This window comes from Coptis chinensis, chromosome 1 (assembly GCF_015680905.1).
Source record: "Coptis chinensis isolate HL-2020 chromosome 1, ASM1568090v1, whole genome shotgun sequence".
NCBI classification, from domain to species: domain Eukaryota; kingdom Viridiplantae; phylum Streptophyta; class Magnoliopsida; order Ranunculales; family Ranunculaceae; genus Coptis; species Coptis chinensis.
Genome location: NC_141456.1, coordinates 71,150,956 through 71,223,044, shown reverse-complemented (window position 1 = coordinate 71,223,044; position 72,089 = coordinate 71,150,956). Strand labels below are relative to the sequence as shown.

The window sequence follows — 72,089 nt, the reverse complement described above, 5'->3', positions numbered from 1 at the left end:
TTTATGGGTGGATTTTGATAATTATTATTGACCGAACGATACCTCTATTAGCATTATAATTATTATAATTACCTTGACCTTGTGCTTGACCTTGTCGAGGTTGCACTTGGTTGTTATAATTATTAAAATTACCCCGACCTCGCCCTTGTCGTGGTGGAGCTTGGTTAAAGCCGTATGCGTTGGCCTAACATATTGATTATTGTACCCTTGAGGTGTGACTTGTTGGTTATTTCTCCAACCGAGTTGGGATTTTGTCTCCAAGGGGCGTTAGGTTCACTATTAATGGAACAAGCCTGTTCATAGGCTATAGGACGCTGGGAGTCGGGATGCTCGGGACTCCAACGTAAAACTACATGGGTTTGAATTTACATTCATGACGGGATAGGCTTTTGTTGTACGTAAATGGCCTCTACCTTTTAGTAAGTGATTCGATTAGAGTTTTAAGCTCGAATCGTGTTTAATTTCAAACATACCGCGGCCTTAACTGTATTAGTAGAGCTAGCGGAGCGGGAGTAATCGCCACTACCCCCAATTATTATTTCGCTTAGTTTGGTCCTTTAAAATTTATAAGCCTCCGAGGCTCCTTTACTTAAGAAACTACCCCATTCATTATGTCAAGGACTTCTTTATGGTGATGTTGAAGTCCTTTGAAAAGGCACGAACTAACGTGTCTTTTGCTAGGTTATGGTGTGGACACTATATAAGATCGGTGAAATGATTCCAAGCCCTCAAAATGATTCATGAGGATTTTGTCGAAAAGAAATGAATCTTGGAAAGCATCTCATCCGTCTTTAGGGGGGGTGGGTAAAATGTTCCATAAACAATTTGAACAAGTTTAGCCCACGAGCCTACGTAATTAGGGCTTTGGGTAGTTAACCAAGACGCCCTTTATCGGCTAAGGTGAAAGGGAATACCCTTAATTTAATTTGTTCCGCACCAACCGTAGGATGGTGGAATGTTGTTAGGACTTGTTCAATCCTACGATGTAGCCGATAAGGTTTTTCATGGTCTAAACCATGAAAAACGGGTAACAAATTAAAAATATTTGAGGGATTCTCAAATCCCCCAATGGGTCCGCTAGAACGATGCAAGATTTGGGGCTATCGCCAAGGCTTTGTAGAAGTCGAGAGAGAGTCTCTTTCTTCCCCATTTATATCGTGGTGTGTGTGATATACTAGATAGACTTGTTTGTTGCTGTTGTTGTGTATTTACGTTAGGTGTTTTTGTTCGACCAGACCTTAATCTCATGCAAGACTAAGTCGAGCTTAACTAAACATGCAACACTCCAAACAATTCTGATATACTAGTAGAAAACCTCTAACTGGAAATGCGAGGTATGGAAGAAAGGAATACCTGATAGCGTCCTTGCTTCGCTTATGAATAGGGTCTTGTTTATGCTTGTTCAGTGTATAGAGCAGGTTAGAACACTGAAAAATATGAAAGATCAAAGTTTGAATCAAAACTGTCGAAATCCGAAAAATTTAACACAGGCGCCAAGGCCCGAAAGTAATTTTCAAATTACAAGTTGTTTTTAAGCTGGTCGCTCCACATGGGGGGCTGGTCGCTCGTGTAAATTGAATTACAGTGTTTGAGCTGGTCGCTTTGGTATGGGCGCTGGGGTGCTTAGTGGTGGTAGACGAAATTCCAAGAACTTAGCTGGGTCGCTCTCCTTGGCGCCATTCGCGGTATTTTCTCATTTGAATTTGTCAAAGCTGAAATGGGCAACCACAAGATGAAACAACCAAGGGTGGGTGGGTTTAATGGGACTTAAAAATGACTACTTCTACTATGAAAACAATGCTAAAGTGCAACTAAGATGGCAGCGGCGCCATTTGATAACTGTAAAATGAATAGTTTACCTACGAAATGAACGATGAATTCAAAACGTAAGTAAACTAAAACTACTCTTTTGATCCTATGTTATCAAAGCTTCTACTCTCGATGCGAATTGCACTAAGTGGAGTAGGAAGTTCGTTCCACTCCTAGTTCCCTAGCATGGATTGTTTTCTAAGTCTAAGAAATCAGCCTTAAGTCAATGAGAGCTTTACGAAGGGGAATTATACTACGATGCAATATGAAATTGATTATTTGAATTTAAACTACAAATGCTATGGAAATACGATTGTTTTTTAATCTAGATAAAGGATTAGAGGGGAATTGAATCCACCTCGAATCCAACTTAATATCCTAGTATAGATTCTTGTATCTTGATTCTCACGTTCTTACGGCAAGAAATTCGAGTTCTAATCCCTAGTGTTCATGGCATTTCTACCGAGTACTAACTAGCATGTGAGGTCGTCCACCCATTCTCATGGCTAAACACGACTAACCTTCAGAGTGGAATAGAATCTACAAACAATTCTATACTAACAACTAAGTTTTCATCAAGGCTTCATCAACCCCTCTAACAGAGGTTTTAGCCTTGATTCATCAAACTAACATTTCCCATTGAATCTAAACTAAACATGATATAAAGAATTGAAATTTACTAATCTAATTTAAACAATAATTAAAATCTAATTACTAACTAATAATTGAATGACAAGCAATAAATGAAATCAGATCTAACACAAATGTAAATGACAAGAATCTAAATTTAACAACTAGCTATTTTATTAATCAAACTAATTAAGAGTAATGATTCTAATAGTTTAATCTAAACAAGAATTGGATTTGAAATTAAACTTAATTAAAACAATCAAATCTAGATCTAGAAGCTATTCTAATGGCTACTTTCTATTCTAAGCTATGAACCCTAATTCTCTACTAAAAATCTACCAATTAATCTACCATTAACAAAGAGCTATGCTTTTGTTTTTATACATCCAGATCCAAAAATCGTGCATGGGCTTGGAGCCATGTTTTGGGCCAGAGAATCAGGCCCAAAACCCAATTCTTTCAGTCCAAAAAGGCCTCTTCAGCTAGATTCGGCTTCAACAGACGTTTCGTCCACTTCTGCTCCTCTGATTGGGTCAAGGCTTGGACCATTCCAAAGCTCTTTTTGAGTCGGTCGTTTTGACATAAGGTAGGCCCAATTCCAAGGTCTGAGTCCAAAGATATGGCATTCGGAAGTTCTGCTGACTTTTGCTCCTTTATCTCGCTAAAGTGGCACATTTCTGCATATAATGGACTTTGAAGCCTGAAATGCATAAAAACACATAATCAGTATTAACTCTTACTTATTATTCACATAATTGGTCTAACAGTATGATTATTAAGGGGTTAAAACTACAGTTTTGGGCTCTTATCAGCTACCTAGCCCCCTAACATTCCACGACATGATTTTATGCCCCATGTATAACAATTTGGTTTCTTCCCCCTCTCCTAGAACTCCCCTCCACAATCTCCTCACCAAAGTTGATATTGGATACCAACCTCGATAGTTCCCTATTACCTTTTTTATTAGCTTCATGCCCTTGCATTGCATTTTTCCCAACCGATTTTCCATTCTTAATACCTTTCTTTCCTTTACCCTTTTGGTGGCCCTTATGAGAGCCGCCAACTGCCCCAAAGATAGGCCTTAACAGCTATAAGGCCTCCTCTTTTCTACCTGCACAGTTCACCCCGCCACCATCATCAGAGTACTGGCATTATCATTAAGCCACTTTGAAGTCTCCTTTGTGAGGTCTATGACTTTAGGATTCTCAGCTATAGGATGAATAATCCTAGGACCACTAGGGGAACTAGTACTGCCCCCATCTCTCCCCCTTTCGCTTTCTCTCGTCTCCCCATTAATCACTACAAGACTTAGCTCATTCCTTCCCTCATTTTCTGCCATCTCAGTTTGTAAAAATCTATCACATATAGTCAAGGAAGTACACCCATTAAAAGGAATTTCATGCGGATAAATAAAGGAATTTGTAAGGGAAGGAGTATTGATGTTACCAACTGTTTGAAACATTGGGAGAATGTCGACCCCTGTGCAAATATCAAAAGGATGCTCCCTCGCTGAATTAACCGACAAAGGATTGTCGACCGAGGACGTGCTTGAATAGGAAACTTCGCCCACTGAAGATGGTAAGCAAACTAGAGTACCATGCTGGTTTTGGAGACTATCCTCACCCACAACAAATAGATTGTGACCCTTGGACCCAGAAGAAACATAAAGAAATGGTTCGGAATACAACCCTCCTGTGTGTTCCACTCTCCCATGTTCCCTTGTCAGTGAAAGACTGTTATTGTCATGAGTACCTTGTCCAGACTCTCTTAAATTGTCAGCAGCTGCATCTAGATCCACCATTATCCGCTTCCATATAATTTCAACCAGTACTTCCGATGTCATCAAGCTATGTCGGTTTATAGTTCTGTTTGCAGTCACCTCCCTCTCATTATTCCTTTCAATAGAACATTTTGCAGATCCCATGTTTGTTAAGGGACCATCAGGTTTGCCATTAGTTGCACCCTCCATTGGCATTTCAACACCGTCATCAACTTGAGCATCCTCCCTGATTTCCGTCACTGCTTGAGTTGGTACACTTCCTTCAACATCGTCCAGTCACATCGTTGAGGGGGTTAGACAACCTGAACTGGTTCTGTGCTCTACATAAGATTGACACAGAGGAGAGTTTGTTCTTTGTTGATGAAATATTTCGCCTGGTTCGACTAAAGGAAGAGGAGTTGAGTTCCTCGTGTTTTGCCCCAAATTAGTTATAAGTCCGAGTCTAAATTGGGCCTGATTTTGAGTCCTGTGAGATACAGAAATTTGGCTGCCTAAGTTATGGGCCTGGGATAGTTCTGCATTAAACATAGGTACTTCTTCCTATTCACTATTGATCATTTGGCCTTGGGCCTGTCTAGCAAGCCCAAATTGGGTTTGGGCTTGATGTTGTACCTGCCCGTCACTTGTTGATTGAGCTTGGACCTGTGCATTATGCTGAGCATGGATTTGGATTTGCCCAGTGCTTGTTTGGGCTTGGCCCTACCCACTATTAGACTTTCTTAGGGTTCTCTCCATTCTCTGGGCCAAATCTTGAAAACGTAAGATGTTAGAAGTGGCCATCTCAATCATATTTAGTCGTGTAGATCCATCACAAATTTGGCTGTTCTCATTAGCTGGATCCAGTGCACTCCTCTCCTCATGTCTTTGGTGCCTCCTCTCTCTGATGGCCCTCATCCTAGGTAAGAAACTTGGGTCTTCAGCATCTGATCTTTCAGTACAGATTCTTCCATCCAACAGTTGAGTTAGAGACTCAAAAGAGTTGTGGAAGCTAGGCCAGGAGAGGGGGTCAAAGGTGCTTACAAGGTAAAGCAGTCATTCATATGAAGGACATCTCGGAAGGGGTGATGATCGATCCGGTGGACATGGGCATGGAAGCTACCATTTGGTTTTTCCTGGATGTGAAATACTACACAATTAACATTGATACTGCCACTTCCTTGAACACCACAAGAATGCCAAAGCATGCAGAGGTCTTGATTCCCTAAATGAAGGAGAAACACTGGAACTCGATGTTTGTAAACACAAAAAACAGGTGTATCATCCGCAACTAAGATGGTGTCAACTGGCTCCTCTAGGCCAGTGACCTTGATCAATTTCTGCTTATTCTGATTGTTGGTGCTATAATAAGGTGGTATATCTTCATCATCTACTTCAGAATCAGATCTATCATCAGAGGTAGAATGATCTTGGACAAGTGTGGAAGGAAATGCTTCCTAGACTAATTTGTAGGCATACAAATGCTTCTTAGAAAACATGAAGAGAACATCATCAAGAATGACATGTCTCCCATTTCGCATGCAAAATTATTGTGAGTAATATCTTTGTGCAGGCCATATTCCCAAGTATTAGTAGTGACATCAAAAGAGCAAACACCACCGGGGTCAAGTCCAAAGTAGGCATATATCTTGTTATTCTTTTCATCAACAACATGTTTGCGTTTTATGGTTATTGAGTTGTCTTTAAGAACATCTGCCGAAGGAGAAGACAAGAAATCCCAACTGTTTGTAGTGGAGTCAAAAACCTCGGCCCATGGTACGGGATCCTCATCGTGGGTAGATCCTAGAACATAAATTTTTTCATCCAAAACGGTTAAAGTAGGGCTGATCTTGCCTCCAATCATCCGAATTTCATCTTCCAACTTGCCAGGATGACAGGTGTCAATAGAAAAGACATAAGACGAGGGAACAATGCATGAAAAGGAATTGTAAGGGGAATTATATTCAATACCGCCAACGATATAAACTTTTGAACCTAACCCGGTACATCCAAACTGAGGCTTCAATTTTTCAAGAGGAATATCACATATTAAAGAAGGCGGACTACTACTTTCGTTCTTGGGATTGAATTTATACCAGCTGTAATGCTTTCTCTTCTTGGCCCAAAAGCACAGACTAATGTCTTCTTCCTCTTTCTCTTCATCTTCCGTCCTTTTGAGATCAGTGTAACCACTTGCTGCAAGATTCATCCTTCCAGACTCACGAATTTGATCGCAGCTTTCTAAATTTTTTGGTTTTTCCTCTCATCTCATTGGTGACCCCCATTTTATATGTCGCTATGTCGGTGACATATTTAAGTTTGTCGGTATTTTTAAGGTTCACTTTTGGACTTGGTGGGGAGCTCTACATGGGATCATCCATCATTAAAAAAAAGGTGATTCCATCGGGCACTCATCAAATTGGATTGGACAACCCCTCCAAAAAAAATTACAAGTTTGCCATCAAAGCCTAGGCCCAGCAACCAATTTAACTGGTCTCGCCAAAACGAACCCTCCGAGCCATTTTTGTATATATTCAAACGACTTGGCCATATCGTTTCGTATACACCCAAACGATATGACCAAGTCGTTTGAGTGTATATGCAAACGATATGGTCACGTCGTTTGAGTGTTAGTTTGAGTAACACTCAAACGATATGGTCAAGTCGTTCGAGTATATACTCAAACGACTACACTCAAACGATATGGACAAGTTGTTTGAGTGTTACTCAAACTAACACTTAAACGATATGGCCAAGTCGTTTGAGTATATACTCAAACGACAACACTCAAACGATATGGACAAGTCGTTTGAGTGTTACTCAAACTAACACTCAAACGACGTGATCATATCGTTTGAGTATACACTAAAACGACTTGGCCATATCGTTTGAGTGTATACCAAAACGACGTGGGCATATCGTTTAAGTGTATACACTCAAACAACGTGGACATGTCGTTTGAGTGTACACTCAAACGACTTGGCCACATCGTTTGTGTGTGCATTTTAGATTTGGCTAATCATTTGGTATCACATGCAAGTGGTATGGCTGGGTCGTTTAGGGCTTCTATGGGGCGATATGGTGAAGTCGTTTGGACATAAACACCAATTACACTTTTCTTATACATAAACACAAACACTTTTCTTATAATACAAATAATTAATCGATCATAAGTGTATAATAATTTATTTAAACAATTATGTGCAAAATTGAATTAGTAATGATCAATTATCAACACATCCCAATTGAATTAGGAAAATTGGAATCCGATTTAAAAAATTGGGTTAGGAACAACACAATTAGTTACACTAACACAATTACATGCACTCTGCACTCTTTATCTGTTATGACATAGTATCTATATAACCAAGTTAAAACATGTAATCAAACATGCTAAAATCTAAAATAATAATTTGTTTTATATCTAAACTTGTTATTATTATTTTTTTCAATTGTGAATCATAAACTAGTTTGGGGTTTGGGGTTTAGGGTTCAGGGTTTAGGGTATAGAAATTTCGTACCAATATATTTTACTTAATTATTCGAAATAATAATTTTTTTTATATCTAAACTTGCTATTTTTTATTTTTTTTTTAAATTGTGAATCATAAACTAGGTTGGGGATTTAGGGTTTGGGGTTTAGGGTTTAGGATTTAGGGTTCAGGGTTTACAAATTTCGTACCAACATATTTTACTTAATTATTCAAAATAATAATTTGTTTTATATCTAAACTTATTATTTTTTATTTTCTTTTTCAAATTTTGAATCATAAACTAGTTTTGGGGTTTGGGGTTTGGGTTTAGGGTTTAGGGTTCAGAGTTTACAAATTTCGTACTGATAAAAAAAAAAAATTAATTTCAAACATATTTCACTCAATTATCCAAATCTAAAATAATAATTTGTTTTATATCTAAACTTGTTATTTTTTATTTTTTTATTCAATTGTCAATAATAAACTAGTTTGGGGTTTAGGGTTTAGAGTTTATGGTTTACAAACATATTTCACTCAATTATTTGAAATATATCAAAATTTCAAATATATATAGAATACTCCTTACTCCTCCTTGCTCTTTTTTTCATCAAAATCCTTACTCTTTACATAGAATACTCAAGTTTCTCTAAATGGAACATGAAGATGAAGAAGAAGCATTTGAGGTAATATTTGGGGTACAACAACAAATTAGAGAAGGAGAAAATAGAAGATATGTTGAAAGTGAATAAATGGAACAAAATGTTGAAGGTCAAGGTGAAGAATTTGAAGATGCGACTAGTCGAGCAAATGAGATGCCGAGAAATCGTCGACGACAAAGTGTAAACCTAAATAATGAGGTAATACTTTATTAGAATGAATACAAAACACTTCATTGATTGAATGAATGAATGAATGAATGCAAAACCCGAGCCCAAACGACATGACTGGGTCATTTGGGGACACTATGGAACGACATGCCTGGGTCGTTTGGGAACATTATAGAAGGCTGGGTCGTTTGGGAACATTATAGAAGGCTGGGTCGTTTGGGGACACTATAGAACTACATGGCTGGGTCATTTCGAACCTCTATGAAACTACATGGCTAGGTCGTTTGGACTAAATTTAGTTAGTAGTTCATTTTTTTTTTGTGACTTTGAAACTAAATGCAAATTGTTTGAGACTCTTGTTTTATTCTTCTATATGTAGAATTATTTGCCGCTATCCGGGAACCAATCCTCTGCGAACTCGAATGATGTGGATTGTCAACCGATTTTAAGTGATACAACAAAAAAATTTATTATGGAAGAGGTATGATTGAGTAGGCATTGATTTCATTTTTTTTTAAATTTTCTAAATGTAATTTTATTAGTGTACTAATAATAGTTGTTGTTTTTTTATGTGTTTAGGTCTTTCATACACGTAGCGAGGCAATCGGTTGGGCAACCGCTAGAGGAAGACAAATTAATGTTGTTGTGGTTATTGAAATGTCATAGTGTGCCAAGGGAAACCCAGTAGCAAGATTGAATTTGGCTTGTGAGTGCTTGGGTGTGTATCGGTAACACAAGAAAGAATGGAGGGCTAATAAGAGAAGATCGGGAACCAAGAAATCGGGATGTCCATTTAAGTTAAAAGGTGTTTTCCAACATGGCACTATCGATAGTTGGAAAATAGAAGTTAGAAATGGTATTCACAACCATGTATTGGCGAAAACCTTTGAAGGACATACATTTGCTACTCGTCTGACTGTTCCAGAGTTCAAGTACTTGTCAGAGATGAGTAAGTGTAGAATAAAGCCTAAACAAATTTTGGATTCCATCAAGAATAGGTATCATGAAAACATATCTAGTATATCCCAAGTCTACACTGCAAGGCAAAAGGTGAGGAAATTGGATATGAACGGTCTCACACAATTGCAGAGATTGCGCGAGTTGTTATCAAAAAAACATTATTTTGAGGAGTTAAGACAGGATGAGAATACTGAAGAGATAATCGGGTTATTATGGGCCCATCCAGAAGGTGTTAAGTTGGCTCGGACTTTTCCAACAGTTTTCATGTTAGACGCTACCTACAAAACTAATAGGTATCGGTAGCATTTCGTACAGTTTGTCGGGGTGAGTTCAACGTGGAAGTCTTTCACCGTATGTCAGGTGCTGCTTCAGTCTGAAACAACAGTCAACTATGAGTGGGCCTTGTATCATTTTAGTGGCTTGCTTGGTGACATAAGCCCATCCGTGATCGTGTCTGATAGGGACTTAGCCCTAATGAGTGCCGCTAACAAAGTTTTCCCAAACGCCCACAATTATCTATATAGATGACATATCACTACGTGCGTCCTTCCAAAATGTTATGATATTTTTCCAACTACAGAACTTGTAGAGAAGGCCCAGTTCTCGTGGAACACTGTAGTCAAATCGAAGATTGAGGTTATTTTCCAGCGTAGATGAGATGCTTTGGAAAAATATTACAGGGTTGAGTACTCCAATTTTGTTAGTTATTTGCGAGAGACTTGATTTCCTCACAGAGATCAATTCGTATGTTGTTGGACTGACCAACACATTCACTTTGGGCGTACAACGACCAATAGAGTTGAAGGGTCTCATGCTCAGGTGAAGCATGTATTAGGAAATGCAAACTGTCATGATTTTTTGAATATGTTTAGCTTAATCCACCCAATTCAAGAGATCCAAATGTCCGAGATTAGAGCTACCTTCGAGAGAAGTATGATTGTAACTCAGCACCACCATCGGATTCCTTTGTTTCGTGAACTCAGAGGCCTTGTCTCACGCAAGTGTTTGGACTTGCTATTTGAAGAAATAGATGCCCGCGTAAAGCGTGTTAAATATGGAGAGATCAGGTGTTGGTGCTATTTGCACACGAGCCATGGACTGCCATGTGCTCATGAATTAATTGAGTTTGAAGAGCAAGAACGGTCCATCCCTTTGACTGCTATCGACCCCTTTTGGAAAACATTGTCTGCTTCTCCCAATATGTCAGTGGGTGTTGGTCCCAATGTTACACCTTCGATGGACTTGTTCATGAATAGGTTTGCAATGGTTTCTGAAAAAGAGCAAAGGGTTATGATTAGGAAGCTTATGGAGATTGCCGTACCAGAAAGTACATGGCTAGTACCACCTCGTGAGGAAGCAAAAACCAAAGGTCGGCCGTAAGGTAGCTGCAGCAGAAAGCTTCCAACTGGAGATGAGAACTCTTCAAAGCGAGATCCATCTCATTTTGAACATTCTCAATGTGACCATGAGAAGTGGGCTGGTCTCGTCACAACCAAATACTATGCCCACCCAAAACACCCACACCACACCAAGAAAGAAGCCTTCTCCAAAAATACCAACCCAAAACACCCACACCACACCAACAAATAAACCTTCTCCAAAAACACCCACACCAAGAAATAAGCCTTCTCCAAAAACACCCACACCAAGAAATAAGCCTTCTCCAAAAACAGCCACACCACAAAATGTGAGAGATGGGCTAGACTTTGGAAAAATGAGGGGTCCTAAGGATTATGGGTTGGATATTCCTGAAGAAATGCATAAATATATTGTTAGAGTCCATGACCATGTTGGAGATGGCAACTGCGGTTATAGAGCTTTCTGCATTATATTAGGTAGAAGTCAAGAAGAATGGCCGCAGATGAGAAGGGACTTGTACGAAGAGCTTACTAACAACCTCCCCATTTATTGTACTTTGTACAATGAAAGTGAGGTTTTTTATGCGATGAAGGAAATCCTACATGAAGAAGGTTACGCACCCTTAAATAAGTGGATGAGCATGCCCTTTGCTAGATACCTATTTGCTTAAAGATTTAATGTTGTCCTCCTGTATTTAGGAGCTCGTCAGTGCTTCTTTATCATGCCGTTGAGAACCCAAGCAAATCCTGAGAGAGTGAAAAAAGTGTTGGGTAGCACACATGTTGGTGGAAATCATTTTATCAATGTTGAACTTGTTGAAGATTGTCCAGTTCCTCCAGTAATGCGCCAATGGCTTAGAGCTCGATATAATATTGTTGAAAGTTGGAATTTGGCCTTGACAGCAAGGCAATTGCAATTTATGGCATTAAATATTCCCAATCTAATATGGGAAAACGAGCCTGTTGAAGACCCAACCATACATGTTGTGTAATTTGATTTGATTTTAATGTTAGGGCTTTTATTTGATTTGATTTAGAAATCGAGTGATCGACTAAGTTGTTTGTATGTTGTTTATATGATATTTTGATTTAATTTGGAACAAGTGTAATTTGATTTTATTTTAATGTTAGGGCTTTTATTTTATTTGATTTGGAATTGAAATTGAGTGATCGACTAAGTTGTTTGTATGTTGTCGATATGATATTTTGATGTAATTTGGAACAAGTGTAATTTGATTTGATTTTAATGTTAGGGCTTTTATTTTATTTGATTTGGAAATCAAGTGATCGACTAAGTTGATTCGCACGGAAATCGAGTGATTTGGAAATAATGTTCGTATGTTGTCAATAATGACCGAAACGACATGGTCAAGTCGTTTGGCCTTTAAGGCAAACAATCTGAAGCTGTCATTTGGCCTTTATACCAAACGATGTGGCTAGGTCGTTTGAGCATTAAGCCAAACGATCTGCTGCAGTCGTTTGGTATAAAGGACAAACGATCTGACGAGGTCGTTTGGCCTTTATACCGAACGATGTGGCTAGGTCGTTTGGGCAAAAAAAATTTGAAAGTTCATTTCGTTTTTACAACACTTTCATATTCATCAAATTCCACTTAATCAAACATTATTCAAACATCATATTCATACTTAATCAAACATCAAATTCCACTTAATCAAACATCAAATTCCACTTAATCAAACATCATATTTATCCATTCGTTCCAAATCAAATTATCTATCCATTCATTCCAAAGTTACAAATTACAAAGTTAACAAAATTACAAACCCTAAACTGAAATAAATCATGAACTATAATGCCTATCACTGTACTTGCACCTAGTCAAGTTGTACGCCCGTTCAAAGGAAGACCTTGCTTCCTCTAGAATATTATTCCCATCCAATTGCAGACCTCTCTCTAGCAAACGACTGGTTTCATCGATGACGTCGTTCTGTCAAAAAAAGGAAAATCATGATAAGTTACCAATCGAATGCAAAAAATCACAGTTAGAGAAACTCAATTATAAATCACAATACTTACAATCGGTAAACAATTAGGCAGTGTCTCCAGGGAGGGATGAATATGAAGACGCTCAGGGTTCACCAAAACTACATGAGAATTCCTCGCATACCAAGTCATGTAGTTTTGATGACACTCCCATGGATAAGACGAGATAGGTCCTCGATTGCAGGGTTGGATCACGTGATTCTGCCATGACTCCCAGTAAAGTGGCCCAATATTGGTCCAATTCACCTCATACCCGCATCTTGCCACATTTCTTGTTCTCCAATTTGGTATTGGAGGATCTACAGGCATAAGCTGCACGTGACCCAACTGACGAACCACCCTTGCGACAGTGTAAAACTCGACAATGTTGAAAAAACATAGCAGCCCCTCAAAAAATGCAATGTCATCGATCGGGTTTGTATCTCTGACATTTTTGTAGGGATGCCAATCAACCTGAAACAAAATCAAATGTGTCATTAACAACTCTAATGATCAACTACTAAAAAATATATATAAACAAACTTAAATACTTAAATTTAAATACTTACATTGAAATAATTCAAATCATCAAGTATCACTCGATAATACTGCAATGCATGCGTTGTATCGTAATAGTGTGAAGTGACTACTGTGTGTCTATGAGCACGTGGCTGAGACAAGCTATAGTCGAAGTTTAGGACTGCTCTGAGTACCGGAAAATACTCATAGATCCACGCCTAGATATACACAAATAGTTAACATATTGATAGAGTAATAAAATTAACATTAAAAAAAATAAACTCTAAAATACTCAAGTTTTACCTGTAGAAGAGTTATATAGCCTGTAACCCCTTTCACCTTCGCACATGTGGTAGCCCCAAGACCTCTATACAAAAACGCCAAAATTGATGCACCCCATGCATACTCTTCTATCTCACTGAATTTCAACAACGGCCTCAGATAACATATAGGCACTCCAGTCCCAGACTTCTCAGTAAAAATGGCACATCCAAAGAAAAACAGGATAAAAGCTCTCGTGACCCATTGGACTTCACGAAACTTCGAGGCCTTCTCCACCACCTTCCCAGCAGCGTCACATATGGGGCTATCATGAACCTTGTTCACAAAATGCTTTCGGATGAATTCTAGCCTTACTTTTGAAGTGAACTTGCTAGCTTCCATCTCCGCCCTAATCAAATCAATAGGGAGACCTAGAGCACGATGTAGGAGATTTATCGATTCTTCTAAGTTCAGCTCACTATCCCTTTGCACCGCTCTTCCTCTAACTGTGACTCCACAGATTTGGACAACATCATCCAAAATCACAGTCATCTCCCCAACTGGCATATGGAAGGTGTTGGTCTCCGGATGTCATCTCTCCACAAACGCAGAGATTAATGGTGGATCCGTATGGTCGTGATAACCTTCCACGAGATCAAACAACCCAGTCCTTCTCAACTGTTGGGCAAATCTTAGAGACCTTTGAAATTCATTCTTGAAATCCCATTGGGATAACTTCGCTAAGTGCGAAACACACTTCAACGCTCTACGATCCTCTTGAAACAACCGAGCACGCATTAGATATATGTGAACAGAAACAAAAGATTTTGTAAAAGAAAATCAAAGTACTACAGAAAAACAAAATATTACCCTTCTCTCCCAAACATTGCGAGCGACATGCACCGCATAGTCATACAACAACTCTGACTCATACGGGCCACCCCTATACACACCTCTTTTAAACTACAAATCATCATTGGATTTTCTTACGAAATTCAATACTAGAGGTGCTTCTTCCACTGGTGGTACATCTTCTACCACATATTCTTCCATATCATCATCCTCCTCATCCCCCTCCTAACCCTCCTCATCACCATCCTCATTGTCCTCCTCACTCTCCGCACTCTCCTCTTCCACTATACTCTTCCCTTTGTCCATATTTACATCTAAACCTATATTATTATCACTATCTACACTATCTTCACTCGATGAATCAACTTCAGGAACCTCTTTTTCCAAATGGTCTCCTCTACACTGATGCCGTTAAGCCCTCTGCCCTTTGTCTCTTTCTTCCAACTGTGTCACCACTAGAGGAACTGCCACCAAACAATTTCTTCACACCATTGAATGTAGTTTTCGCTATATTCTTCACATTTTTTGATCGAGGACCCATCGCTACAAAGAAAAATAAAACAAGAATTAGTAACTATAATAAGAGTTGAACAAAAAGAACGTTATATAGTCAAATAGACACTTAAACGCCAAAGCCAAAATCAAGTGCAGATCAAGTCCCAAACACAAAGAAAAAACAGTTAAACTTATCAATCAGCAAGACATGTCAGTCATAGAATTAGTGGTAAACAAAGCAATGTGAGTTGAAATTTAAGTTTAACCGAACAAAGGTCATTTTTGGTTTTGGAGTTTTGAATATCAGGTTTTGGCGTTTTGAAAAACTGTAGCACTCCAGATATAAAGTATATTTCTTGTGACCAATTATCTCCCAAAACTTGAAGAAGCTATTTAACAAGTGAATAAAACTACTGAACACAACCTCCCAAACAGATAGAATACAGTGCTCATTTTCCCATAATAAATTTCCAATAGTCCCTCCTAATTATACATATATGATACAAAATCCACTGAAATCCTAAAGATAAATATGCAACTTTGAAAAAAAAATATCATACAACGACTACACCAAAACCACATCCGATGTTTAATGTATGTTTTGCAGGCTTTATGTTATGAGTTACGTTCTTATCTCCCATTTAAAGATTTGTTACAGATGATCGGCTTAAAGATGTGCAGTTGTGCTGTGTCTGAGCCTCAAAATCTGGGGATTGGTCAAGAGATAATCTTAGCTTAAATAGTTCTTCCAAGATGAGATGGATCATGCATCTCAATCCAAGTGGAAAGGGATCTGATGAAGTTCTAAGAATATCCACAATGCTCAGAAAGGCCCCTTGAGATTCGAGACAATGCTATCTACCCTATTTGGCTTAAAACAAAAGACTTCATAGAAATAACAATGGCTCAGAAATGATATTTTTTTACTATCATGGTGAATAGTGAAGCGGAATGATGGGTTTAAAGGCTGAACCAGAAAATTATACTGTTATTAATATGTTGCTTCACAACAGGTAGCATCATTGCAGTGTTCCGAGTGAACCTACATTCACAGCAAATAATTGGCACCCAATAACTACTCAACGATCAAACGTAGCTTTAAAAGCTTTCACTAAAATTGGTGGGAGTGGATAATGTAGTGACCATCTTCTAATCTATAGTTAGTAATGTATATGTCCTATATCTTCAACACATCTACACTAACCAATAATATTAACTAACACATATGCAAAATATATGACATCAAATTAGAAAATACAAGAAAAAAAAAAAAAAAAAAAAAAAAATAATACCATCAGACTGCTGCTGCTGCTTGTTCTTAGAAGAGTTGTTGTTATTATTGTTTCTAGAATCACAAAAAAGAGGTGTTTGTTTACTTTATTGTCAAGGCGTGAAATAAAATATTGAATGAAAACAAGGGTTCTTACAAACTTCTTCTCATACTTGAGTTCCAATTCTACACAAATAAACAAGGAGAGATGTGCAATAGGAAATGTAGTAATAAATGTAAATGGTACATTAGTGCCGTTAGTGACTACATATTAACTTATTAAGAAGTAAACTTCCGAATTCGGAGTAGTAGTTTTGGACACGACCCTAATGGGTTTGGATCGAGCACAAACAAATTAGGGTTAAGAATAACCATATCTACAATTCATACATCCTTTATCCTTAGCATCCCCATAATTTTGACTAATCACGTATACATATATCAAAAGCATATATGTTATTTGTGTTACATATATGATTCAAAGGCACTGTTAAGGCAATGGTCACATCCTATGATCTGAGTTCTCCTAACTATTTTTTTTTTTGGTAAACGAGTTCTCCTAACTAGATGGTCATTAAACATACATTTATAAAGACCAACATCCTCTATCAAATCAATATAAAAACCACTAGAGCAATTAAAACAAAACAACATCCCGCTATCAAATCACCATAACGGCCACTAGATCAACTAACACGAAACAACTCAAACCAAGAATATATGAGTACTAGAGGACTTAATTGCTTGTTGAAATTGCTTGTGTCATTGTGTGTGCATCACCAGAAACAGTTCAATTATCCACACGCTCACTAACAACTAGCAATCCTCCCCTTCTCGAAGGTCCGGAGTCCGGACATACCACAAAGCCTTTGATTATTCTTTCTATTGTTTAACTATCAGTGTCTACGGCATTTTAGTTCACACATTTTAAGACCATGACTAAGAAACACATCCTAGCACCCAAGCAAGATGGACAACATCCGGCTATCAAATCACAATATGCAGTTTGGGAACCAATACAAAGAAGCCCAATGGGGGATGGCTTTCTGATAATGATGCTAATTAAACTAATATGGTACGTAGTAACACTGCATCTACATATCTTCAACCATTACTTGTCAAAAATTGAGTTTACAATCATTCTTACAGTATTCAGGCCAAGGCAGTCGTATATAAAAACAGTATTTAGATCTAATGAAATGCAACAAAGATCTAACAAAAGTATTTAGATCTAACAGCAATCATAACGAAATGCAACAAAGATAAAAAAAAAGTTCTTACCTTCAAATTGGAAATGAATGCAAGATATCTCCAGTGTGTTTAAAAGGTTTGGTTTGGTTTTAAGATATCTCCCTTCAAATTAGGGTTTAAAAGGTTTGGTTTTGAGTATTTTTAGTTAGGTTTCGCGATTTAGGTGGAAAAGCTCGAAAGGTTTTTCACGAGAGAGATGACCGGTTAGAATAGGTGATTCCGGTTTTGCGATTTGGTAGGGGGGTGTACTGGGCTTTTGTTTGGGCTTTGTTGTTTGGGCTTGGGCTTGGGCTAGAGGCTGCCCAATCCAATTGTAGTGGCGCTCAATATAGGACCCTAAAAAAATTAAGGAAATGAGGCATTGGCTGAATAAGGACAAGTTACAGGAAAAAAGGTTAATTACAATACGTCCAATGACCCAATGTCCAACCGACCACCTCAAGAAAACAGTCAAATTTCAAAAGGCTCAACTATGTACAAGACCAAGAAAATTAAAACACAAACGGTCTTTACTCTTTCAAGGTAGTATACCAATTAAATCATTGTTACTATCCAAAATGATTTTGTTTTTAGTTCAGAATAATATAAATTTTTGACGTAAAAGAATTCAACATGGGTGATATTCCCTAATTCTACTTAAGTAAGGACAAAGTAAAAACCTTTCTACTTCCTTAAAGAAGTCAACACGTGTTTGCAACTGTTTGAAAGTTACATAAATTCATATGACCAAAATACTTTCATCAAAATTACCAAAATACTTAAACCTAATTAGTCATTCTTCCATATTTAAATTTCCTTCAAAATAGAATCTCTGGTCACCACTAGTTTTACAAATATGGATTTAAAAACTTTAGTCATACGTACTAATCTAAGCACTAAAAAAAGAGTGAAGAATTAAGAAAGACAAAGATCAGGATATACATGACGAATATGTGGATTCGAACTTTGGTCGGTGATAAAAAGGTTGGAGGAGAAGAAGTGCTTTTGATGTGGATCGGTAGAAGTGAGAGCGAGAGAAGACATATACGAGGACACAACACAGGACAATGTCTAATCTTTGGAGAACTTTTAATGTCTAATTAGTCTTTGGGTCTATGTATCTGTCTAGGAGTGAATTTGTGGTACCTCTAGGCGTGGCCCGAGGAGGGGCTATTGATAAGAGCCCAAAACTGTAGTTTTAACCCCTTAACAATCATACTTTTAGACCAATTATGTGAGTAATAATTAAGAGTTAATACTGATTACGTGTTTTTATATATTTCAGGCTTCAAAGTCTATTATGTGCAGAAATGTGCCACTTTAGCGAGATAAAAGAGCAAAGGTCGGTTGCTAAGGAGTTCTGTGAATAAAGGCCAAGATTCAAGGAGACAAAGCCTTTCTAAAGCCCAGTCAAAAGCTGAAAAGTCAACACGGGCAGAAACAGTGTACAAGTCAGCAGAACTTCTGAAGGCCGTATCTTTGGACTCAGACCTCAGAATTGGGAGTATCTTATGTCAAAACGACCGGTTCGGAAAGAGCTTTCCAATGGTCCAAGCCTTGGCCCAATCAGAAGAGCAAAAGTGGACGAAACATCTGTCGAAGCCAACTACAGCTGAAGAGCCCATTTTGGACTAAAGAAATTGGGTTTTGGGCCTGATTTTCCGGCCCAAAATATGGCTCCAAGCCCATGCACGATTTTTGGATCTGAAAGTATAAAAATAAAAGCTTGACTCTTTGTTAATGGTAGTTAGGTTAGGAAGCTAATGTTAATGGAGTTTAGGGTTAGAAAAAGATAGTTAGATCTAGATTAGTTAATTACTTAGTTTTCATTCCATTAATTAGTTTCATTCTTTGTTTTAGATTAGTTATTTAAATCATTGAATATCATTCATTAGATAAATAAAATAGTTGTTATTCATTCAATCATATCTTGTTCTTATTGTTCTATTAGATAAATAAAGTTAATTAGTTCTCCATAATCTAGTTTCATTTTCATTTATTTATTAGCTTAAATCCTTAGATTTACTTATTTGTCATTATTAGTTTAATTCAATTATTGTATGAGTAGTTTCGAATTGAGTTTAAACAAATAAAGTTCAAATCTTTATATTATGTCTTGTTTAAATTCAATTATTGGGAATGGTAGAATAGAAATTTCACATCAAATCATTACTCTCACCATTGTTCCTTTTGGGTTTGATTAGTTGAATTTGTTTAAGTCTTGAGATTTAAGAGTGGAACGAATCCTGACTCTCTTATATTACTTCGTTATTTAGAGTAGGAATATTGATATAAACACGTATTTACGTAAATTGATTATTTGTGTTTACGCATAGATAGTTAGAATACGTAAAATCACTTTTATCAGCTATGATGGAAAGACGCTTAGCCCAGGTATGGGTGACGGTTGCGCCATGGTGTGATCCCACTTCACTTAAGTAGTTGTCCAAAGATCTTGTCTATAAGTAATTGATCCACCAAATCCTAACATCGAGACTTTTTCTGGATCGTTTGGTTGTGGGGTTGGTGAGAACTCCACAGTTAAGTGTGCTCGGGCAGGAGTAGTCCAAGGATGGGTGAACTCCTGGGAAGTTGTTTGTCTGGAGTTTGAAAACCTCACACTATTGGATGTCTGCAGTAACTAAGTGGGGACAATATCGATGTGGTAGGATGGGGGCAGGTCGTTACAAAATGGTATAAGAGCCGTCCTCGGCTCGATCTTAAGGTGGTGGGATTGTGGTACCCTTGGGTGTGGCCCGAGGAGGGGCTGTGATGGAAAGGCGCCTAGCCTGGGTATTGGTGACGGTTGCTGACCTTGCCTCTTTTGTGTGTGTAAATGACATGGTATGTGGATGATGTAGATAAATGATATAAATGGATGATAGTCGTCATTGAACAAGCGTATCAAAACCTAATTATCCCTCAATAAGTAAAGGATAAGTAGGGTATCGTTCCACTTTTAAGTGTATGTTTATATGAAGGACAGGACTGGAAAGGGGGTTTGAGGGATTCAAAACTATGATTATAAATATTATAGATTCTAATTCTAAAATAAACTAAACTAAACTAAACTAACTAAACTAAACTAAACTATTGAGAATTTATAAGAGAAGGAATTCAAGAGATTAGAATCCACCAATACTTTTGATTCAATGACCTTTTGCTTCATGGTTGTTCTCACAAATAGACTACAATTAGGCAATCGAGCAAGTGTTGATGCCCTCTTGGACGAAACATCGTTCACAATTTACTCTATTTAAGGTTGTTCCTATGTTCATGTTACTAGTATCTTCCTTCCTTTTATGTGAGCCTGGGCAACTATTCAATGAATCACCATCTAAGGCAAACACAAGGAATACTTTCCTTACTCTAAAACACTACATAACTAGAAGAAAAGCAGAGAATAATAGTATAATATTAAATTACAATAAATAAAACCCTTTTCTAGCATTATATTCAATTGCAATAAATAAAAGCATGTCACTAGTAAATATTCAATTGTAATAAATAAAACCCTAAACTAGCATGATATTCAATTGCAATAAATAAAAACCTTAATCTATACTTCTATCCCCTGTTGTGGGCAATAGAACTAATAATTAAAAGGGTTAGATAGACTTACCCCCCCCCCCAATTACTAGTTGCCAATTAGTGTTACCCCCCCATTTTCAAAAATATTAGTGATACCCCCCCCCCCTCCCCATTTGTAAGATCGAACGGTCAGATTTCTTCATCTGAAAAAAAAAATTCATCTCGTAGCCGTTGGATCTTGCAATTGGGGGGGTATCACTAATATTTTTGAAAAATGGGGTAAATAATAATTGCAACTATTAATGTGGGGTAAGTCTAACTAACCCTAATTAAAAACATAAAGAACTAACCTGATTGAAGAACACCATGAACCAGAAGAATCATTAAATCCTAAGCACCAGCTTCATCTCCTCCCTTGAAGGAGAAAATTAGCCTTCCATAAAGAAGGAAGAACACGAAGAACGAGAAGAAGAAGAATTGAAGAACATAAGACTAGAAAGACTAATTTATTAAGACTCAGCTAGTTAAAACCGAATCTTTTATTATTAATCTCTCTCTGCCTCAAGTTCTGGAGACAATAATATAAGTGAATTGGCAAATTACATGAGGTACTTAGATCCTCTATTTATAGGGGTTACAATGAGTTCTAGAAGCATTTCAAACCGTCATTTGTTTCCTAATACAAATAAACTTCTTTCAGAGTCCAACTTTGTCTCCAAAACTGAGAAAGAATTGGCTATAGTGTCATTTCATGCGTCTGGATGCACGATCCATGTGTCTCAGACTCGAGCAAAGCGTCTGGGCGCGATCCATGCGTCCCAGACACGAAAGTTTATTTTGTCTCTTCTGCACTATCCTTCTATCCTCTTTTGCGGGCTTTGGTCCAAGCAACGAATCCTTTGGCCTTGGGCTTCCAAATAGGCTTTAAAAAAGGTCAAAGTCGGATCTTTAATAGTTTCAATTCCTTGGCCTTCTCCATGATTATCCACGGGCTTCCCTTGTGATCCTTAATGCTCTTAATTGCTCCATTTTACCCGTTTTTCTCTAATATTCCACAAAACTCTCTTTTTCACCTGTAGAATCATAAAACATAACTTACAAACACTATTAGTCCACTAAGATGGCTAAACAAGAGGCATAATTGAGCGATAAATTGCACTTTTTGAGCACTTATCATAACTCCAACTAGCCTTTTGCTAGTCTCTTAGCAAATAAGATAAAAAAAAAAGATAAGTAATCAAAATCACATCCTAATAACAAAAATAAAATCCTAACTCACTTTTGCAGGCATCGCGATTGCATTTGCCATATGCAACATGGCTTTAAACCTTTAAGTTTCCCAAAAAGGACGAGTTATAGTCTCGTGAGGGTTTTCAGGTGATATACCCACAAAATCAATCAATAGCATGTTCAAGAATGATAATATTTTTCAGAGAGAGAAATTCCTTACCCACTTAGTGCTTACTCCAACAGACGGTCTCCATTGCTAACTATATTGCTGCAAAGACTCATAGATTATGATGGGAGATAGTAAAAATTGACAAAATTCTTAATCAAGGCTTATGTTTGTACTTAGTCAATCTCCTATACTCTCCTATCCAAGAAACAAAATCCCTAGATTACCTTTAGACAGATAATCTCAACTTTCAATCCTCACTGGTCATACTTTCAGAAAAGAATCTCTCAAAAGATGGCATACTATTTTACCTCATGTATGTGGGGAAAAGAATAATGAATACGAACATCCCACATACTACCTTGAAAAACAGACTTCTAGATGACAGTAGTCTCATGGAAAGAATGTCAATCACATATGAAGTGTCGGGTCCTTCACTTTAGTATCCTCTCACCTATTCTAGACTTCGTACCATACTGTAGTGATAAGTCATGGGTTGTAACTTGGCTTGGGTATTGGTTTATGAAGGAAAGGTAAAAATGATTCAAAGGGTTTCTGAAAACACTAAGGGTTTTGCTTTTTTCTTTGGAAGATTTCTTCAAATTCTGTACTGCAGAGAAAATTCTTCCTTTGTCTTAGCTTTTCCATCCATTCTGTTGAACTTCTTCTTTTTCTTTTTCTTTTTTTTTTTCTTTTTTTTTTCTTTAGGTCAGTGGTATATCCTTGATTAGTACTGGATATGCTTGTTTTCCACTAGCTTCTTTCACTTAGAACAGAATGATGGTCTTCATTGTATCTCTCTGGTATTTCCTTGTAATCTTCCTTTTGTGCTATTTCTTCCTCCTTGTGCCCCTCGTATACTCAGAAACATATGGGTATGATAAAAAAATTTGGCTATACTCGTCTGGAGTTGGGTAAAGGGTAAAGGGTTTTATGAAAAGAAATAAGCTTATTGTAAGGCTCAAAAGGGTTTAACATGATGGTCCTACTAGGTGGGATAAAGGCTGAATGGGTTCACTACTTGACTTATTAGTATGATACTCTGTTTCGAATAGACTACAAGACCTAATGGCTATCTCCCTAGTTGATGTCACTTCATGATTAACCAAATCAACAAATAATAAGACTATATTACAACGACATAAAGAACTGAAAGATGTTGAGTCACTAAGACTCAGATTTCTCGTAAGAACTCTCCAAAGAATGGGTATAAAGCTCAAGTCTCACGGGTTAAGTCTAAAAAATATACTTCCAGTTTACTAGGGGTTAAATCTCTCTTCTAGCAAAAGTACACAAAACTGACCAAGTATTATGGTGGTGCCTTGATAAAGAATTCTATTAACAAGAACTATGTCTAAGCATAATAAATAGTCTAAGTGGTAATGAAATCAACAATATCAACTATCAATCAAACTCAATGCTAAGTAGTATAGAATTTATATCCCATACTGATCATTAAAATTCATTTTTCTCATGCTACTGATATAGAAACAAAAATATTTTTGTTTTTAAAAACTAATTTTGAAATTCATTTCTCAAGTACACCCTCCTCCAACTTAACATATGCATTGTCCCCAATGTATAGAAATTAAGTAAATGAAATGAATGAGAAAAAGAGAAGATGTTACTATTGATGCTGAATATCAAAATTAATCCCAAAAATAAGAACATTTCCTTTTACCAAGTTTTTTTTTTCTTTTTTTTAGGTCTTTTTAAGTCAGATCCCTAAGACTATATATTATGCATTGTCAATTGGGAGTGAGGAGATCAGATTTTCTTACCCAAATCTGACGAATGTTTGGAGGACGAAGAGGTCTCACCTTGTGGGTTGTCAAAAATACTCCGTGATATGCTGGAAAGATTGCTGGTGAAGTTGCTTCTCTACCTTGAACTATTTCAGGTTTGATGATTATGTGATAGGCCTTGTGGTTCCTCTATGTAGAAGATTTACGAAAATCTTTCTTTCTAACAGGATAATAGTATCTGATGTGCCCTTTACCACCACAGTGATGATAATGGATGTCTTTCTGACTGTGCTCAAGGTGGGTGGTAGACTGGTTCGCATACTTCTCTCGTTCAGACAATGATGGTGTAGAAGAGGCTTCAATAGTGCAATGCTTCTTATCAATATGGTCCACTTTCTGCTTCAGAAGACTCATTTCAGTTTCTAGATTCTGTTGTTTTTCCAAAACTTCTTTAAGCTGATTCTCTAGCAACTGATTTTTCTGGGAAGAAGTCTGTTGTTCATCCAGAAATGTAGAGTTCATCTTCTCAAGATATGATACTTTCTCTGTCAATTTACCATTCTGCTCACTTAAATCCTGAATTTTCTGTAGAGATTCCAAGAACATGGCTAGCAACGCCTCTGTGGTGGGGTTCTCAGGTTCATCACAATTTTTTGTAGATTGAGCACTCTCAATTGTATCTTCGAATGGGAAGGATTCTTGTATCATGATATCAAGGAAGTACACCTCTCCACCTTTGGTGTCATCATAATCCTTATCCAACGAGTGAATGATATTTAAGTCCATGGACATCTTACCAAAGTTGATCTTCATTTCACCGTTGTGACAATTTATGAAGGCTTTTACAGTAGCGAGGAAAGGTTGGCCTAAAATAATTGGTACTTTATCAAAGGCCTCCTGGGTGTCTATCACAATGAAATCCACTAGATAGTAGAAATCGGCTACTTGAACAAGAACATCCTCAACTATGCCTCTGGGAATCTTGGTAGAACGGTCAGCCAACTTCAATTTGACTTGTGTAGGCTTTAGGTTCTCCAGGCCCAACGCTTGGTACAAATGATATGGCAAGAAATTAACACTGGCACCAAGGTCTAAAAGAGCATTTCCTTTGAATTTTTCTACTATCTTGCATGATATTGTAGGACTTCCTGGATCTTTGAGCTTGACTGGAGCTTGCTGATGGATAATAGATGTTGTTTGTCTAGCTAAAAATGCTCGCTTTGGAACATGAGTACTTCTCTTTATGTTGCATGCATCCTTTAAGAATTTGGCATATGATGGCAGCTGCTTGATCACTTTGAGAAATTGGATATTGATGTTATCTTTCTCAAATGCCTCCTTCAGCTCTAAAAATTGTTTGTCCTTTTTGCATTAAGCAAAAAACACAAGAAAAGGTGCCTTTGGTACAAACACATCAGCATGTGTCTGCTCTTCTTTCTCTTTGGCATTCTTGCATATCTTGTCTTATTTATCTTGAAAAATGGGAGTTGAAAGGATTTCTCCTACTTCCTTTTGAACTTCATTTGAAATCTTGACCGATTGCTCTATAGCAATGTCATCATGAGAAGGTAAGTCAACCTTGTTGTCTATCTTCAATTCTGATCTGAGAGTAGTAACTGAGCTGACATGATCATGGAGGTGATCAGTACTAGAAGCTGTCCCAATGTGGCATACATCTTCACTCCTCAATATTGGTTCCAATAAGCTAGGTTGAGTGGCTTGTGTCTTTACAGACAAAGCAGTAGTGAGTTAGTCGACCTTAGCCTCTAGAGACTCCATTCTAGAACCTTAATTTGCCTGAGATTGCTGGAGATTGAGCTGAGACTGTGCAAGAAGCTCTAGAACACTTTCAAACTTCTAATTTTTCTGTGATAGCAAAGTAATTGCATTCTCTAGGTTGGCAGGTGCGGCATAATTTATCCTAGGATCAGGCGCTAACTCTCCACTTGTATTGGAATTCTGTTGAGAGTATAATTATTATGTGTAGATGAGATGGTATATGGAATGTAGATAGATGATGGTCGTTGAACAAAAAAAAGTTGGTCAAATGGCGCTGCTGCCGTTTTAAGTTGTTTATGTTTAACGTTTTCTTTCAAGATTAGAATTTTGGATCTTGAGGTAATTTTAGCCGCATCATCCATCTTTTTGAGAAAGAGAGAAACTTGAAGGGCATCTCGAAGACAAGATCTACCATCCAGGTTAGTCGAATCTTCATTCTTTTTATTTCATTCTTAGTATAGTTGCATCATAGTTTAGTTTTATTGCTTTCTAGTATAATTGCATTTAGGACCTTTTCAACAATTGAAGTTGTAAGTCAACACAGCGAAACATCAAACTCTAGTGTTTCTTGACAAACGGATTATCGTCTGTGGGCCGTGGTACTTAAGCAATCCAAGTGATTCACCATAACCCTAGAAGAGATAGCTTTAGACAACGGGCGAGATACTAGCTGCAAAGCCCAACCCAATTGAAGGAAAATAGTTTTGCATATTAGTATAATTTAGAATAGTTACATATTAGTTTAATTGCATTCAAGCATAATATGATAGTTTTTTATCATCTTCGCATAGCAAGAATAGTAGACAAGATTGATACAATGGCCGCACGTAATGATGGAGGTGTTGTGGACCTAAATAATCCTGAAGCTATCCCACCCATGCAAGCACAACAGAGGAAGAAGTTGAACGATTTCTATTCGCCAATCATTGGAGACCCACCCAGTAGTATTGTTTTTCTAGAGACAGAATCTAACAAGTTTGAACTTAGAGCATCAGTAATCTCTATGCTTCCAAAGTTCAATGGTTCAAACAATGTTCAACCATATGTTCACATGAACAACTTTCTATCAGTCCTCAGAACTTTCAAGAACCAGAATATCAAAGATGAGAGTATCAAGTTGATTCTTTTTCCGCTCTCACTTGAAGGTAAAGCCTCTGAATGGTTAACTGCACAGCCGATCAATTCAATAGATAACTGGGAGAAGTTGAGAACAAATTTTATGAACAACTTCTACCGACCCCAGAAGACTGATGCCATGCAGCAAGCTATCAATAATTTCAAAGGAAAAGCGACTGAAGAATATCATTATAGTTGTGAGCGATTCAACAATCTGCTAGTCTCATGTCCACATCATGGGTATGACAAGAGCACACTGGCTCATTTTTACTATCGAGGACTCTCGATGATGAACAAGCAGATGATACAGTCAATGCACAAAGACAAGTTTACATCAATGGATGGAGAGGAAGCTTACAACTTTCTCGAGAATTTAGCTGAAGAAACACAAAAATGGACTACTAGCAACGAGGATGTCGCTAGCATAGAGGGGGGGGGGGGGCCAAAGCAATTTGGTTACCAAGGACATGAACAATCAGATCAAGAACTGAAGTCTACATTGGCTAGCCTGGCCACCAGCATTGAAACTTTGAGTAAGAAATTCAATCAGTTCTCCATGAATCCCTCCAAGATCAACAAGTCTCAAGCTAAATCTCTCACAATCATGCAAGCTAGTCGATACTATGAAGTATGTTCGGACACTTCTCATGCAACTCTAGAATGTCCTGGTTACTATCAACATGCATTAGTTGAAGAGTACAATATAAACTCATTTCAGAGGCCCAACCAAGTTGGTAATAACTTTCAAGGCAATTATTGGAGACAGAACGCTGGACCCCTAGGTTCTCAAGATCAAAGTTATATTCCACAGACAAGTTAAGCTTCATAGTTGGTTCCTCAATAATAATTATACTCTCAACATAATTCCAATACATGTGGAGAGTTAGTGCCTTATCCTAGGAGAAATTATGCCACACCGCTCAACCTGGAGAATGCAATTACTTTGCTATCACAGAAAAATCAGAAGTTTGAAAGTGTTCTAGAGCTTCTTGCAGTCAAATTTCAATCTCCAGCAATCTCAGGCAAGTCAATGTTCTAGAATAGAGTCTCTAGAGGATAAGGTCGACCAACTCACCACTGCTTTGTCTGTAAAGACACAAGCCACTCAACCTAGCTTATTGGAACCAATATTGAGGAGTGAAGATGTATGCCACATTGGGACAACTTCTAGTACTGATCACCTCCATGATCATGTCAGCTCAGTTACTACTCTCAGATCAGAATTGAAGATAGACAACAAGGTTGACTTACCTTCTCATGATGACATTGCTACAGAGCAATCGGTTAAGATTTCGAATGAAATTTGAAAGGAAGTAGGAGAAATCCTTTCAACTCCCATTTGTCAAGATAACCAAGACAAGATATGCAAGAATGCCAAAGAAAAGAAGAAGAGCAGTCACATGCCGATGTGTTTGTACCAAATGCACCTTTTCCTGTGTTTTTTGCTCAAAGCAAAAAGGACAAGCAATTTTCAGAGATGAAGGAGGCATTTGAGAAAGATAACATCAATATCCCATTTCTCAAAGCGATCAAGCAGTTGCCATCATATGCCAAATTCTTGAAGGATGCATGCAACATAAAGAGAAGTACTCATGTTCCAAAGCGAGCGTTTTTAGCTGGACAAACAACATCTATTATCTATCAGCAAGCTCCAGTCAAGCTCAAAGATCCAGGAAGTCCTACAATATCATGCAAGATAGGAGAAAAATTCACAGGAAATGCTCTTTTAGACCTCGGTGCCAGTGTTAATCTCTTACAATATCATGTGTACCAAGCGTTGGGCCTGGAGAACCTAAAGCCTACACATGTCAAATTGAAGTTGGCTTACCGTTCTACCAAGATTCCGAGAGACATAGTTGAGAATGTTCTTGTTCAAGTAGCCGATTTCTACTATCCAGTAGATTTCATTGTGATAGACACCCAGGAGGCCTTTGATTAAATTCCAATTATTATAGGCCGACCTTTCCTCACTACCGCAAAAGCTTTGATAAATTGTCATAATGGTGAAATGAAGATCAACTTTGGTAAGATGTTCATGGACATAAATATCTTTCACCTGTTGCATAAGGATTATGATGACACCGTAGGTAGAGAGGTGTATTTCCTTGATAGCATGATACAAGAATCCTTCCCATTCAAAGATGCAATTGACAGTGCTCAATCTACAGAAAATTGTGATGAACCTGAGAACCCCACCACAGAGGCATTGCTAGCCATGTTCTTGGAATCTCTGCAGAAAATTTAGGATTTAAGTGAGCAGAATGGAAAATTGACAGAGAGAATATCATATCTTGAGAAGATGAACTCTACATTTTAAGATGAACAACAGACTTCTGCCCAGAAAAATCAGTTGCTAGAGAATCAGCTTAAAGAAGTTTTGGAAAAACAACAGAATCTAGAAACTAAAATGAGTCTTCTAAAGTAGAAAGTGGACCATATTGATAAGAAGCATTGCACTGTTGAAGCTTCTTATACACCATCATTGGCTGAATGAGAGAAGTACGTGAACCAGTCTACCGCCCACCTTGAGCGCAGTCAGCCAGACATCCATTATCATTATTGTGGTGGTAAAGGGTACATCAGATACTATTATCATGTTAGAAAGAAAGGTTTTCGTCAATCTTCTACACAGACGAACCACAAGATCTACCACACAATCATCAGACATGATATAGTTTAAGGTAGGGAAGCAACTTCCCCAGCAATCTTTTTAGCATATCAAGGAGTATTTTTGACAACCCACAAGGTGAGACCTCTTTGTCCTCCGAACATTAGTCAGATTTGGGTAACAAAATCGAATCTCCTCACTCCAAATTGATAATGCATGATATATAGTCTTAGGGATTTGACTTAAAAAAAAAAAAAAAAAAAAAAAAAAAAAACTTGGTAAAAGGAAATGTTCTTATTTTTTGGATTAATTTTGATATTCGGCATCAATGGTAACATCTTCCCTTTTTCTAATTCATTTCTTTTACTTAATTTCTATACATTGAGGACAATGCATATGTTAAGTTGGAGGAAGGTGTACTTGAGAAATGAATTTCAAAAATTAGTTTTCAAAAACAAAAATATTTTTGTTTCTATATTAGTAGCATGAGAAAAATGAATTTTAATGATGAGTCTGGGATATAGATTCTATACTGCTTAGTGTTGAGTTTGATAGATAGTTGATATTGTTGATTTCATTACCACTTAGACTATTTATTATGCTCAGACATTGTTCTTGTTGATAGAATTCTTTATCAAGGCACCATCATAGTACTTGGTCAATTTTGTGGAATATTAGAGAAAAAGGGGTAAAATGGAACAATTCGGAGCATTAAGGATCACATGGGAAGCCCGTGGACAATCGTGGAGAAGGCCAAGGAATTGAAGCTATTAAAGATGCGACTTGGACCTATTTTAAAGCCTATTTGGAAGCCCAAGGCCAAAAGATTCGTTGCTTGGACCAAAGCCTGCAAAAGAGGATAGAAGGAAATAGCAGAAGAGACAAAATAGACTTCCTCATCTGGGATGCATTGATCGTGCGTCCAGACACATTGCTCGCATCTGAGACGCATGGATCGTGCGTCCAGATGCATAAAACGACACTATAGCCAATTCCTTCTCATTTTTGGAGACGAAGTTGGACTCTGAAAGAAGTCTATTTGTATTAGGAAACAAATGGCGGTTTGGAATGCTTCTAGAACTCATTGTAACCCCTATAAATAAAGGACCTAAGTGCCTCATATAATTTGCCAATTCACTTATACTCTTGTCTCCAGAACTTGAGGCAGAGAGAGATTAATAGTAAAAGATTCGGTTTTAACTAGCCGAGTCTTAATAAATTAGTCTTTCTAGTCTTATGTTATTCGACTCTTCTTCTTCTCGTTCTTCGTGTTCTTCTTTCTTTATGGAAGACTAATCTTCTCCTTCAATGGAGGAGATGAAGCTGGTGCATAAGATTTAATGATTCTTCTAGTTCATGGTGTTCTTCAACCAGGTTAGTTCTTTATGTTTTTAGTTATTAGTTCCATTACCCAGACCAGGAGATGGAAATATATATTAAGGTTTTTATTTATTGCAATCGAATATCATGCTAGTTTATGGTTCATGGTGTTCTTCAATCAGGTTAGTTCTTTATGTTTTTAGTTATTAGTTCCATTACCCAGACCAGGAGATGGAAGTATAGATTAAGGTTTTTATTTATTGCAATCGAATATCATGCTAGTTTATGGTTTTATTTATAGCAATTGAATATTTTCTAGTGACATGCTTTTATTTATTGCAATTGAATATAATGCTAGAATTTTATTTATTGTAATTGAATATTATACTATTATTCTCTACTTTTCTTCTAGTTGTGTAGTGTTTTAGAGTAAGGGAAGTATTCATTGTGTTTGCCTTAGATGGTGATTCATTGAATAGCTGCCCAAGCTCACATAAAAGGAAAGAAGATATTAATAGCATAAACATAAGAACAATCTTGAGTAGAATTATTCGTTAATGATGTTTCGTCCAAGAGGGCATCGACACTCCCTCGATTGCCTAATTGTAGTCTACTTGTGAGAACAATCATGAAGCAAAAGGTCATTGAATCAAAGGTATCGGTGGATTCTAATCTCTTGAAAGAGAATATTAGCCTTCCATAAAGAATATATTAATTGCATTTGACCTTGCCTCTTTTTTTTGTGTAGATGAGATGGTATGTGGATGATGTAGATAAATGATATAGATGGATGATGTTCGTTGAACAAATAGAAGCGTATCAAAACCTAATTATCCCTCAATAAGTAAAGGATGAGTAGGGTATCGTTCCACTTTTAAGTGTATATTTATATGAAGGACAGAAATGGAAAGGGGGTTTGAGGGATTAAAAACTATGATTATAAATATTGTAGATTCTAATGCTAAACTAAACTAAACTAAACTAACTAAACTAAACTAAACTATTGAGAATTTATAAGAGAAGGAATTCAAGAGATTAGAATCCACCAATACTTTTGATTCAATGATCTTTTGCTTCATGGTTGTTATCACAAGTAGACTACAATTAGACAATCGAGTGAGTGATGATGCCCTCTTGGACGAAACATCGTTAACAATTTACTCTACTTAAGGTTGTTCCAATGTTCATGTTACTAGTATCTTCTTTTCTTTTATGTGAGCTTGGGCAGCTATTCAATGAATCACCATCTAAGGCAAACACAAGGAATATTTTTCTTACTCTAAAACACTACACAACTAGAAAAAAAAGTAGAGAATAATAGTATAATATTCAATTACAATAAATAAAACCCTATTCTAGCATTATATTCAATTGCAATAAATAAAAGCATGTCACTAGCAAATATTCAATTGCAATAAATAAAACCCTAAACTAGCATGATATTCGATTGCAATAAATAAAAACCTTAATCTATACTTCCATCCCCTGGTGTGGGCAATGAGACTAATAACTAAAAACATAAATAACTAACCTGATTGAAGAACACCATGAACCAGAATAATCATTAAATCTTAAGCACCGGCTCCATCTCCTCCCTTGAAGGAGAAGATTAGTCTTCCATAAAGAAGGAAGAACACGAAGAACGAGAAGAAGAAGAATTGAAAAATATAAGTCTAGAAAGACTAATTTATTAAGACTCAGCTAGTTAAAACCGAATATTTTATTATTAATCTCTCTCTGCTTCAAGTTTTGGAGACAAGAGTATAAGTGAATTGGCAAATTACATGAGGTACTTAGGTCCTCTATTTATAGGGGTTACAATGAGTTCAAGAAGCATTCCAAACCGCCATTTGTTTACTAATACAAATAGACTTCTTTCAGAGTCCAACTTCGTCTCCAAAACTGATAAGGAATTGGCTACAGTGTTGTTCCATGCGTTTGGACGCACGATCTATGCATCTCAGACTCGAGCAATGCGTCTAGACGCGCGATCCATGCGTCCCAGACGTGGAAGTCTAATTTGTCTCTTCTGCTCTATCATTCTATCATCTTTTGCGGGCTTTGGTCCAAGCAACGAATCTTTTAGCCTTAGGCTTCCAAATAGGCTTTGAAATAGTTCCAATTCGCATCTTTAATAGCGTTAATTCCTTGGCCTTCTCCATGATTGTCCACGGGCTTCCCATGTGATCCTTAATGCTCTGAATTGCTTCGTTTTACCCCTTTTTCTCTAATATTCCACAAAACTCTCTTTTTCACCTGTAGAATCATAAAACATAACTTACAAATACTATTAGTCCACTAAGATGGCTAAACAAGAGGCATAATTGAGGGTTAAATTGCACTTTTTGAGCACTTATCAGTTGCACCATGGTGTGATCCCATTTCGCTTAAGTAGTTGTCTAAAGATCTTGGCTATAAGTAATTGATCCACCAAATCCTAGCATCGAGGCCTTTTCTAGATCGTTTGGCTGTAGGGTTGGTGAGAACTCCATAGTTAAGCGTGCTCGGATAGGAGTAGTCTAAGGATGGGTGACCTCCTGGGAAACTGTTGTCCAAAGTTTGAAAACCCCACACTGTCGGATATCTACAATGACTAAGTGGGGACAGTATCGATATAGTAGGATGGGGGTGGGTCGTTATAGAATTCCACTCATAATTAGTAATACTCCGAATAATTATAGTCTAATTTGTGTATTGAAACGCCAAAGATGAATAAAAGGTTATATTTTTTAAAGACAACGAATATGAATTTGTTATTCTTTTCATATGTGCTTATAAAGTGTTTTAATTAAGTGGTAATATGGTTTCTTGATTATGTTATCTTAGTTGGGCTTCCTTATTTGTTCTTACGATATTGAATTTGATACAGTACAGAGTGGCTTGGTGTTCTTTTGTGTGTTTGTAGAAGAGATACTTGTTGAATGAATGAATGAATGGTGTGTGTGCAGGATAAGAGATCGAGTATGCATTTAGATATTTAAGGAGTTCAACCAAGTATCTCCTTGTTTCCTTTTTAGCAATATTATTTGATGATTGAAGATCATACACTTCATCATCACATGTTAGGTACTACTTCTCCCTTTATGTTTTCTGATTTTTAATACACCAATTAATGATGTTTTAATGAGATGTCCATGAGAACACTATAATAAAAATAAAAAGCGTGCTGAAGTTTTCTCCTTCTACTCTTTTAAATAGGGGAGGGATAGAGGTCATAGAGGAAGTTTTATTACCAAACGAATTAAGATCTCATTTGTATATGATTGTACCTGGAGAAAAACAGCCCAGCTCTTAAATGAACGTCCGTTTACGTACGGACATGTTATATAGTGTCTTGCGCAGCTTATATAATGTCTTGCACAACTTATATAGTGTCATATATAAGCATAAATTAAAAAGTTAATAAGCGTAAATTAAAAAAGTTGTTCAAGACACAATATAAGTTGTTCATGACACTATATAAGCTGTTAAAGACACATGTCCGTAAACGGACTAGTCCGTTTAAGAGTCGGGTTGTTGTTTGTTTAGTTTTATTTTGTCGTATGTCTTATCAAAATACTCAAAATCTTCTTTTTGGTACCAGTGCAGGATTTTGGTCCACTATATTGGACTAAGTGGCATATTAAGTAATGGATTTTATATTCAAAATATTAGTTAGTGCATGTTCTCTCCCATTTAATGAATAGTAATTCTAGATTATATTGGCTACTTCATCCTAGTTCTACGCGTCTTTTCTACAACTGTTTGCAGGACCTCATACCAAAATATCTAGTCTCTCACACTCACTTATACATTCTGGTATGAATAATTAGTTACTTACCCAAGTGCACTTATTAAGGTATAAAGTGTGTCCTAGTTAATTATGTAGGACTAGTCCAACATTGCAGCCGAGAAAACTCAAAGTTACTTCTAAGATGTTCAGTATAGTTCTTCATAGGATGCTTAGCCTTGTAGTATATGTTAAAGTTCCCAGGACTCTCAACTCATTGCTGATTGGTTTCAATTCGAGTTGGACGCTCCAAAGTTTAATATGGTATAAGAGCATGCTATCGTATTTGGCCCAAAGGGCCTGTAAAGGTTGTATTTGGTTTAACCTTACAGATGCAAGAAAATGAAGGAGATGATGTTTGAATATGGATGAACTGCCTACGTATCAAGTTCTCTCCCTGGGGTCCAACTTGAATCAGGTCAGACGTAGTTCCTCATCCTCTCTATATAGGCAAGGTGCCCGCGCCTCCTGCTCTCCCGTGTTAGGTCAGGTTTAGATCTTCAGGTCACTTGCGAGCCATGATGGCGAGTTATGGATATTTACTGTGATGCGTGCCTGAAGCTCCGATCTTGATGGCAGTAATAAAGATATACGTTACGAGCCGTTGTGGGATGGGGAGAGTGAGTATTGAGGAGATCGCCTCTATGCGAGATCGTCTACTCTACTCGAGTGACTTTGAAGCGAGCTCGTAGGATGAGTACACGAGATCGGTTGGTGGTGACATTGCTCTGGGCACAAGTTGCATAAGTCGCTTGCCTGAGTCTAGTCACTATGAAGTGAGCTCGAAGGGCGAGGATTTGAGGTCGGTTGGTAGCTCTGTTTGTGTTGGACACATGTTTGATATTCATTGGATGTGAATATTACTCCCTTACTCCCTCACATGGCTCGTTTACTCCATTTCACCCAAGCATGTTTGTCCACGTGTTAGGCAAAAGTAGTGCCACACGTTGGGGGGGGGGGGAGGTGTCCCAAACATTAACAGTATATAAGTTATTGGGCCTCTTTACTTATTACAAATTTGTTTTGAGTTGGACAGACTTTCTCTTAAACGAACTGTCCGTTTATGGACATGTTACATATATGACTTTCCACTTAAGTCTGATTATTATAACCCAAAAACCCCAACCCCAACCCCAATGGTAAAAGGTGGGTTTTGTTAGCCAACCATGCCGTACGACTCATCTACAGCCACATGGTGTCTAGAATCTACCAACATACATACTTTTTAATGGGTATATTTTTTTCAACAGCTATAAAACGGCCATTACACTTCTCCTACACCCCCATCTTTCTTCCCAATTTTTTTTTTTTTTTTTTTGCTTAAGGATAATTGTATTAGATAGCAAAAAACAGAAATACAATTTACATTTTGTGAGCCACCCTAACATACGTGTTTTTAAGAAATGAATCTGAAATAAGAAGAGTGTTGATTCTCTACCCTATGAACAAAACTAGGTTTAGTCTCCCACCATTAATGCTTCTGGCCTTTTGATATTGTTGTTCCTTTCTTTGCACACAAGTTTGCTCCCAAATTTGCCTCCCTCCATCTGCCTGTTAGAACTATAGATGCCTTCCCTTTGATCCTTTCCCAGTCTGCTTTTACTTTTCAGTGCACTGAATTGGTTTGAAATGCTTTAATTGTTGCTGTTGAGTCTGACTCCACCTATACATTTGTGAACCCGACCCATCTCACCTACTATTGCAGCATTTAAAAAAAAAAACTGAGTCTGATTTTTTTTTTTTTAATTTTGTAACAACTTTTGACAAAGTTAAGCATATTCAATTGAGCTAATTTTTTGTGTGGGGGTGTTCTCCATCATGTGAGGTATATTTATCTCCACAAAAAATTAGCCCACAATTCATCTTGTAAGTCCACTTTTAGGAGTAGAGAAACTTTGGAGTTACTATAATCAACCCCGTATATATATATATATATAAGCACCTCATAACCAACCATGCCGTAGGCACGGGTAATACCCCGTATATATATATACTAGGTATTACCTGTGCCTATGGCATGGTTGGTTATGAGGTGCTTATTACGTTGTTGGTGTTTTACATCTATCTAAGTATTTTAAAATGGGTGGTCTATGTGGGAATTTGTACACATTTTCTTTTACAATGCTGCTACACGTTGACAGCAATTACATTAATTATAATCTCACTAATGGATAGCACATGACTAATGATTAATGTCATTCGTTAGTGTTTTACATGAAGTCATAACTTACCCAGAAATCTTTATTAATCTCTTACAATTTCAAATAGCACTTAATCGATGCTCTTTATGCATTGTGAATTGTTAGGAAAACCACACAAACATTCTGGTTCTATTGAGACATTTTCTTCACTGTGTTTTCCAATCTTGACTTGTGTTTAGCACAACAAAATTTCAGACCATGGGAGTTATGTTTGAATTCTAAGGTCGTGTTACTTTATATATATACACAATTATAATTGCTCTTACAAATGACAAAAATGTTGTAAGATGGTTAAGCCAGTTGAATCTATTCTATTATAGAGTTATCATGGAGAAACTGTATGTCCAAATAAGAGTCTTTAAGCTCAAATTCCAAGGATTTAGAATCACAAAGATATAGAATCACAAATATTTTTGAAATTGAACAATATTGTTAAAAGTCGATCATTTTGAAAAATCGTGTGCAAAAGAATTTGTATTCTCTCATGTATGCCTTAATCAACTCTAATGTCCATCTTCAGTTAACAAATGTGAAGCAATGGAGACCTACAAATATAATTTAAGCTTAGTGTCCATGATTATTTAGCAAATATGCACGCCTTTTAGGCGTTCAATGCTAGTGTGCATCTTATTTAATTTACTTGTAATTGCCTACTAATTGTACCATCTTCTTAGCATGCTTGGGAATCATTAAGTAGAAAAGTTTTAAACAACATATTGGAAAAAATGAAATCATTATTTTTTTTCTAATTATTTACCCTCTTTTGCTCGCTATAATTTTAAGTGATAATATGGTTATATGAACAATAAAATGCTGCAATATTCATATAAGCTAATGAAGATAAATAATAGAATAAAATAACAAATATAACCAAAAAAGGTGTTATTTATAAACCACTGATCAAATCATTCTTCTTGTTAACATTAAAGACTGGATTGATTATTATTTATAGTCCACCAGAAGTACTCAAAAGAAAAACTGGGAATCAACTCCAACTTGCAACATCTCTTGAACTCTTGAAGAACAAAAAAACTGGCCGAAAACTTACAAATTGAATAGGATAGCCTGACTCTACCGTATCAATTCCAATTTGTAAATTTCAAATAATCTTTTCCCATGCAACACAATGTCAATACCATGCTTCAACAAATAAGCTATGCTTTGAGTACATTCACACATAATAGATCCAACACCATCATATGATTACTTCACCGTCTCTTCTCCAATATATGAAGAAAAAACTCAATCAGTGTCGTAAGCATCTCGCGCTTCAATCCTTATTTACTTTACTATAGACAAATCTCAATTAGGATCCGGATTGTTGGCTTAGAAGCTTGGTTTAAACCTATCTAATGGACTGGATCAACCATTTGCAAGTAACACTGCATAATTCAGCACGACATAGATGGCTCTACATTTGGATGTCGATGTTTTTCTAATCTCATGTTCAATCTTCATTTTTCTAATATTGCTAGAGTATATATTTTTTTTCTTGTGTCTCTAGCAGTTTGTCACTTAATTAAATAACTAATGCAAAAGAAAAGTTATTATTGTGAATAAAATTAAGAAGTCCTGCACAGGTATACATGACTCTTTCAAATCCTATTATATGACAAAAAGCTGAAAAAGTAAATAGATTAAAAAAAGTAAATAAATTGATAAGATTAACGTACTTACATGTACATATCATGTTTTGCATACAACACATGAAGACAGCTAAAAATTGATGTTTCAATCTCACAAGTTAAAATTATTTTCTAACAACAACTTCATCTTGCATCCATTATAGTTAGAAATTTAGACATTAAAAACAGACATAAAGGGAATGTGATGCGTAAGCTTTTGGCCTGCGCCACTTTCACCCAACCAGATAAGATTGAACTGGAAAGTTCTCTTGCAGTGTGTGGTGTGCTAGTGAATAACGGTTCCTCAGCTCTGGATTTGAACTTGAATCCACGACTTTCATTGCAAGTGCAAAATCAGCGCCGTCAATTGAATCAAAGTACCTCCCACCACTACCAGTTTGCAATCCTCAACATTTACCAAAAAAGAAGAAAAATAAATAAAAATAGTGTAACAACATAACCTAGCAGGCAGATTAAGAGAACCCCATAATGAGGAGAAAAGTCCATGGAAGACCAATCTGGGTATGTGGGTGTGCCAGGTGATCAAAATAACTACCGTTCAGATATTCTGGAAGGAGTGTGTCTTCCAAAGCTTTTGCTCCGTACTACCTCCATCCAAGCATGCCTAATGTAGCTTGTGCTCATAAAAACTCCAAGCTAGAGCAGTTAAATTCCAATGCAGTCTAACTATATGTGCAGTCCAAGCAATGCTCAACATTCACAAAAGAATAAATTTTCACAAATAGTGCAACAACAAAATCTAGCTACAACACAAATTAGGAGAAAACCACAATGAAAATAAATTCCATGTGAGTGCTAATTTTCGGTGTCGAGGTATACCACGTGCGGATTTTATCCAAGGCCTTCTCATGCGAAGTCCGAGTTTGATCAGCCACTGCACCCCTCTCTGAAATCCAAAGATAGTCTTTAAATCAACACTAATAGTTTTCCCTAGGGAGAGTTGTGAGAAGCAGAGATCAATTAACGAATTAACCTAATTAATATTATAAATAGTAAAATTTAGGAGACGTTCTTCTTCACTTGAACAAAAAGTAGGAAAAAAAATTTTAAGGAGGAACTGTAGCATTCAGCAGTCTCATCTGGTGCCGCGGTCTGCGTCATTTTCCACCTGATGGTAGGATGATTGTGTATTTATAGTAATAGTCTTAAGTTTGAAAAGTGGAAGGATCACTCTCTGGTGACTCGAATGCACATGTAGGTAGTGAGAAGAAATTGATTCTAACTCACTTTTTCTACACTAATAAATCAGTAATTTTGCGGGTGCATGTATTTTTAACTCTAGTATCAAACTAATGCATTTGTCTCCTCAATAAAATACAACTAATGCATTTGTCTCAACTTAGAAGCCTTTCTTGGAGCATCTGTCAATTCTCAGTTTAAGGAAAAACTTTAACACATACTGAGTGAATTGAATGTAAATATAATTTTTGTTGTATTTTGCGGAAAATCGAAGCCTAGAAGTTATCTGTCTTGAGTCTTGACAAAAAGAAGCTGAGGTGTAGAACCCACAAACATTTGATTTGTAAGTAGCTATCTATAATCTATTTCCTAAAGATATTGTTCATTTAGTAAAACCAAGACATCCTAAACCATTAAGCAGATCTATGTCAAATCTATGCCTTCAACTTTTATACTTTTCAAAGCTATGCCATTCTACAGTAAGAAAGTGGCAATAATTAATACTTAGCACACCATTTACATATTTAATGTCCATCCCAAGAAACAATACAGCAAGATCAGGAAACTATCTCATCAAGTGAAACCAGTGAGTTCATTGGATCGTAAATTTGATCAAATAATGACATCATCTCATAAATCTTGTATGAACTAAAATAAGCATGTGTGCTAGGTATCAACTGAGCTATTTATTAGCTTACCACCGACAACTTTAGCGTCGCGTCTCTTGCCTCTTGAGGAGTTGCTTATTTATTTGAACATATACTATGCTCTTCACTGCCTAACAAATTAGGCTATGTAAGAAAACAATGAAATAGCAAGAACAATGAAATGCAAGAACACATACTATGGTTACTCATAAGCACCCTAAGTACATGTTGGTAAGCATTAGCAGCCATCAGATCAAATTGAAATAGATGAAATATATCATATGAAGATAAGAATCATTAAAACAGTTCACAAAAATGAGATTATCCAAAATGATAATGGAGACAAAAACATATACATTACCTAACCTTCCTCGAGCAACAATGGTAGCACAACATAATTATCCACGCACACACGTGCCTACAGATTATCAATTTTAGTTTGTTACTGTATATGACACAAATTTGAAACGAAATCAACAACAAAGTCAACATCAAAAGTGCCATTATGTAAAGTATATATGAATCACCAAGTACAAATCTTATATTTGTTGGATGCAAATCATCAAGTTTGAATATTGTATTTTTCACCGTCATTGAATTTTGGGGTTTCTTATGAAGGACGTAAGAGATAGAAACCACAACAGAGTTGAGAGAATTTCAAAAAAAGGCCCTTACGCTCTAATATGAGATTATATATATTAAGTGCAACATAAATGTCAACGCACTACCTTGCTTTTAAAATAGTGTGGCTGGAGATCCAAATAAACCTACTACTCTACTAAAACTGAAAGGGAGACACATGAGAATTTGTTGACAGAGTGCTTGCCCACACTTTCGCACATGCTTCTTGAGTTAAGAGGCAAATAAGTGGCAAACACATCCTTTCTGGAATTCAACAATATATCTTTAAAGTTTATTTAATATTAGAAACACACAACAAACTGTTCTCTTCTTTCCATTCTATAACCACCCCAAATTGACAAAGATTTAGTTTGCCTAAAATTGTTCATGACTTTGGCCTCATGCATGAGAGGAAAAGAGCTGGTGCTCTAAAATTTCAGAAAACCCTGTCGCAGAGCCAACCATTATATACCAATGAACTGCTTGAAGCTTTTATTCCTGGTATTTTACCTACTTTCTACCACCATTATACACTTTGGCGGCTCTAATATACTTTTATTTATGGAGCCAATCATCTGCTCCAAGCTACATGGATTGGGAGTTTCACAATGTACAGAGAGTTTTTGAAAATTTAAGGCTCCTCCTTGTTGAACTCTTGGTAACTCAATAAGGATTCTTACTAACTCATTAGTGACACATAATACCCGCACGCACTATTCGTTATGAAAACCAAATGGTTATTGGAATTCAATCTAGGTAAACTCTTGGTACATATATTTGCTATCAAACTACATAAGCTTATCCATAATACAAAAAATATTATGTGCAACAAACCTTTTACGTTTGTATTAAACTTTTTTAACACGAAGCCCATAGTTTCAGATCCATATAACGTAACAAAACCAGTGGAAACAAAACCAAATTCCATTACAAAGAAAAATGGAATGTGATAAACCCAATTACTGATTAAATGACCAAAATTGACTACAGATTTGTCAGAGAAAAATGAGTAGAAATATTTTTCTAACAAATTTCAAAAATATGATCGTAATAATCATAACTAAGATGGATTTTACAATAATAAATAGGGTAGCTCTAATTAATTCGATCATGAAGGAGATGAGAAGAAGTGTACCAGGTTCGAAACAGAGTTCCGCATGACATAAATGTTTTTGTAGCATCTTAGTTTGACTATGCTGCCTTCAAATACACTATGAGAAAATAAACACAAATGAGGAAGAAATGTCAGCACAGAAATCATGACAGAAATAGTGTTTTAAAAACAAATTCAAAAGTTGTACCTTCTGGGAGATGGCCACAGCAAGTAGTTTTGTGCAAAGTGTTGGGGAGAGAGATTGCCGAGTCAGGGTTATAAAAGAAAAAGGAATTTTTGGCTTTTTCACCAATCCTACTATCGTATGTATTATCTTGGTACCATATAATTACATTCTAACAAATTAGTCAATGTGACCATAACTGTTGATTAAGGTTTGTGTAACTTATTAATTGAGTTTTGATGGCTCCCTATTTAGACCGAATTTATCATTTTGTGCCAATTCCCAGTGGCAACAAATAAGATTTTTAAGGTATATTTGTAAATCTCACTTTTACATATAAACTAATCAACTTAAATAACGGTACCAATACCAAGACAACTAACCGCCACTCGACAATCTCCACTCAAACGGGGAATATAACCATAAAAGAAGAATGGAAATTACCTGGTCTTGAGGCCAAAGCCGTCTCCCACCAGTAAATGAACACGCCAATCTACACACAAATGAATAGGGCAGTAAAAAATTAAAATCCTAATATCCTATAGAAGTGAGAAACATAGAAACACAAATCACCACATGGGGTTGTAATACTGGCCTGAAACAAACAAACAAACAAACAATGAATTGTGAAAAAGAGCCTGTAATAACCATTGAATTTAAGGGTTTAAATAAGAAATACAATATAGTTCAATCTCTAGATTATAGTCTTCGATATTGATTCAAATATCTAACATTCTGGAATCAATCAAGAATAAAATAAATTTGATCAGAGAAGTTAAAAAACATACTTGCCTTTAACAAAAAACACTTAAGCCTTATGGAAGTAACTGGAAGAGACATCGACTCGAATAATGAAAAGAGTGGCTTAAGAAATTTGAGGAGACGAAAGCTTCAAGCGGCCAAAAATGAAGCTATATGACAAATTAAATGGATGAGACGTTTCTTCTCACTAACAAATGAGCTGGTCAGCTGGTGGTGCTGAAACTTATTATTACAGAGGTTTTGAGAGAGAGGAAGAAAAGAGCATTACAAAGGCTGAAATACAACAGTAATAAGAACTTAATACAACACTTATTAACCGCACTTGTAAGAGGCAGTTATTCATTTTCTAATAAAGTCAATCCAAGCCCAAATCCACTTCGACATGAGAATCTTCACTGATCTACACCGCAATAGATAATAGATATAGTATATGGTCATTTCTTCTCGAACCAAGAGTTTCAAATATTTATTGTACCATTTATCAGAGTCTTTAATTTCAAATGAAACCCTTCAAATCACTTTAGGAAAACCATTTAACTCACTAACTACATATTTTAAATGCTATTGAGAATACTTGAAAAGAAATCTGTGCACAACAATGTCAGTTGCATTTATAGGGAAAATAAACTCACTTTACTTGTTGTGGCTTGTGTGGATCTTGTTTCAAATCACTGTAAGACTTTTTAACAACCTCTAGTCATATGATAAGTCGTGCCTTTGGTTCTTCTGTAAGCTTCGATAGCTGCTTAAATTAGTGATAAAAGCTAAAACATATTAGAAAATTTAAATTGATTAGTAAGATATAAATTTTAAATGCTAGAGTAAACATTATCACATTTGCTACTGTTATGGTATTATCAAAAGAAACAGGTTATAGTTATAATTACCAATAAGCTCTATATACACTAACTAACAACAGTAGCATAGGAAACAAACTGCCTGATCAAAACTAATGAAACTCTATCATTAATTTTTAGGTGGGACAACCAAAGCTACGATAACGTCTAAGAGCTCAAGAAAATGTCAAGCATTCAACAACTGCCTGTTACTGTTAATGACTTGCAAACATCTTACACAATAAACTGAAATTAGAAGCTATATTAACAAATGAAAGAGAATTCCAAACCCATTCCAACTTAAAACTTTAAGGTTGTGATTCAATGCTTAGAGTAGAACAATGACAGAATGACCTTCAGCGAAAAACCCAAAATCCAACAATTAGATATACTCGTAGACGTTAAATAAAAAATTATTTGGAAGAAATCGGTTCACTCCTAGTTAGAAACAACTACGAAATATGCATTACCAATTGAGTAAATTGTTTTTGTTTATCATTAAATGAGGAAAGAAAATAGTAGCAACAAACAAAGTGGAAAGAATACTATTTGCTACATGCATACTAATGCAAATAAGAAAAAAATGACAATATTTTATTGGTTTTGATTTTTTCATTTGTGAAACTTAGTTGCTACAACTATACCAATTCAATGAAACATAGCCAAATTTGTATAGAACGCAAAAGTTCTTGTATAATGCTAGCTTTTCTTAATCTAAATTTGATGGGAGCAAATGAGCAACAAGAGAAAGTTGAGTAATTAGAAATAAACAAACGTGCTATAATCAAAACCTAATATGAAGCTCTAGAAATAAGGAAAAAAATAAAAAGCAGTTACCTTGAAGAAGGATTTAGGAGAGGAAGCCATTGCATGAGATTTCGTGCCTACTCGATTACTTTAATCAAGCCACAACTCCTCTCCAGTGGCACCTGAACTCAAACTTTAACTATGGTATAGATTGGGAGTTCAAGAGACGAAAGAGTTTCAGTTATTATAGAAGTAGAAGAGTCGATTAGAAGGAACTTTATGGAACCTTTATGTGAGTGTTTTTGTTTTAATACACCAGAGACTATGGATGGAAAGTGGAAGTCTGGACCTAAAGGATAAACTATATAAAGTGAACAGTTCACCAATTTGGCCGCATGGAAAGTCTTTTCTTAACCACATTTTGTAGTTTGAGACCTGCATGATTGTTTTTTTATTTATTTTTTAGTTACTATTTTTAGAATAATGAAGGTGTTATTGAGAATTACATGGATCTTGGTCATTTAATATGGCAAGGGTGTGGCCATTTCATCTTGACCTAACAGTATCCCCGAATGCTGGAGATGGAGTGATATCGGAATTTGAACGGTGTTGAAACTTGAAAGTGAAAAGGTTGAAACCAGGCAATTGAAAGGACGGTTTGACCAACACATAAAACCCTTACAACAAATTCAGTAGAGAAATCTCATGCCCGTCATCCGTTTCATTATTATTATTTTTTCGCTAATGAGTTAGAAGCCCATTCAATCAGTTGGAAGCCCACAGTTATTTATCAGAACCCTAAACCCCTTATTAGCACATTTAATGGAGTAAAGGCATCAAAAGAGTTACAAGTCATTTAATTAATCAGCATATTTTCATAATATTTTAATACATGAAGACTACTCAAAGCTACTTCAAAACACTATAGACCATACACGTGTCCCCCATCTAACTCAGATCCCCACAAAATCCCCACCACCCTTTGTCTATCCATTGTGTTTTATTATAATAGATATAAACTGCTATGGCTCTAGAGGCTAAATATCATACCAATCCATATGCCACTTTCCAAGTTGTAGTGTAATGCAGTCGACACCTAGCTAACTATAGATGCAGGAGATTGTTAATTCATCCTACAGGGTAAATAAAAAACAAATACTAAAAGAAAAAATGGGAGAGATTCTTAATTCATTTCTTTTTGTTACCAAGTCAATCCCGAGACTTGGTAAATGTTTAAGAGATCAAAGGAGATCGAATGTTTAAGAGATCAAACGAGATTGAGAACAAAATCCTATGGATAAATATAAAACAAACACAGAGAGAGAAATAGAAAGTAAGGGGGTTTTCCCCTTTGAAGTGCCAAATTTTCAAGCATATAGTTAAGAGGGTGGCTTGGTACTAATGGGAAGTGTCAACGTGTCAGAAACCGGCCACTTCTTACCAAAATTACATGCAAAGGGGAAAGAATATAAAGATGAAAATCTTAATAAAGTACATGCTCCAAGATGACCCGGTGTGAAGTTCTACTTACAAACACTGAAAATCGAAACGAAAAAATAACAAAAAGAAACGAAAAAATAAGGAAACCAATTGCTGATAAATTTCCTAGCAAAGGGCCATTGATAATGTAATAATTCTTTAGCTATGCCATATATTAGTAGAGACTGGGGTCTTGGAGCCATTATTACTTTTCTTTGAACATTTAGTAAAACACCTACGAAACAAATTAATAAGGATGATTGGTATTTCCACAAATTCAACCCAGGAAACAATTGAAATTGTAAAGGCGCAACATGGATTGCAAACCTCAACAAAAAATATTCAGTGACGTAAAAATGAACTATCTTCAAATACAAACAATGAGTTGAGATTACCTTCATATAGAAACCAAATTTAATAGAATATATTAACAATATATATGATGATGCGCCATAGTAACCTAAAAATTATAGAATTCAACTACACTTGATGGGATAAGCAGTAAAAAGTTCTAGCATGCCAACATCATGATGAAGAGGTGATAAAAAGTTAGGACTGAGAACCAACAGAGAAGGAAGTAAACAACAACTCACTTGAGAACTGGTCGCATTTTCTTCTCCCTTGTGTGGTTTAGTGTCCCAAATAGTTGTTACAGAAGTAACACAGGGCCAGATATTTTAATTATTCAGGAGACTGCTTAACCAGGAAACTGTTGGGGCACTTTGGGATAGCCATTGGCAATGAGACTGTATTCCTTCAATACGAAAATCTGCTGGTATAATTGTGGCTTGGGTGGGGATTGGGGATGCCAGCAAAGTTCTGAACGTGCTGAAACGGGCTTTATTGCCCTGTTGTGTAAAAGCCGCAGGGATGGTTTCTTGTGGCTGTTCACAGCAGGTTTATGGTCCTAGTGGGTAATGTCATAGGTCCCAATTCTGGAGTACATTAGGGGATATTAGGGGCTGGTCAGACTTACCATCATGTCTCAACTGCGACTTGATTCACCGCAGAAAAGAATGTGGAATGCAAGATTACAAAAAACAATTGAGGTTATTCGTCAGATTTGTAGACAAAGGAAGCTGCATGTAGAGGTGAAAGTTCATGATATGTATCCTTCTTTGAAGGTTTAACATTGGGGGAAAGATTGTAACAGTAGGGGAGTCCCCTAGGTCTCCAGCTTGCACTCGCTGTAACAGGTTTGGCAATACCTAAGTGTCCTAACAAGGTTACATCTACATGGGTCATCAAGAACACAACCACTCAAACCGCCCATGATATTATCGATTCTGATAGATTGATGGAGACGAGCAACAATATTTCTGCTTTACGAACCAAAGGGCAAGCAACTACACCTACTGCAGTTGTTAATCCTCAACCTTTGGTGTTAGCTACACCTTTTGCATTTAGGTCAGTAGTTTGGTAAGCTTTCAACTCCAGGGGAAGCCAAGGCAACAACTCCTATTGCAACTAGACCTTCACTTCCTGGTGCCAGGACAGTTAGTCATAGAGCTATGGTTACTCCATGCCCCTAGGGCTCCAAAAGTGTAGAAAGCACTTCATCTGAGAGGATTACAACTCCTGCTAATAGAAGACTGAAGAACCACTCTAGAACTGATACTTCTTTAAAAGGGAAGCCAGAAGCGTGTTTCCAATTCCCCAGTAGTAATTTCTGATGATCAACCTATTGATACTACAATAGGAAAATGTGCAATTGTTATGGAAGCCTAAAAAATCTCCTTGAATGTCCACCTGTTCTTCATAACCAAAACCATCATATGTATGAAGCTCTTGTGAATACAAGTGGAGAGGATTACTCAGATCCTATTGGCGATGAGTTTAGTAGTGAAAAAGAGTTTGAGATCTTCAAAGACAACATTTTTCCATCTACTACAAGCCAAGCTGAAGTTAGTAATCAGCAAGATTCCATTGCCAAACAATGACTGTAACATCTCTGATTCGTGGATTCGCACAACTCGAAGTCGACAAAAGAGTTACACCAATAGACCCCAGTACCCCAGAGATTTCGGAGTTTCGAAGGGGTGATTGTGTACTGCTAAGGGTCTCGCCCGTGAAGAGCGTTTAGCGCTTCGGTAAGAAAGGCAAGTTGGCACCGAAATTTGTTGAACTTTTATGTCTAGTTGGACAATATATGACCAGTTGCATACAATTTAAAGCTACCTGAGAGGCTCACAGGGATTCATGATATTTTCTTTATGTGTCGATGTTGAGGATGCACTTGAGAGACGACAAGCAGCCTGATACAACTTATGAGGAGGTTCCTGTACGAATCACCGATCGGAAGGAACATACGCTGCACAACCGAAGAATCCTTTGAGAAGTATGGAATAATCACAGTAAACACAAGGCGCCATGGGAGAAAGAGCCCCACATTCGAGCGAAGCGTCCACATCTTTTTGCATAAGGTACGTTGAATTTTGAGAACGAGAGGAATGAATGTAACATATAATTAATTTGGATTCCTCAATTTATTCTATACAAAGATTCATAGTTATCTTTTGTGATGCTTGGTGATTAATTGCTTGAAGTTTGTGTCCTATTTCTAGATTGTGCTTCGGATGTAATTAATTTCGAATTAGCTATTAATCCTATTTAACATACCTTCGATCTCAATAATCTATGATGCCTTCATCTCAATAGTCTGTGGTGCAGTCTCTTGGTGACGAATACTATATCAAAATGTCATTTTCTACCATTGGTGTATATAGGACGAAATGGGTATGTCAGAGTGTCAGACATTAACTCAATTGATTAAGAGTTTAGACAATCTCCTACCTAATTAAAATAGTCAAAAGCATGTATCTACATGGTTCTTATGTTGGTATAGGTAGTCGCCTCTGTTGCATGGGTACGCCCTAATTTCCTCTGTATCGCGTACGCGGACACGGGTACGGACACGGACACCCGGACACAAGCAAAACAGACCCTAATTGTCAGATCTCGCCGTGTCCAAATCGTCGTACCCATGTCCAAACCAGACACTCCGTCCCGTACCCATGCAACACAGGTAGTCGCGTTAATGCTCGGGTAACACTAACTCCAGATTTGGAGGGCCAGTTGACTATTAGTTTGGCATGGCTAGCGCTTGCGGATCATGGGTGAATACGTATTCTATTATGACACTGGTATAATATACGTTTAACTATGCATGGTTATATAAAGGTGTCTACTGTCTAGATGTTTAAATGTCAGACATGGTGTACAGTGATGCATGTAATGATACCCTGCTAACTGTGAGTCGATGTCTATTTTACAGTTTGTTACATTAGGCCTCGTTATTCTTCTTGTCGATATTGTGAATCACAGCGAAATTGACTATAATATGTATAAATTAGATACATACTCTATGATTTTTAGCCGTAAGGTCTTCATTGTCACTAAAGTGGCACTACTTTAACGAGAGTGTCACTTTCGACCATGTTGATTGGAATGGCAGTAGAATCCGCCCTACCACGGTTGAAACCCCCACATCTAAACATGGCGGCCCTACGCCTTGAGCGTTTGGTGAAGAACCTGTTTCACCTCTTGATAATGTGTTAACTATATAATTTGCAGTCCTCAGTGATTTTTAATATTTGTGTGTAACTTCTTGTTTAAATTTTCTTTTGAATGCATCCTAATATTATAAGAGACTACTCTGTAATATGTATTTGATTCTACAATTTCATTCTTTTCAATACTTATTCCAATTATTCTCAACGATTTGTTGGTACTTTTACTTGCTCGCCTTGTCAATGCCGTCCCTTAATTTTTCAAGTGATCCTCGAATAGTTCACACAATGCCCACTTATAGATGCACAAAGGGTCCCTGCCTCATCTATTTTTTGTCTATTTTGTTATTTTGGAAGATTAGAAACCCGTGTAACTATTTTGGAGATGTAAGCTTTGGAGTTGTTTCTTCTTTTTGGGGTTTCTAAATTTTTAAACTTTTACTTAATTTTTTTGAGACCTTAAACTCTTTGTTATATGATTAGAATTTAGACTTTGGCATCTTGTTTATTAATCTCACTCTCGTAAGTACTGTTAGGCTACTCCTTCAAGTTTCTTATTAGCCTAGGAAATTCAAGGAGTCGTTTGTTTCATTTCTTTGGTATTCCAGACCGGCCGGATGCGATGCTAGGGAATTTGAGACGTTACAGTTGATTGTGGTACTATTTTTTAGAGTTTGAGAAGGCCCAAGTGCACATTTGGAAACATCACCCAGCCTTGGTGAAACAATACATGGAAGGAATGTATGTGGAAGAGATGAGGGATGTACGAGAAAGGGAAGCACTTCTACAGTAATATTGTCCTTTCAATAGATTCATTAGTGTTAGGCTTATAGCCTTAGAATTTGATGTTATGTAATGACTTCTTAGGGAAGGTATGTAAAACTTCTATGATTTAACGAGACATGTAAGGATCTACCTTAAACCCAAAACTTATTCAAAAAGAAAAAAGGTGTTTGAGAGAATTGATTCGAAAATAAAAGGAAAACTGGAGTCCATTGCAGCATAAGCTGAACAGAGGAGGGGCCATTAGCACAAAAAAAAATGATCAATGTGAGGATTACTTTGAAGAGTGAACTCCGCAATTTTACTGCGAAGGAAAAAGGTGATACAATGAGGGGCGCATAGGGCTTCATTGATCTGAAAATTGAATTCTCTTCACCATGAAGGAAGATGATATAACAATGCTAAACTTACATTTCCTCCAAATTCCTGCTTAAATACAACCCCCTTTCAATATATAAACAAAGGGAGCTGAGAGGAGAGGATCCATCATCCCTTTATTCTCTTCTACAAAGCTCTAATTAGACTCATTTTGAAGTATAACAGTGTAGGAGACCTTCATGGCATTGAGATAAGGAATGCAACCAATATTACTCATCTTGTTCAGAAGTATGAGTATTAGTAGAATGCAAGATGTGTGTTAGTCCCACATTGGGTAGGTTTTAATTTTAGGTTGGAGACCTAATTTAATGAGAATGAGTCCATATGTAAAATCATCCAAGTTTATTATATCAAACATTAAGGCTTCTACTTGGTATCAGATCTTTAGGATTCAAACCTAGAGTATAACGTTTTATTGTCACCGGATTCCGGTAACCGGCGGTGAAGAAATTTTTTCATGTAAGTTTGCTAGTTTTCTTCCTCTCATTGGTGATACTGCTTTGCAAGACTAGAGAATGGCCGGATCTCCAATAAAAAGCAACACTCTGATGAGATTATTCATTTTTTTTGGGTTTTTTTTGTTTTTTGCACATGTGATAATAGGGTATTTAGGTCATGGTTCACCCTTAATTGGAAATTTTTACTACGATGATTTTGTTATTTTTGTACTTCCAATCATCATCATTTACTCCACGGTAGATCAATATTCACGCTCTTCCTTGGTTTACAAATTCTGTCAAGTGAAATGGTGATGACTTGGACACCAAGTAAGTCGACATTACTACTAGTATTCCAGCTATCTATAGCTAGTTGTACACTAGATTCTACCATTCAGCTCTAACAATGACAAAAGCAACAAGCATATGCATATATATATATATATATATATATATATATATATACTGCCCTGTGCATCTGCACTATGCACACGCAGGCCACATGGAAAAAGTAATTTAATGAGGTATTAAAAATTATACTTCTGTTATGCATAGCAGATATAGAATAACTGAATAACATTTATATATTTCTCTAAAAACCGACAAGTAGATAAACATAGATATATATGAACTGAAATCAAGTAAAATTACAATGAGTAATATGAGTTAACTAAATTCATAATAAACTTACATGACAATAGAAGATTATGTGGACTCCAAACTTGATCCATATCTAGCACAAATCCCATGAAACAAAGGTGTCTCCAGAACATAATAACGTGTAGCAACCTGGTCATCTCTCCCACACAAGACTAAGCATATCTGCAGGAAGTGAAGCAGGATCAAGCTCCCAACAATCTTTTGGAAGGTCTCGGGCTTCTGTCCCCGAGAGTTTCTTTGCAGGAATCTGATGTGAAAACAATCGAAAATGATCCTTTTCAAGCCATCTAACAGCGTGACACCCAACCTCTTGTCTCTTAAATACAGTCTTGAACCCATCAACCTTCTCAAGGTATGCCATGCTCAGTCCATGCATCTCACTATAACTCGTGAGAGATATGGCTATGTCATAACTTCGTGTTTCCCTTAGGATTTGGTTTCCCTCCTCTCCATTCAAACCCTTCTCCTTATAAAGAGCCCAGATTGAACCCTTTCTGGGGTAAATCCAATAAACCTCTCTTGCAACTCTTTCACATTGCACAAGATGAGAGAACACATTGACAGAATCGACATCAATCTTCCTAGAAACCTTAAACCGTCCACAAGAAATATGGAATCCCGCCTTCTCCCAACAAATTAACCTCTCATCCCCATTATTCTCCATATCCAACCAACTCATTTTTACCAGAAAAGGATTTAGTGACTCAACTTGATCGATCAAACCGTAATGACGAGGCATACCATCATCGTCATCATACACAGCCCAAATTTGAGCTTTCTTGAAACAGTATTCTGTCCTATCCTTGTCAAAATCATAAAAATCCGAATCCTCCACAACCATTACTTCCAACTCACCATTTTCCTCAAGACTTGCCACAACCCCCTTCTTTCGTTGCTTCACCTTTTCCCTCTCCCTTTCTTTCACCCTCTTGGCCTTATCATCCTTGTGTTTCTCCTCTTTCTCCCTCCTCTTCATCTCCTCCACTTTTTTCTTCTTCTCTTCAAGCAACCTTCGCTTCGCTTCCAATTGCATTTCCGCCAATGTCATTTCAGTTACCTCTTCCACTTTCCTCGACCGTGACCTCAAATTAAACCTCAGTTCCTCTTCCGTAACCCCAGCATCCTCATTACCATCAATCTTCCGCTTCACAGACAGCCTTACCGATCTTTTCACCTGTTCATTCCCCTTATTCTGAACAGAACCAGTAGCTCCTTCATTTCGTTCAACCCCATCATCATCCTCCTCCTCCTCCTCGACAACAACTTCTTCAGCTACAAAACTCTTATTACAACTCGGGCACATCAAAGTATGTCCAATATACCTCCTCTCAAACTGATGAAACAAACGACAAGTAGAACAAGCAGTCCAAAAAGTCTCCACCACAGGCACCACGTCAGACTCAACCGTAGTAGTACACGACTGCAGCGCAATCCTGAGTCTCAAATCGTACTCTTTCCTCCTAATCTTATCATTCAAAACTTGAAAAGCTTCGGAAACGCGTTTAAAAACTTCTTCAGAAGCAATGCAAGTGTTTTTATCCGGGTGTAGAATTAAAGCAAGTTTTTTATACTGTTTTTTAATGGAATTAATGTGTGAAAATGGTTCAACGTTAAGAATATCGTACCAGGCTGGAGGAGATGACGTGGAGGAGGATTTTGAGTAGATGTGGAGAATTTGTAATGACGTCACCATGTCTGAAATGCCGGGGAGATTGGGGCAGAGGCGTTGGGACTTTTTGGCGAGTTTTAGGGCAGATTTTAGTTTGAGGCGTCTGTATTTTTCTTCTGCTAGGGTTTTTAGTCTCACCGCTTCTTCTTCGTTTTCTTCTTCTTCTTCTTCTTCATTTACTGAGGGGGGGTTCTGTTTGTTTTCTTCTTGACTTGATTCCAAACGGGTTCTGGCCATTTTGGGGTAGGGGGACAGTGAGTAAGGGAGACTGAAATAGAGAGAAGAGCAACACACGCTTCTTTTTTTGGGGTTTATTAGTCGAAATGTTTTCGCTCAGCTTGTACAGTAGTTATCGTGGGTTTTTCACATATATCGGATATATAATTTCTAAACTTAGCGAAATTCGTTTATGATTTATACAAGTTTGAAAGGTAATTGTAACGGGATACACTTTGAGGGCTTCTTTCTAAGCCATTGATTATATTTAAGATTCATGTATTGGGCACCACACGAATTGGATTGGGCAACATCAAGTCCAAGCCCAAATAGCGAAATCCAAAAAAAAAGCCCAGTACACCCCCACCTAAATCGCAAATAACAAAGAACCATGGGGACCAAATATTGTGAGAAAGGTTGTTGATAAGCACCAAAAACTGTAATATTAAATCTCATTGAGACATATAAATTTGGTTAATTATGTGTTTAATAATCATGAAATAAGTATATTTTCGTGATTTCTTTTGCGTCTTGTGAGAAACATAAAAATATTGGTTAAACTCCGTTAAAAACAACGAGAAGCGATATATATATGAATTCTTTCAAATCAGCCATGTGAAGCTTAATAGAGACGGATCAAAAGTGGGGACTCAAACATGACAGAATCGAGTCAAAACGGGACTATGTAAAGAAAAGCGTAAACTTTCGGAGCTCATATCTTGTTAACCTGGACTCTAATTTCAGCAAGTAAGCTGCCCAGATGATCAACACAACTAGCTCTACCTTAGGCCAGAAATTGCAGAAATCGACGTCCGGACCCACTAATGGACATAGTACATGGACCCACCTTTCAGGCCCACAAGAAGAGATGAGTCATCAATCATGGAGCATGTCAAGACAAAAGTGTCAAATTATTGGTGCAGAGTTGACACCTTGCATGTAATTAATAATATTAGGTGTTAATAGTGGAAAAAAAAACAATGTGTCACTTTGTTTTAATTTGGTGGATAAAGTAAATTAAATGTGTGTGTGTGTTTTCACATGGGATGAGGGGGAGAATTCTAAATGAAAGGAAAAAAACAAAACAAGGGGATGATGCACTCCATTTACTCCCTTGACTTCTTTTCCTTTATCATACATTATTTTTTTTAGTTCCTTAATAGGAGTAGGAGTAGTTTTAGTTTGAAGTTTTTATGAAAAAGCTTGTAATAGTTTTAATGGTAGAACTTTTTGTGTTCTTATTCTAGAAAAAAATCTAAACTTCTTAATGCAATTGAGTTCCTTTATTATTCTTCTTCTTTTTCTTTCCCATTTACATATCTATTTGCTTCTTTCATTTATATCCTTAAGATCATGAGCTAAAGCCTTCCCTTTGTGGGGGGTTAATGATGCTCATGTGAGAGATAATCTTTGTGATGTGATTTTAGTAAGTTGTTTAGGAAGAACAATTAGACCTACATCCTATCCCAAAATGGTAGTTGGTGTAGAGTCTAGTTAGGAATCAAGGTGATGATCTTAGAGATAAATCATTGCTTTGGTTCTACATACTAGCAATATGATCTTAGAAATGAGTCATAGTGTTAGGGATCAAGTTAATCTTTATTAGGACTTGTCTATGAGTTCTAGGAAGGTTAAGATGCAAGAACCTAAAATCATACAATAGAGGTTATCTTCACATGAGGAGAATTAACTCTCCACACCTATCTAGAAGTCAATTTTTATCTTTGTTTTAGTTGCATGTTTACGTAACTTAAAGTTTTTATTTTTTTGCATTAAAAGAAACCAAATAGTTAGTATCAATTCAACCATAGTTTAAAACTTACTCACTAGTTTCCTAAAAGAGTAAAAACAAGTTGTAAGTTGTCTTAGACTTACGATGGTTTAAAATCCCTACTCAAATTTATACACACGAATATCGTGAGTAAGAAAAAAAATCTTTGTATTCGCACTTTGTCAAATTAGAGAATCAAATCTCTAACATAAGAAAAAAGTGAACATCAAAATGGCGTCGTTGCCATCCTAAGGACCAAAAGACCTTCCATTACAAGCTGGAATTGCTCCAATGGGAAACCCTCACTCTCATTCCTATCCATCGTTTTTTCATTTTCACTGTTTTAAAAAAAAAAAAAAAAAAAAAAAAAAAATCCCGCATTTCGCTACTGATCCGAGTTTGAATTTTTGGTTGCACTTATAGGAACAAAATGTTAGGACTTAGAACAGAATCTATACTACACTAAAATAAGATTGTTGTGAAAATTTGGGCTGATTGCGGAAGACTCTTCTTGGCGTCGCTGACATCGACGCGCGCCCATTTGGTTGAACTTCAGCGTCTGGTATTTAGTCTCTGTTGGTACTTCTGTTTCATCTCCAGCATCCACTGTGAAATCTTGTTCCATTACTAGGCCTAACTCTCTGGACCTGTAACAAATAATTCAAATATCTTTTGGGATTAAAGACGTCGACGGGTTGAAACATCTGTTTCATTTCTTTGGCGGACTTGCGGGACGTTATAGGTTCCAAATTTTATACTGTTTTTGCATGAATACCATGTATGTAGTTATTATGTACTAGTTTATGGATTATTATTTATGTATTAGGCTCGAAATATGCATGAATAATATTAATATCGTCTAAATATATATATATATATATATATATATATATATATATATATATATATATATATATATATATATATATATATATATATATATATATATATATATATTAATATGTAATTCATACCCACTTATACATACAAAAGGTACTATTTTGCATGGCTATCTTTATCTATACGTATAAGTGTCTATTGTTGCATGTTTAGTATTTATCTACGTATAAGTACACGGTCTTGTTTAATAAGTCGATTTTCTCAAAAAAGAAGAGAACATTCCAACGAGGGTTAAAATCTGAGTTGGGTAAGTTGTTTCTAAACCCTACGGGGTGAAGCTGCTCTCTATATGACACTTGCAATCTCAATGAGTATTGACGGAATCGAATTATTATGCAATACAAGAGTCGTATTTTAGTTTAGGTATAATACGTTGCATGTTTAGTTTACGGTTTTGCATTGTCGTATCTATCCACGTACGTATAGTATCTTCGCATGCTAATGTATCTATATACGTATGAGTGATTACAATTTGCCTGTTATTGTAGATATACATATACGAAATATATATCTACCTATTTGTCTACATATACGTATTACTGATGTGTATTTTCCAGTACGTATCGAAGTATTTATTGATGATACAACCTTGCCTATTCGTATTAATATACGTATGAGTAGAGTATCTTCACATGCTACTGCATCTAGTATTGTATGAGTAGGTCGTATTTGCATGCTTGTACTTTCTCCCTTGCATAAATCTTTTAAAAAAAAAAAAAAAAAAAATAATTAATTAATTAAATTAAAATTAATTAGGACCTTGCATAAATTTTAATTCCATAAATCTTAATCATATTTCAACGGTGTCTAGGAAACTTGAAAGATTGAGGTTACTTAATTAGAATCGTGCTTGCACGGAAAGCCTTCCTCATATCTCTTTTGTGACCTGGCTGCTGGTTTATACACACTTATTCCTAGCTTCACTGCTAAGTTAGCAGTAGCTTAGGCCTACGTTGTTCAACTCTAATGCTTGAAGATAATCATAAAATTCAAGAAATAATAAGTTCCTTCTGTCAATTAGATCTAATTTTATGCTTGCATGAGATTAAGGTCTGGTTCTACTAAACAATTTGAACATACTTATCCTAGGAGAAAATACGATAAGCATTTGTGTAAGTTTTCACCTCCACAAAGTTCTTCATCTATTAATCCAAATCAAAAAGATTCGTCACCATTCCCATCATTTATTATGGCTGACGAAAATCCACCAGCTGAGAAGCCCCTTCCGGACTTCTATACAGCAATACAAGAAGGACCTTCTTCCTGCATCAAACTCGAGGATATTGTCGATGATTTTTGAATTCCGCCAAACGTTTTTAGTTTGTTACCTGTGTATCATAGTTTGGATCATGAAAAACCGTACAACCATCTTCATAGGCTTCAACAAGTGGCCACAACATTTCACCATCCAGCTGTCTCTAATGAACAACTCTTGCTGCAGCTGTTTCCATTCACTTTAGCGGAAAAAGCGTCAATTTGGCTAACAGGACAACAACCACAATCTATAGACACATGGAATAAACTTGTTCAAGCCTTCATGCTTCAATTTTATACTAAAAAGAAAACTACTGAAATGCTTCAGAAAATTCAATTCTTTTGTCAAAATCCTCATGAATCCTTTACGGAAGCATGGAGTCGCTTTACTGATCTTCTTTTAGAATGTCCTCATCACCAACTAGACAAAGTTGTCCTTGTTCATTCATTCTTTAATGGACTTTCTGATCATCAAAAAGAAACTCTTGATATAATGAACGGTGGTTGCTTCATGGACAAAGGAGCTACTGAAGCATATACTTTTCTAGAAAAACAAGTGAAAAAAATTACACATTGGGGTAACACTGATTCTTCTAGGTCATCTAAGGATACTGTTACAAAAGCTACGTCTATTTTTGAGGTAAAACCCGATCCCGAATTAAAAATTTTGATAGAATCCCTCACTAAAAAAGTAGATGCCCTTACAGTTCAAGTAAATGATCAACTCCCAAAATAGGTCATGAACGTTGACACATCCCCATGTGTTCTTTGTCTCAGTCCTGACCATCCTGATGTTTATTTTCCCTTGTTATATGCCTCCCATTCTCAACCATCAGAAGAGGCATGTGCATTCAACATTCCTAATGTACCTTGGCGACAACATCCAAATTTCGCTTAGCACCCACCTCCACCACAGATGGCTCCTCCAGGTTTCGCTAATCCGCCTGTTCGACCACCCAACAACTTTATTTCATACCGCCAAGGAAATAATCAGCAATACCAACAAAGTCAGAATCAATTTCAAAATAATTCCAATGCTAACTATCAAACTAACTGCAGCCTTGTTCCAGCTAATCCAAATCCCAGCTATAATCAACAACTTTTCAGCAATAATCGTGAACTAGTACCTGTTGCACAACCTGCGCCACTTGTTACGGATAGGACAAGCGAGACGTTCTTCACTTATATGAACCAACAATCTCAAATTTTAACGTCTATCCAACAATCACTTCAACAATTGGCGCAAGAAAATAGTTAGAAAGGCGTGTTTCCTAGACAAGCAGTTCCAAACCTTAAGCCAGCAAACACTGCCTTTGAACTCACCAATACACCTGGTACAAGTACTCCAAACCAAGGTGAGGTAATTTTTAATCACTACTCTTCGATCCGCAAAGCGTCAGACAATCAAATATGTATGCCAGATGATCAACCAAAGGTATTCGAAGGTTCCAATGAATCTATTTCTAATAATGAACCTATAGAGGATTCACCAAATCCAACAAAGTCAACATCTCATAAATTAAAAAACGAGCAAGCAGACCCTTATGCCAAATTCCGGCCTAAGGCACCATTTCTTGCACACTTGGCAAAGAATAAACCTGATGAAAATTTTGATGAAATTCGAGAAACTTTTCAGAATTTGACAATCAACTTACCTTTTCTCGATGCCTTAAAGCTATTGCCAAAACATGCAAAATTTCTAAAAGATATGTGCACCACAAAAAGGAGAACTAATGTTCCTCAACAAGCATTCCTCACCGAACAGTTTCCATTCATCACCGAACACAATGGTATAGTCAAATATAAGGACCCTAGTCGACCAACAGTTCCATGCACCTTAGGTGACAAATATACGACTACTGCGCTACTAGACCTAGGAGCTAGTGTGAACTTACTTCCATATTACTTATTTAAACAACTAGGTCTTCATGAGCTTAAACCTACCACCATGACTCTACAGTTAGCTGATCGTTTCATTAAGTATCCAAGAGGAATTGTGGAAAACAACGTCCTTGTAAAAGTCCAAGACTTTTACTATCCTGTAGACACTACTAAAAAAAGGGCTTTTTATGATGGCTATTTTTTTTTCTACCTTGATGACTTCCATATAACCCGTCATTATTTCTGTCTCACCATTAATTTTATGACGCTTGATGTCAAATGTTGATGGTTATAGGTCAGGCATCATAAATATATGTGACGTTTTTTATCAATGTGTCAAGTTAGTGACTAACAATTGTATACTTACCGTTCACTTTATGACGCATGATGTTAATGATATTAATGTTGACTGTTATAGGCTAGCCATCATAAATATCTTTGACATTTTTTTATCAATATATCAAGTTTGGTGTCTAATTTATGAGTTCATTTTTCACAAGCGTCAAGTAAAAATTGTCTAACTTTTTCCTTCCAAAGATGGCGGTGTTTAATTAATTGTCTAACCATTTGGGATCAATTAAAATGAACCCTATAACTGGACCGGTCGAAAGTGAACCGTGAATAAGAATAATTGGGTTAAGTCTCGGGTCAGTCATAGTATACCCAATTCTTAATAACCAAACTTCTTTTGTTTAGGTAACTCAATAACCAAACTTCCCAAATAACCAAAACCTTGAATCCCTATCTAATACCGAAGGTTAGTTTACACACGTGAAGAGTGTGAGAAATAAAAAAAAGATGATATCACTAAAAGGGCATGGCGATACTATCACCGGCAGCCCCAACGTTGAAGAATATTTATCGGTGGATTGTAAAGGAGTGGCGAAACAACCAGGTTTTGACCTCTGATCTCTCTATCTAATATCATTATTTTTCGATTTCAATTACATTATCTGATTAGGTTGTTAGGGTTTTGAAAATTTAAGGTTATTAAAAGTGGGGTTATATGAGTTTTACTTAGGATAGAAATTGAAATATTTCTAATCGCACCCGCAATTTCTCTTTCTCAGTAATTTGACTATATTTAGTTCACTTTGCTTGTTTCTGTTTTGGGTGTTTCAGTTTTTGTAGATTGAATTGGTATCTTTTTAGTATTTTCGGCCTGTCTCATTACCAATTGATGTCCTTTGTAAGATTGATTTAGGACCATCTTCACTAAACAGATTGAAATTAGCCATGTTAATCATATTTTCAAAAGAAACAATCTGTATGCAACAAGTCTACTTTCCAATTATCTATGCATTGAGTTCTCAATATATGAATCTCATTACTGGGCATTGCATTTTGAAACTATTGATCTCATTGTTTAATTGTTCTCTCTCTCTCTCCATAATATATCTATTGACCAATACCTACAGTTTACCAACACTTGTCCTTTGTTGGGTGTCCTATTTGTTGGCCTACTTTCATGTTGAGTTATCTGTGTGAGCATATTAGCCATGTCCATGTTTTGATTCATTGTGTCTTTTTTATTTAAACAAGATCAGAATTGAATGAAGTTGGTCCTTGTTCATGTTGATTTATCTATGTAAGCATATTATCCATGTCCATGTTTTGGTTCTTTGTGTGTTTGTTATTAAACAAGATCAGAATTGATTGAAGTTAGTCCTTGTTCATGTTTATTTATCTGTGTGAGCTAATTAGTTATTTCTTTATTTGGCCGTTGTTCTTGATTATTGAATGAATTTCATTGAATCACATAGTTGTATTACAATTTAGAACTGTTATCAAGTTTGTGCATTGAAAAGGAAGACAATCCCTTGTTCTTGCAGATTAATGGGTCAACTTCTATTAGAGTATTGGGAGCCTCTGTATGTTTTGCTATCTGTTTACATGTGCCTTTTTATCTCTATTTTAAAATGACTTTTAATATTGGTGATGTTCTGATGGTAATATGGTTTAAGGTGCTCTAAACCATTGAATTGAAGTAAGGACTGTACTTTGTTTGGACATGTTAAGGTCCCACCTAGGTGTGTTAATGGGTGAATGTTAGAGTGCACAAGTGGTTTACATCTTAAATGACATCCTACAAACAAATATTTGTGAGTCACACAAGTACTATTGTTTAAATAAGTGCCCTGAGTGTTGTTCTTGTTTAAGGTTGGGTAGGGATTCAGTTTAGGCCGGATACCCACAACTTTTCACTTCAGTAAATGGTATGTGAAATGAACGGCGGTTCGATAACTTTGGATTCCTTAGCTTGTGTTTGCTGCTCTAACCATTAAACTCAAGTCTTGTGTTATCTGGTAAGATTTTGCTCTGTTAATCAATGAATTAAAGTTGAGCCTTGGAGAATTTTATTTTGGTAAAGAACATCCTTATGGTAGAATTCCATTGAAATTGAGTTATGCTCATTAATAATATAAAGGTGAAGGGTGTGTGATGGGACATATACTAATTTGCAGCACTAGCAATCCTGGGCCACAAGTCAGCACACTCCTTACCAGTAGGGCCAGTGATAGCAGATCCTTTCATTTCACCTTTCGAGTTCACTATGATTCCAACATTATCTTCAAAGTACATGAAGACACCATCATTTTGCCTCCACGGCTTCCTCTAGCGAACAACTACAACTGGCATCACCTTTTTCCAGAGATCAAGCTTACCTTTCTTCACTGTCGCCATCACCATGTCACCAACACAAGCTTAAGGGAGCATGTTCGGCCTTCCTTTGATACCCTTCACAGAGACATGAAGACACCATCCTTTTGCCTCCACAGCTTCCTCTGGCGAACAACTACAACATGCATCACCTTTTTCCAGAGATCAAGCTTACCTTTCTTCACTGTCACCATCACCATGTCACCAACACAAGCTGAAGGGAGCCTGTTCAACCTTCCTTTGATACCCTTCACGGAGATAATGTACATGTTCTTGGCTCCAGTGTTATCAGCACATGCATTTAATCGTAGCAGCCACTGGAAGACCTAGTGACATGTGGAACTTGTTTCTAGCAGAACCACCATGCCCTCGTTTGGACATCTCTAAAAATCGCCTTGTTGCTCTCTATCAAATGATGATTAGGGTTTAACTTAATTAATTCACTTTTGGGCATGTTTGTATGTTTCAATTTTATACACATTTGTTAATTTTTATGCGGTATAAATAGTCTCGACTGTTGTGCGTAATAGATTGGATTATTGCTAAGCATAATGAAATGGTGGCATGGAGTCCAACAAAAAGGTAAAACCCATTCTAATGTTGCATGAGTACCTGTTATACCTTGGCGACAAATAGTACAAGTGGCAGCGAACTTCTTTTCAGGATTCTTGGACCAGGTTTCTTTGGAGCAACTATTGTCCATATCCTTGGTGCACTTTCTTGATTCAGGATTCTAGGACCAGGTATTTCTTTTGAATTACTTTTCATAGATTCATATACATGGTTTAAAACTCATTTAGGTTTGAATCTACTGAGTCTTCACATATTTGACTGGATCAAATTGTCACTTCGAAAGCAGACCTAGGCTACTCTAGTTTGATTAGGGATGAAGGGATAGAACATAAGGCATCGGTCAGAAAGTTTGCCTAGCTACATGAATTAGCACCTATTTGTATTTATTATTCATTGTCTATTTATTTTATTTTAAAGGAAAAATGAGGTTGAATGTGATGAGCATGATGAAATTATATTTGAAGAATTTGTAGTTTTGGTCGGCAATATAATGAAAGGAAGTCATATAAGTGAAATGGACACGAGGATTTTTTAGCATGAACTGCAGTTTTATATTGCAAAAGATGAAATAATGGATATTTATCATAAGCAAATGCTGAATGCCAATTGCAATGTAGTATATATCAGGTGAGTGGAATCTTGGAATTTTTTTTTAAGAGATGAGTTGTTTAATTTATGCGTACATGTCGTACTAATGGTAGTATGCTTTTCTTTTAGATATTTGTATGAGAAATACGAAAGTTCTTGATAGAGGTTTGGATTCTATTATCCCGGTGATTTCAACTTATATGCAGACAAAAAAGAGATGAATCGTCTGGTCTCAAATAGATTAATGGCAAGACAAGGAGATCAAGTTATTTTTCTTCCGTACAATTCGGGGTATGCTTGTTGGTCATGTTCTTTAACATATATGCATTCTCATTTTATTTTTATTTTTTGTACTTTCTTAACTCTTATATATGGTTGTATAGGATTCATTGAGTTTTGGTAATTATTGACGTAAGTGCAAAAAAAAGTATATTTTCTTGATTCAACTGGAGGTGTCCCTAATATAAAGCTAAGATGCATGGTGAACACGTGAGTTGATTAATCTTATTTTTATTTTGTATGTCATATATGCAAACAACTTGTAACTTAATTATAAAGTTCATTTTTTTAGTGGGATGAAAACATTAACATTAAGTGAAGGAAAAAGAGTGGAACCAGAGTGGGACTATGTCAAGGTAAATATACAGTACTTGAATGTGAAAGAATTACTTGGTGTATTGAATGTGTTTTGACAATTTGTTTATGTTTGCGTGTAGTGCCCAATTCAACCAGGAGGATACGAGTGTGGATATTATGTCTTGCGGTTCATGAGACATTTTATGATGGATCCTAGTCAATCAATTAAGACAAAGGTTAGCTAGTCTTTCTTGTTAATATATTCTAAAATATCTATGTAATTCTTTCTTGTAAATGTATATCATATATACTAAATTCTTTGCTGACTTGATGTACTTGTGTAGCTAATGGAGCTGGCCAACACTATCACCTATACCACTGCTGAGCTTATTGAAATTTGTATGGAATTTATTGACTTTATCGAACGATTTATCTTGCCAAGCCAAAGGTATGTGTATGTATTGCCATAATAATATTTTGTTTTTATTTTGTTTGTTGCTTTGAGGTATGGGATGACTTTAAATGTAGTAGTGTATATCTTGAACCACAGCCCATTTGCATTGTAGGTATTTTCATTTATTTTTTCTTCCGTTGTGAGAACTAGCTCCCATTGCATTGTTATCCTCATGCCTATATAAAATAGGCTGCTTTTGGTCAGTGCCTTGAGCTTTTGGTAGCAAATTTACTAATAATGTTTCTTTACTTTATTTGTTTCTTAGATTTGACAACGTTCGATCGATCGATGGATAATACTTAATTTATTGATTATGGAGTTGATTAGAATGATTTTTAGTTTGGTTGAATGTGCTATCAAATAAATGTATCTAGCATTTTTCAGTGATGTTGGATAAATGATAAATTGATGTAAGGAATAAGTATTTTCGAATGGTTTGAAAATATATGGGTTGAAGTTACTATGGATGTTCTGATTTTATTTTTGAAAATTTTATAGCTGTTTTATTGGTGAAACAAGTTTACCGGTTAGGAATATAATTGAATTACAGGAAAAATATAATATATATATATATATATATATATAACTGGAAAAATATAATAATAATATATATAAAAAAATAATAATAAATATAAATAGATGACGGTTGTAGAAGAACTGTCACATTGTAAACTATTTGTTGACGTATTTGTTTTCCATAAAATGATGGTTCCACAGTTGTTGATAGGCATTTCATGACGGTTCCACAGTAGTCAATGGACATTTCATGACAGTTTCACAGTAGTCAATTGGCATTTCATGATGGTTCTGACGTGAACTGTTAGAAAATATTGTTAATTTCTTGATGGTTCTAACTATAATTAATGACGGTTACATATGAGGTGTCATAATAAAATTTACCTATTATGACATTTTAAAGACTAATATGTCATAATGGGGGGACTTTTTAAGTCGTCTTTCTATGAACCGTCATAAATGTAATGACGGTTTTGGTTGACTTTTAATGACACCCTTAGTAATGTCGGCTAGTTTTTCAATCAGAAAATGTCATGATATGTATTTCATGACAGCTAAAAATTGTCATAAAAAGCCCTTTTTTTAGTAGTGAGACTTTATTATTTTGGATACAGAAGTTGCATGTGATTCTATTCCTATCATCTTAGGACGTCTATTCTTAGCAACTGCTAATGCTCTCATTAACTGTAGGGATGGTTCCATGACCATGTCCTTCGGAAATCTTTCGGTCGAGGTGAATGTGTTCAAGTTGATGAAACAAATTCCAGAGCCTGACATTGATGGTGAAGTGAACAGGGTTGACAGCATTGCGCAAGATTATTTTACAAACTCTTTTCCTGAAGATGAAGTATACCAATTTCTTTCCTTTAGCGATTCTGAATTTGAGGACGATGATTATACACAAGAAGTAAATGAGTTATTAGAGTCAATACCATTATTTGACCCTATGACCGTGATGTCCAGTAACTTGGATGAACATCAATCTGTTTACTCCATGGAAGACGAATTTCCTCAAGAATCTTTAATACCCACTCTACCCGCCCCTGACTTAAAGCCTCTTCCTTCGGAATTAAAATACGTACATCTTTATCCAGATGGTAGTCATCCAATTATCATATCATCACAATTGACTGACGATCAAGAATCCGGTTTAATAGATGTCATTCAACAACACCGTTCTGCTATTGGATGGTCCCTTGATGACATTAAAGGCATTGACCCTATTGTGTGCACCCATCGGATACACCTTGAAGAAAATTCTAAGACGTCGCATGAACCGTAGCGTCATCTAAACCCAACCATGAAAGAAGTGGTACGGGAGGAAGTTCTAAGATTACTCGATATGGGTATTATCTATCCTATCTCCGATAGTGTTTGTGTGAGTCCAGTACACGTTGTTCCAAAGAAATCTGACATTATAGTTGTGCCCAATGATAAAGATGAATGCATCTCCGCTCGTATTCTAATAAAATGGAGAATATGCATCGATTATCGCAAACTTAATGCAGACACTCGTAAGGATCACTTCCTACTGCCCTTCATCGATCAAATGCTTGAACGGTTAGCCGGTCATGCATATTACTATTTTCTTGATGGTTATTCAGGATATTTTCAGATAGTCATAGATCCGTTGACCAGAAAAGGACCACGTTCACATGTCCATTTGGTACATTTGCATATAAATGAATGCCTTTCGGCCTTTGCAATGCACCTGGTACTTTCCAACGCTGTATGCTTCACATTTTCAGTAATATGGTTGAACGCTTTATGGAAGTATTCATGGACGACTTCTCAATATATGGTGATTCGTTTGATAACTGTTTGTCCAATCTGGAAAAGGTTTTCACACGTTGTGAGGAGAAAAACCTTGTTCTTAATTGGGAAAAATGTCATTTCATGGTTATAAAAGGAATAGTTCTAGGACATATTGCTTCAAAGGATGGAATTGAAGTCGATAAAGTTAAGATTGAAAAAATTGATTCACTTCCTATACCAAAAACAGTTCGCGACATTCGCCCATTTTTAGGACACGCAGGTTTCTATAGGAGATTTATTCAAGATTTCTCAAAGATTGCTCGACCTTTAACCAATCTCCTGCTTAAAGATGTGCTTTTGACTTCACTTTCAATTGCAAACAAGCTTTTGAGACCTTAAAATCTGCCCTAACTACCGCTCCTATAATTCAACCACCTGATTGGTCTAAACCTTTTTAATTAATGTGTGACGCGAACGACTATGCTATTGGAGCTATACTAGGGCAACGCCGAGAAGATAAGCCAATTGTGATTTACTATGCGAGTAACCCTTTAATGAAGCTCAACGTAACTATACCACCACTAAGAAAGGGTTTCTCGCTGTTGTATATGCCTTGGATAAGTTTCGTCCGTACCTAGTGGGTTCTTCCACAATTGTCTACATCGACCATGCGGTGCTTCGTTACCTATTATCAAAAAAAGATGCAAAACAAAGGTTGATCCGCTGGATTCTCCTCTTGCAAGAATTTACTCTAGAAATAAGAGATAAAAAAGGTTGCGAAAATGTGGTTGCAGACCATTTATCACGACTCGTCAGTGAGGTCGATAATGATACATAACCTATATGTGATTCCTTTCCTGATGAACATTTGTATTCTATTTTTTCGTCCCCTTGGTACGCTGATATAATAAATTACTTAGTTACTGAGGAAGTCCCTTCATCTTGGCCTCGTAATGACCAAAAAAAGTTCTTATCCACTGTGAAATTTTATTTCTGGGATGATCCCTACCTCTTCAAGTATTGTTCAGACCAACTTATACGCCGTTGCATTCCCGACTGGGAACACAATGTCTTGTTATCCTTCTACCATGAACAATCTTGTGGTGGTCATTTCAGTGGTAAGAAAACAGCGGCCAAGGTTTTACAATGTGGATTTTATTGGCTAACATTGTTTCGAGATGCACATGAGCATTGCAAAGCATGCAACCGCTGCCAGCAGCTAGGACGCATTACTCAATGCAATATGATGCCCTTAAATCCCATTTTAATTGTGGAAATCTTTGATGTATGGGGCATCGACTTCATGGCCGGGTCCCTTTCCAAATTCTCATGGCTTCCTATACATACTGGTAGCCGTTAACTACGTGTCCAAATGGATTGAGGCTTTGGCATGTCGTTCTAATGATCATAAAACGGTCGTTCTGTTCGTAAAGGAAAATATTTTCTCATGATTTGGTGTTCCCAAAGCTATAATTAGTGATGGGGGAAAACATTTCTGTAATAAATTTTTTGAATCATTAGTCAAGAAATATGGAGTCACGCACAAAGTGGCAACTCCGTATCATCCTCAGACCAGTGGCCAAGTAGAAGTCTCTAATAGAGAGATCAAATCCATTTTGAAAAAAACTGTTAATCCATCTAGAAAAGACTGGTCTCTAAGATTATCTGATGCCTTGTGGGCATATAGAACAACTTTTAAGACACCTATAGGGATGTCACCTTATCGCCTCATTTTTGGAAAACCTTGTCATCTGCCTGTTGAACTTGAACATCGTGCTCTATGGGCCATCAAAAGCCTCAATTATAAAACCAATGCGGTAGGCGAGAAGCGAAAATTGCAGTTAAATGAGCTTGAGGAAATTCGGAGTGATGCCTATGATCTCTCGAAGTCCTATAAAGCCAACATGAAAATAGTGCATGATAAGCACATATTGAGAAAAGATTTCAAAGTTGGTCAAAATGTTGTACAACTCGAGATTACACATTTTTCAAGGAAAATTAAAAACTCGATGGTCTGGTCCTTTCACTGTCTCTGCTGTCACCCCTTATGGGGCTATATCTTTGAAAAATTTAAACGATAATAGCAAATTTCAAGTAAATCGCCAACGTCTAAAACATTATCATGAGTTGCGTTCTCCAGATGTTGAAAAGACTCTTCTCCAAGATCCAGTCTACACAGACTAATAGATTCGCTTGTGTACTTCATTCCATGTGATTTAAACAGGGAAAGTACGCCATTAGGGTAGCCGGGCCTTCTTCTATTTTCTTTTCTAAAATTCCCTAGAGTGTGTGGTTGCAAGCGCCGGAGCCTTAGTCCACAAAAACTCTAATTAGAACTGAGTATAAATGTCTTATGTTAATCGAGTAAACGTTCCTTCTGGTAAACAATGGGTACCCAAAATTTCCCCTCCTTCCTTCTCTTCCCTTTTCTATTCTCTTCCTCGCGAACTTTAGCGAATCATTTGGTGTAAGTCTCACCCATCTCGAATAGATAATGGTCATAGTACTTTTGCTTGAAAGCGACGTGCACGAAGGATGGGGTGGTGTATGAATTGTCAAACACCTTTCTGTCCAGGTCTTGGATTACTATCCGATATGAGCCGGATCCGGTATAAGGTATATTATTGTCTGACACCAGCTCAGCAGGACAAACTTCGTCGTCATCTCGTTGCTCCCACAGGTTGGGATTTGTCTTGAGGATCTGACGTTAAAAGACTCACATTCATCTTGAGGATCTGACGTTAAAAGACTCAACATGTATATACTCGTGTCTTTTATTTTCACCTTTGCACTAAGCGTCGTGCACAAAGAGAGTCGTGATATGCAACATCGGATGGTCCCTCGTTCGCACGGGCAATGAATTTTACCAGGCCAACCCCAAATAATTTTCTATTTGATGACAGTTCGGGGCGGTTTGAGGCTATACCATATGTACTAAGGGTAATATTATTATTAGACCATTGCACATTGGTCAGGGATGGTACCGTCCTGAACCCTAGGCCCCAAAAACATAAAAGTTAAGCCCCGGCCGGGTTTGGATTGGGTATGCCCCAGAGCCGACATGACAGTTGCCTGATTTTATAGTAATGGTTTTCTTCTTGAAGTCCGAGGTTGTTGACACGTTCATCTCCCCTTGTAAATTTGTAAATTTCCAAAAACAAAAAAAGGGGGTTGTGTTCGTTTTTACAAATTCAACCCCCAAACAATAAAAAATAAATATAAAAGAGGATTGGATGTGCCTTAGCCATATTCAATTGGATGAAATTTTTAATGCCGGCCGTTTTGACATCTCGCTCGTTCAATTTGGAGTTAAAACGAATCGAAATTCTGCGTTTGAAATTTCAGGACATAAGGGGAATTTCTGGAAATCATTTGGGCTTGGGCCAAAAATTAGAACCCGACCCAAACCACGTGTCCGGTCACAAAACCCAGCACACGAGGCAATCCACGGGTCAGCCTCTCCCATTTTTTCCCCCCAAAATTCCGGATCTTGCTCCCACTCAAACCACCCTCGCACATGTGGTATCTCAGGTTTAAAATTGACCAGCGCACGCGGCCAATTCACCACCAATTCGACCAATTTTTTAACAGCACCATCTCCTCACTTAGCGAAACTAATATAAGCCCTTAGAAATTCATTTCGATCACTCTATGGCTGGAAATCGGAGAATCACAGTTGAGCGAAATTTTACAAATCTCTATAATTTTGGAATGTTCCATCCCTTTTTCGATGAGGAAATTGCTAGTAGAGAGTGGGAATACCTTTTGCATCAAATTCCAGCTCATTACTCCGAAGATTTAGTGTTGAAGTTCTATAACAATGGAGGTTTTCGGGGGAATGAGTATTGGATTACGGTGGATGGATTGGAACTTGAACTCACGTTGGAGTTGATATCGACTACGGCAAATATTCCAATCAACTTCGATAGTCCGACACTGCTAATATCGGAGTATCCGAATACAATGGAGTTGATGTTTGACACGCTTCTCGAGGGCAAATATTGATGGCTCGAGATGCGTGTACCAACATTCCCTTTGATGGAACCAATTGGCAGTCATGCAATGGCTAGCCTACAACGTCATCGGTACATCGAAGACGTCTGACGTCAACAAGACATTCTTGCATCTGCTCTGGATACTTTAGGAGAAGAAGGAAACTTTCTACATGGTCCATTTCCTTGGCCATGTACTTACGACTGCTTTTGACAGGTCAGCTCCTCTTGCTGTACTTGCTACACAGATTATGATAAATTTAGGGTTCCAGTTCGAGACTTGTGTCATGGACCACTGGGAACCTATAGCGAAAGATGATATTGAGCGTGATAACGTACCACCTCCTCCTCCTTCACCACCCAACTGTTTTAATGAGGATACCATGCACCAAATTAGCACTCCCATGGAAGCTTTGAGACACATAAACTCGGGAATGTGTAGCATGTTTGTCCGCCAGGATAAGTTTCAGCAGGAATTATGTCATCGTCAGGGCCATTTCCAGAGCATGATGATGGCTAATCAACAACAATTTCAAGAACAGGTGGTTAGGTCTTTGGCAACCATACAGGAACAGTTATCTCAACCAGGAGTTCGCAGTACTCGTTGTCATAGGAACCCTAGTTCATCATCAACTAACCCTGAGGATTCACAGTAGCAACTTGTTCCTCTTAGTCTAAAAAATGACTCTGTCATTTATTTTCCTTATGCACTGTATTTTTATTTTTCTAGTGATGAAAAATGATACATCGTTTCATTTCTCATAATTTTGAATCTCCATCCGGTTTGAATGAGAAATTATTTATGTTATTTGATTATTGTCTTTCCTAAAATGGCAGCTTGTTCCTTGATGCACTGGGCCTACTCTCTAAGCCCAATGGTCAATACCCAACAAACTGATCCAAACAGTCAAATACCTAACGGACTGATCCAAACAGTCAGATACCCAACGATCAGATTTTCCATTATAAATCCAACTCTCCTCTTCAACCTTCACTCATCCCTTTCTCTCACTCTCCTCAAATCCATCTTCACAAATTCTCATTTTCTTCAACATAATGAATCCAATCGAGCGATTGGAAATGGAGCAACACGAATGGGTTATCACATTATTCTTAATAATAGTGTTTATCATTGTTCTACTATCGCTCATCCATAACATGCTCCAGAATATCTAGATCTATGTAACCGACATCTCTTTTTCCCTATGTCGTTTTGTATATTAGTATGGTGTGTTAAATAATTCTCACACATTTGTACGGTTTACGTATTAAATGGAGAAGTTCCATATTTTATATTTGTGTGTATTAGTTGTATTTTTAAACTTCTAAAAAAGAAAATAAAAAATAAAAAATAAAACAAAGAATAAAAATTAATAACTCACCAAAATAATTCAATCTCAACTCATGGTGTTCATAGAAGATCGCACACGCTAC

At 36.7% G+C, this 72,089-nt stretch overlaps 1 protein-coding gene, 1 long non-coding RNA gene and 1 pseudogene across 22 annotated transcripts; 1 reads left to right on the top strand and 2 right to left on the bottom strand.

Moving 5' to 3' along the window:
* Positions 1-38,525: 38,525 nt before the first annotated feature.
* LOC147525102 (DNAJ heat shock N-terminal domain-containing protein) lies at positions 38,526-53,850 on the bottom strand. 21 transcript variants are annotated; one of them, XM_086605370.1, is made up of 7 exons: positions 51,881-53,850; positions 43,653-43,762; positions 42,703-42,751; positions 42,117-42,192; positions 40,412-40,778; positions 39,354-39,420; positions 38,526-38,919 (listed from the first exon to the last, which is right to left on the bottom strand). In XM_086605370.1, exon 1 carries the CDS (start codon positions 53,753-53,755, stop codon positions 51,983-51,985), a length of 1,773 nt encoding a protein of 590 aa, XP_086461496.1. In that variant the 5' UTR covers positions 53,756-53,850; the 3' UTR covers positions 38,526-38,919; positions 39,354-39,420; positions 40,412-40,778; positions 42,117-42,192; positions 42,703-42,751; positions 43,653-43,762; positions 51,881-51,982. The 21 variants fall into 21 exon arrangements, with proteins under 21 accessions (XP_086461496.1, XP_086461504.1, XP_086461444.1 ...); XM_086605378.1 differs by having other exon boundaries at positions 38,526-38,903; XM_086605318.1 differs by having other exon boundaries at positions 38,526-39,420; positions 40,412-40,491; positions 40,722-40,778.
* Positions 53,851-61,994: 8,144 nt separating this feature from the next.
* On the bottom strand, positions 61,995-62,582 carry LOC147525101 (large ribosomal subunit protein uL14-like; annotated as a pseudogene).
* A 1,282-nt stretch (positions 62,583-63,864) lies between these two features.
* LOC147525100 (uncharacterized) lies at positions 63,865-64,391 on the top strand. Its single transcript, XR_015197749.1, has 3 exons — positions 63,865-63,997; positions 64,079-64,174; positions 64,283-64,391. It is a non-coding gene; the product is annotated as an uncharacterized LOC147525100 (long non-coding RNA).
* Positions 64,392-72,089: the final 7,698 nt, after the last annotated feature.

Coding starts and splice junctions, on each gene's coding strand:
- LOC147525102 (XM_086605325.1), bottom strand. CDS start 53,755: ATGGCCAGAACCCGTTTGGAATCAAGTCAAGAAGAAAACAAACAGAAC.